At 42.0% G+C, this 72,089-nt stretch overlaps 1 protein-coding gene, 1 long non-coding RNA gene and 1 pseudogene across 2 annotated transcripts; 1 reads left to right on the top strand and 2 right to left on the bottom strand.

The window, feature by feature from the left end:
* Positions 1-41,881: 41,881 nt before the first annotated feature.
* LOC140854389 (uncharacterized) lies at positions 41,882-42,389 on the bottom strand. Its single transcript, XR_012137601.1, has 2 exons — positions 42,262-42,389; positions 41,882-42,158 (listed from the first exon to the last, which is right to left on the bottom strand). It is a non-coding gene; the product is annotated as an uncharacterized lncRNA (long non-coding RNA).
* A 125-nt stretch (positions 42,390-42,514) lies between these two features.
* LOC105059704 (uncharacterized) lies at positions 42,515-45,966 on the top strand. The gene is made up of 2 exons (XM_010943122.4): positions 42,515-45,295; positions 45,381-45,966. The coding sequence occupies exons 1-2, from the start codon at positions 42,619-42,621 to the stop codon at positions 45,800-45,802; spliced, it is 3,099 nt and encodes a 1,032-aa protein (XP_010941424.2). The 5' UTR covers positions 42,515-42,618; the 3' UTR covers positions 45,803-45,966.
* Positions 45,967-53,241: 7,275 nt separating this feature from the next.
* On the bottom strand, positions 53,242-57,294 carry LOC105059454 (cell number regulator 6-like; annotated as a pseudogene).
* Positions 57,295-72,089: the final 14,795 nt, after the last annotated feature.

Below are 72,089 nucleotides of genomic sequence, written 5' to 3'. Positions count from 1 at the left end.
AAGACCTGGAGTTGGGATTGGAGTAGGAGAGGGCTCGGCGTCATTCTTTTTCTGCACTCAGTCTCTTCCAACCTGCGAACAGATTTTCTTCTCTGTAGAAGCTTCATTTTGGGAGCCATTTGGACAAAAAGGACTTGCAAGGAGTTTAGGAAACTAAATAAGGTAGAAAGGAAAGGATTCTAGTGGAAAAGCCAAGATTTTGGAAAGGTAAAGCGTCGATTTGGAGAAGAGAGGTAGAATCTAGGGCAAGCTCGAACCGTCCAAATGAGAAAGAAAGAGGAGAGGAAGTTGGTTCCTAAACAAACGATTTGAAGGGTATAAATCGGTGGGAAGAGAGATTTGAGAGAAATCTTCGGTTTGAGGGAGAAGAGAGGGAGAGCTTTTGGTTCGGTGGGAGGAAGAAGAAGAAGGGCTGAGTCGGCTCAAAAAAAAATTTTCAATAAAAAGAGAGTGCTCGAAGGGTTTTGACAGAATTGTAAGTTTACCCTAGGGTCGACCCTGGAGGTCGACTCATGGCACAGAAAAATTCATAAGAATGATGGAAAAATTTGAAAAAATCTGAAACTTTGAGGAAAAAGTATCTACCTAGAGATTGATCACATGAAGTATAGTTTTGAGCTTTTAAGAGAAAAGAAGAGATGAAAATTGAGCTGAACAAATTTGGTTCAATAAATTTTTGGCATTAAGAACTTAGAATTAGAGAGATACTTAAGCTGATGGATCAAGAATTCCTAGTTCTCTTCTAATTTTACAAAATCTATCTTCACTTAAGGTCTTGGTAAAAATGTCAGCCAATTATTTTTCAGTACATACATAGTCAAGAATTATATTATTATTTTGAACATGTTCTTGATGTCTCTTAAATTTATCGCAAGCGTACGGTGTGCAATGTAGCACGTCCGATGAGTACGAGTCGATCCCACGACAAATTGGATTTTGAATTATATTTAAATGCTTGCTTAGGCGAGCTTTAGAGAAAAAGAGAAGAGATTATTTGTTAAATTATGAACTACTAAAGTAATAAACTAATTAGTGATAAAGATAAATTATCTAAAAGATCTAGGGCTCTTGAATCCACTAGACCAATGAATTAGAGAGCCTTCTTATGATTTCTCTTATAATGTCGCTTGATCAAGGTGTAAAATATGAACAAGTATGGATCATGAAGAGATTTAACTCAACTATGATCCATCAAACATTTTGTTCTCACCCTAATTAAGAGATCCTTCCTTTCTTCACTTCTCTTGTATTATCCAAGTATAGGCTATGAAGGTATTCTGATCCAACTATAACCCATCAAGGTTTTCACATGGAAAGAGAAAAAATGATTTAAAAAATTGTGATACTTCTATCAATCATCCCCTCTTACACCGAATCAAACATAGACTATGAAGAAATTCTGACCCAATGATAGCCCATCAAGTCTCTTGGCGAGAGAGATGAAGGGAGAATGATTCTTAAAATTTAAAAGCTCGAAAAGAGAAATTGAATAGAGCAGACTTCTATTCATGATCTAGCTTCATCGTAAACTTCAGAGGAATTACTTAGCCAGACATAGTTGATTTGAAGTAAAAAATTAATAAAATAAAGACTAATTCTACTTGTTGGAATTAAACTTACAAAAATTAAAAATTACAGAATTAAAAGATGCAAAAATTTAAACTATCCTATTACAGAAATTAAAATTATAAAAATTAAATAGAAAAAAATAATTAATTTATTTTTGAATAAAAATTCTGATACAAAATTTTCAACTCCTAAGCCATTAACAAGGCTTGGAGTTTGAACAGAAAATAAAATAAAATTTCTTACAGAACCAGACTTCTCTCCTTTTTTTGGTTCGGGATCAACCTTCCCCTAGCTGACTCTCCTTCTTGTGGTTGGAAGGATGAAAAAAAGTAGGAACAAGGTGGCTAAAAAGTTTTAAAGGTGGGTATGTCTGTCTGTCACACAGACCTCCTACAAGAATTATGGAGTGGAGAGAGATGTTTTAATAAGGAGGTGTAGAGGCTTTTTTATAGGTGTTAGAAGGGAGAAGATTTTCATGGTTTTTAGATGTGGGACTAAAGAGAAGAACTTTTTTTTTTCTTCTTCTTCTTCTTAATTTTAATATCCCTCTCTTTTGTCTAGGTTAGCGATCCAGTCGAGATCCAATCTCCATGTACAGCTGCCTCCTCGCATTGCTCGCCAAGCCCAAGTCCTATCTTCATTTGAGAAACCATGCTAGCGTGCCAAAACAAGTTCAAATTTGAATTCAAGCTTTGTTTGTTTCAAAACCCCTCAGGCATCCTATCTTTGATTTGAATCCTATGGAGCCCGCCAGAACCCTCTGTGAGCTTTTTGTACAAATGTCACTGACCCCGCCTTCCATGCTTTAAATGTTCATGCTCACATGTGGATGGATGCATGTGAACCAACATTGGGTTGCATGAAGCCCACCTACGAGCCATCGTGCAGCCCATCAAATTCTCAAGCTTCCTATGGACCAAATGGTCCATGATGGACCATCAACTTAAGGATTGATTCGATAAATCTTTGGCCTTGATTTTAAATCTATTTTAACTCTATTTTTGGTTCTGTTTGATCTCTTTAAACCTGCAAATCGGACTCTTCATGTTGATGCACCTCTTTTTTAGCAAAATATACGAAAAAGTATCAATTTTAAAAAAATAAAAATAATTTGATCCATAAATTAATACTTTTATGGATAAATTTATACACCTATCACACCCCCAAACTTATTTATTGCTAGTCCCTTAGCAATGCAATATATAATTTTTTTTTTTTAATTTAAGATCATCTTTGATAAAAATAGATCTAGAATTGAAAGTCAAAGAGTTTAGCAAGTATTACTAATTAAATATTGAGCTTTAAAAGTAAATTTCATAGTTAGTATAATTAGAAACTTCCTTAGAATACATCGAAAGGTCTACAGCACTTGTGTTTGTCATGACTAACTTAGCATTTGAGTACTGACTTGTAAAGGATAAATGTATCTTCTCTTATCACTTTATTTTGGTTAATTTTCTATACACCCCCAAATGAACTTAAGGTAGCTTTCACACTGCCTTTTTTTTTTTCACGCTGAGCATCCTGGCCTTTCCTTCACTTCTTAACTCACTATAGTCATTAGCAAATACTTTCTAACTCTTATTATTCTTTTCTATTTTGCTCAAAATATTTTTTTTTTATCCTCCAACTTAAATATCATTATTTCTAATGAAGAAAGAAATATATTAAGAAAAAGAAAGATGTCACCTGATGAATATGTGTTCTTTATTGAAGGTGATCTGGTGCGATGTTGGTCTGAAAGTCCGTGAAGCTCGAAGACTAATATTTCTATTTATTCAATAGAAAAGATATTAGTTGAAAAAAAAAAAGAGTTGCCTCTCAGAAGCGTCAAGTTTAATGTCTTTAGCTAGATAAAATATTTCAAGTAATTTAATCATAATAAATTGGCTGATAGAGAACCATGACTTCGTCAAAAGATTCTTGAGGTAGTTCCAAGAATGGTTTCAATCTTTGACTATTAACTTTAAACACAGCACCATTACTTGAATTTTCAATTTCTATAGCTCTATGTGGGAAGACTTCTTTAACTAAGAAAGGTCCTATCCATCTAGACCTAAGCTTTTCAAAAAATAGGTGTAATTTAGAATTATACAAAAGAACTTTTTATCCAGGAGTAAATGATTTTCTCATAATTGCCTGATCATGAAATACTTTAGTTCGCTCCTTGTACACCCTAGCATTCTCGTAAGCTTCATTTCTAAATTCTTCTAATTCATTAATTTGAAGCTTCCTATGATTTTCAGCTACGTCCAAATTCATATTTAAATTTTTAATAGCCCACATGGCTTTATGCTCTAGCTCAACAGGCAAGTGACAAGGTTTTCCAAACACAATCCTACAAGGAGATATTCCTAAATTGGTCTTGAAGGTGGTTCGATATGCCCATAGTGCATCAACTAATTTCAAGGACCAATCCTTTCTATTGGTATTAACAGTTTTCTCCAAGATTTGTTTGATCTGTTTGTTGGACACTTTTACTTGTCCACTAGTTTGAGGGTGATAAGGTGTGGCCAACTTGTGAGTGATATTATATTTTTTTATTAATGTGGCAAAGGGTCAGTTGCAAAAATGTGTCCCCCGATCACTAATAATTATTTTAGGAGTGCCGAAGTGGGAGAGAATATTTTTTTAAAAAAATTTTATGACCACTTTGCTATCTGTAGATCTACAGAAAAGAGCTTCTACCCACTTCGAGACATAGTCGATAGCTACTAAAATGTATTCATTTCCAAATGAGTTTAAAAATGGGATCATAAAATCAATCCCCTACACATCAAAAATTTTAACCATCAAGATTGGATTGAGAGGCACCATATTTCTCTTAGTGATTCACCCCATTTGTTGGCATCGAGCACAACTTCTACAGTACTCGTATGCATCCTTAAATAGATTGGGCCAATAAAATCTATATTGAAAAACTTTAGCAGCTGTTTTCTTAGATGCAAAGTGACCACCATATGCTTGGTCATAACAGAATGATAAAATACTTCTAACCTCATTGTCCAGGACACATCTTCTAATTATTTGATCAGGACACTGCTTAAAGAGGTATGGATCATCTCAAATAAAATACTTCACTTGGGCAAAGAATTTGTGTCTGTCTTGAGTAATCCAATAAGAAGAAACTTTACCAACGACTAAATAGTTGACAATATCGGCATATCATGGTTCAGTGGATACAGACATGAGCTGTTCATCAGAAAAAAAATTATTGATAGGTGCTTCACTAGATGGTGCGACTATGATTCGGGACAAGTGATCCGCTACTGTATTTTTCATACCTTTTTTATCCTTAATTTCTAAGTCAAATTCTTGAAGGAGTAAGATCTATCGTATCAAGCATGCCTTGGCATCTTTCTTTGCTAGAAGATATCTAATGGCTGAGTGATCAGTATAGATAATGATGTGCGACCCAACCAAATAGGACCTAAATTTTTCTAGGGTAAAGACAACGGTCAGGAACTCCTTTTCAGTGGTGGTATAATTAAGCTGCGCACCATTTAAGGTTTTGCTCGCATAGCAAATAACTCTAGAAAGCTTATTAATTCTTTGACCTAAAACTGCACCCACAGTATGATCAGACGCATCACACATCAGTTCAAAAGGTTCAGACCAGACAGGAGGGTGAATGATAGGAGCTGAAATGAGTGCCTTTTTAAGGAATTCAAAAGACTCTAGGCATTCATGAGTGAACTCAAATTTAATTTCTTTTGCTAAGAGATTAGTTAATGGGCGAGCCACTTTACTAAAATTGGCAATGAATCTTCTATAAAATCCAGTATGTTCTAGAAATGAACGAATTTTTTTGACAGATTTGGATGGTGGAAGACTTGCAATAAGATCTACTTTGGCTTTGTCCACTTTAATTTCTTTTTTTGAAACTACATAGCCAAGAACTATCCCTTCTCTAACCATGAATTGACACTTTTTTCAGTTAAGAACTAAGTGCTTCTCCTTACATCTTTCTAAAACTAATCTCAGATGATCTAAGCATTCGGAGAAAGTCGGACCAAAGATAGAAAAGTCATCCATAAAAATTTTCAGAAATTGTTCAACCATATCTGAAAAAATACTGATCATGCATCTATAAAAGGTTGCCGGCGCATTACATAATCCAAAGGGCATACGCCTATAAGCAAAGGTTCCAAATGGATAAGTGAATGTAGTCTTTTCCTGATCTTCGGGGGCTATAGGGATCTTATTATAGCCAGAATATCTATCGAGAAAATAGTAGAACTCTTGTCCGGCTAATTTTTTTACTATTTGATCAATAAACGGTAATGGAAAGTGATCTTTTCTTGTTGCAGCATTCAATTTTCTATAGTCTATACAGACCCTCCACCCCGTTTGTGTCCTAGTTGGAATAAGTTCGTTTGCTTCATTTTGGACCACTGTTACCCCAGACTTTTTAGGTACTACTTGTACAAGGCTTACCCACGAGCTATCAGAGATGGGGTTGATGATTTCATTATCAAGTAACTTTAAAAAAAAAATTTTGACTACATCCTTCATGCCTGGGTTAAGTCTTCTCTGAGCATCTCTAGTTGGTTTGGCCTCTTCCTCTAGGTGAATCTTGTGTTGAACTATGGAAGGGCTTATTCCCTTAATATCAACCATGGTCCCGCCTATTACTTCACGATTCTTTTTCAGAATTTCTAACAACTCCTCTTCTTGTTTAGAATTTAGGTCAGATGCGATAATTATAGGCAAGATTTCTTCTAAACCTAAATATGCATATTTAAGGTGTTTGGGGAGAGATTTCAATTCTAATTTGGTTGCCTTCTCTATTGATGGTTTGGATGATGGACTAATAATTTTATGATTGGTTCAATGGAAGGCTCTTGTCTCTGGCTATTCCTATTATCTATAGAAATTTTATTGATTTCTTCAGATTCATTGATTGGCCAGAAATTGGACTCGAAATCGACTTCTTCATCGCTAATGTCAATGGGTTCATAAATTTTCTCTTGAATTACATTTACATCAGCATGCTGAGTAGATTCTTGTTCTAGGTTGAATATATTTAGCTCAATTATCATATTTTTAAAAAATAGCTTCATAAGTCCATTCCGACAGTTAATTTCAATATTTGCAGTAGCTAAGCATGGTCTTCCTAAAATAACTGGGATATGACCTTTGGGGTTCGCAACTGGTTCGATCTCTAAAATGATAAAGTCTATAGGGAAGATAAAATTATCAATCTTGATTAAAACATCTTCTACCATTCCTTTAGAGATCCTAAGAGATCTATCTGCTAATTGTAATGTGATTTTTGTCGGTAGAAGTTTTTCTAATCCTAATTGCTTATAAACTGAAAATGAAAGAATATTTATACTAGCTCTTAAATCTAGTAAGGCCTTCTCAATATGAGTTTCTCCAATATCACATGAAATTGTTGGAAATCCTGAATCCTTATATTTTATTGGCACATGACTAGATAAGTATGAGCTCACACTTGCTGTCAAAAATGCTCTCTTAGGTACATTGATGGCTCTTTTCTTGGTACAAAGGTCTTTTAGAAATTTAGCATAGGTTGAAACTTGTTTAATCATATCTAAAAGAGAGATATTTACTTGGACTTGCTTAAACACTTCTAAAATTTTATCCAAATATTTCAATTTTTTATTGGACCTTAGTCGATTTGGAAAAGAAGCTTTAGAAATTTTGGATTTTGGGCTTGGTGTACTATCAATTTCAGGAGCTTGAGTTTGTAAGGTAGATTTTTCATAAGGTGACTCAATTGAATTTTTTCTATCATCAGATATACCTACCTTATTGTCCACTTATTTTTCAGATCTTAATATGTGAATAGCATTCACATGACTGACTTGGTTCCCTTGTTGGGGTCGTGGACCATTTTGGTTTCTCAGGTTAGGTTCAGATTGGCTTGGTAGCTTACCTTATTCTCGCTCGCTCATAGCAGAAGCTAGCTGACCCACTTGCATTTTCAAACGGACAATGGCTTGGGAGTTAGTGTTTATAAATTGACCCATGGTTTGCATGAAATTGCTCAGTGTGGCATTGGTGTCAGTATTGAATTTGGCCAAGACTTCTAAATTTTTCTCTAGAGAATTAAATTTTTTTTCATTATTATTGAAGCCTGGTGGGTTGTTTATCATAGGATTAGGCCTTAGATTTTGCTGGCTGTAGCTAGGACCACCTACATTTGGATTTTGTGACCAAAAAAAATTTGGATGATTTCTCCATCCTGGGTTATATGTGGGTGCATAGGGATTGTTCACTGGTTTCTGGTATGTAGCATTTACCTGTGCACATCCATTTTCTATTAGATTCATCAGGAAGGGACATTCTTCAAGGACATGATCGGGTGCACTACATGCATTGCACATGGGTGCAAAAATTTGGTTCACACTGGCTGGTCTTTGTAGCTCTAAGGCCTCTAACCTATATGTTAATGTTGCTATTTTGGCCTCTGCAGCTAAGGAAGTTTGAATTTGATGCATTCCTCTTGAAGGTGTTGGTTTCTCAGGTTTCTTAGTTATTTTCCATTGTAAATTTTTCTCAGCTAGGTCTTCTAGAAATTGTCAGGCTTCAGTGGGTTCTTTGTACATGAATTGACCTTGGCACATAGACTCTAGCATAGTTCTAGAATTTGAATCTAGTCTTTCATAAATTATCTGGCATAGCCTCCAGATTTTTATTCCATGGTGTGGGCATTAGGTCAAGAGGTTCTTAAAACGATCGAAATATTTTCAGAATGATTCCCCAGCTAGTTGGTAAAATTGGTTTATCTCATTCCTAATCCTAGCTATTTTGTGATGGAGAAAGAACTTCTTTAGGAACACTCTTATAAAATCCTCCCAAGTTGTGACAGATTGGTTTGGAAGACTATAGAGCCACTTTTTAGCATTGTCCTTAAGGGCAAAATTGATCAGTCTTAGTTTAATCTCATCCTCTAATAGTTATTGCAGCCTCATGGTTGCACAAACCTCTTCAAACTCTCTAATGAATATGTATGCATCCTCTATTCCCGTGAATTTTGGAAGCATGTTAATAATTTGAGGTTTAATTTCAAAGTTATTTGCAGTGGGTTGGGGCAACCTGATGCAAGAAGGTTGGATGGAACCGACTGGATAACATAAATCCTTAAGGGTTTGGGGTTGATTGGATTCTCCCATTGTAGAAGTTATTGGGTTTGAAACAGGAATCCAATTAATTCTTACTAGTCGATCCGACATCCTTTTCCACGAAAGAAGTGAAGAAAGTACTTTTTCTTCTATTTTTTTATTTTAATTTTTTTTTCAATCAAGTTTTCAATCAAAAGAAGAGAAAAGAAAAGAAAAGGAGTACTGACTAAGGTTTTTCTAATTCTAGACAGTTCCTAACCGTCAAAGTCGCCTTCAAGCACTCCAAGTTTGAAATCGACTAACCGAATCAGTCAGATAAGTGTAAGATTGGTGGGAGGTTCTCCGTGCTTTCGCAATGGACCTAATTAGTTAACCACATTTCTTCAGAACGTAGTTCCTGAATCACTTTCCTAGACACTGACAGGCTAACCCAGTTGAACCCGATCCAACTCTTAGGTTTTCTTGTCCTAATGAGCTTGAATGTCCCTAAGGCTGGCGTCTAATTAATTTTATTTAAGGATTAGGTTATGTAGATGCAAGGAGGTGATTTGTGGGCTAAGAAAGGGTGATCAAATCCCCACCTTATCTGATTAATGGGTGATGCCCTTAAGATATATTATGAAAATACAATGCAAAGAAAGCAAAGGGACTAAATTAAGTAAAAGATTTTTAAAGTTTAGTTATTTCTTTATATTAATTAAATCTTATGCGATTAGTATTGTTTTTTTATGTTAATCTAATTACAGAACTAAAGTAAATGTTAATTTTTAGATTAGTGAGTTATGAAAGAAATAAAAAAAATTAAATTAGTTAATAAGAAAATGAGACTTATGCAATCTAAATATAATGAGATAATTCTAATCTAAAAGTGAAAAATTAACTAAGCAAATAAGTAGCACTTAAAAGAAAAATCTAAGAATTAATGGTAAAAAAAAAATTTATGTAAATCAAAATATGTCCTAGGACAACCATACAACGTAACTTCCTGTACGTCAGGGCAACCTTATGTCAGGACAGATTTTGATTAAACTCAAAAGATAGAAAAAAATTACTAAAACTAAAACTAAAAGCACGAAGAACAAGAATCTGAAATACAATTTAAATACGCCAATTCTCCGATAACGGTGCCAAAAACTTGATGTCTCTTAAATTTACCGTAAGTGCACGGTGTGCAATGTAGCACGTCCGACGAGTACGAGTCGATCCCACAAGAAATTGGATTTTGAATTGTATTTAAATACTTGCTTAGGCGAGCTTTAGAGGAAAAGGGAAGAGATTGTTTGTTAAATTATGAACTACCAAAGCAATAAACTAATTAATGATAAAGGTAAATTATCTAAAAGATCTAGGGCTCTTGAATCCACTAGACCAATGAATTAGAGAGCTTTCCTATGATTTCTCTTATAATGTTTCTTGATCAAGGTGTAAAATATGAACAAGCATGGATCATGAAGAGATTTAACTCAACTATGATCCATCAAACATTTTGTTCTCACCCTAATTAAGAGATCCTTCCTTTCTTCACTTCTCTTGTATTATCCAAGTATAGGCTATGAAAGAATTCTGACCTAACTATAACCCCTCAAGATTTTCACATGGAAAGAGAAAAAATGATTTAGAAAATTATGATCCTTCTATCAATCATCCCCTCTTACACCGAATCAAGCATGGACTATAAAGAGATTCTGACCCAACGATAGCCCATCAAGTCTCTTGGCGAGAGAGATGAAGGGAGAATGATTTTTAAAATTTAAAAGCTCGAAAAGAAAAATTGAATAGAGCAGACTTCTATTCATGATCTAGCTTCATCGCAAATTCCAAAGGGATTACTTAGCCAGACATAGTTGATTTGAAGTAAAAAATTAATAAAATAAAGACTAATTCTACTTGCTGGAATTAAACTTGCAGAAATTAAAAATTATAGAATTAAAAGATGTAGAAATTTAAACTATCCTATTGCAGAAATTAAAATTATAAAAATTAAATAGAAAAAAAATAACTAATTTATTTCTGAATAAAAATTTTGATACAAAAATTTTTAACTCCTAAGCCATTAACAAGGCTTGGAGTTTGAACAGAAAATAAAATAAAATTTCTTACAGAACCAGACTTCTCTCCTTCTTTTGGCTTGGGATCAACCTTCCCCTGGCCGACTCTCCTTCTCGTGTGTTGGAAGGATAGAAGAAAGTGAGAACAAGGTGGCTAAAAAATTTTAAAGGTGGATATGTCTGTCTGTCACATAGACCCCCTACAAGAATTATGGAGTGGAGAGAGATATTTTAATAAGGAGGTGTAGAGGCTTTTTATAGGTGTTAGAAGGGAGGAGATTTTCATGATTTTTAGATGTGGGACTAAAGAGAAGAACTTTTTTTTTTCTTCTTCTTTCTTTTTTTTTTAATTTTAATACCCCTCTCTTTTGTCTAGGTTAGCGATCCAATCGAGATCCAATCTCCGTGTACAGCTGCCTCCCCGCGTTGCTCGCTAAGCCCAAATCCTATCTTTATTTGAGAAACCACGCTAGCGTGCCAAAATAAGTCCAAATTTGAATTCAAGCTTTGTTTGTTTCAAAACCCCTCAGGCATCCTATCTTTGATTTGAATCCCATGGAGCCCGTCAGAATCCTCTGCGAGCTTTTTGTACAAATGTCGCTGACCCTGCCTTCCATGCTTTAAATATCCATGCTCACATGTGGATGGATGCATGTGAACCAGCATTGGATTGCATGAAGCCCACCTACGAGCCATCGTGCAGCCCATCAAATTCCCAAGCTTTTCTATGGACCAAATGGTCCATGATGGACCATCAACTTAAGGATTGATTCAATAAATCTTCGGCCTTGATTTTAAATCTATTTTAACTCTATTTTTGATTCCGTTTGATCTCTTTAAGCTTGCAAATTGGGCTCTTCATGTTGATGCACCTCTTTTTCTGCAAAATATACGAAAAAATATCAATTTTAAAAGAATAAAGATAATTTGATCCATAAATTAATACTTCTATGGATAAATTTATACACCTATCAGTTCTCTTATGAAATGATATCTAATTTCAATATGTTTTGATCTAGAGTGCTGAATTGAATTTTTAGTTAGATTGATAGCACTAGTGTTATCATATCTTATAAGAGTTTTATTGAGTTTGATGCCAAAGTCCTCAAGTTGTTGCTTAATCCACAAGATTTGAGCACAACAACTTTCGACTGTAATGTATTCGATCTCGGCCGTAGACAGTACCACCGAATTTTGTTTCTTGCTAAACCAAGAGATTAAGTTAACTCCAAAGAATTGACAAGTTTCACTAGTACTTTTTCTATCTAATTTACATCCAGCAAAATCGACATCTGAATATCCTATTAAGTCAATTGATGAGTCTTTAGAATACCATAGTCTTAGAGTTTATGTACCATTTAAATATCTAAAGATTCTTTTAACTGCATTCAAGTATGATTCTTTTGGATTTGATTGAAAACGAGCACAAAGACATACACTAAACATAATATCTGATCTACTAGCAGTTAAATACAATAGAGAATCAATCATGCCTCTATAAAATTTTAAGTCTACATTTTTACCTCCTTTATTCTTGTCAAACTTACATGATAGGCTCATAGGTGTGTCAATTGCTTTGGAACCCTCCATTCCAAATCTTTTAAGTAGTTCTCTTGTATATTTGCTTTGAGTGATGAAGATTTCCTCCTTTGTTTGTTTGATTTAGAGCCCGAGGAAGAATGTAAGTTCTCCCATCATGCTCATCTCGAACTTTCTCTACATGAGTTTAGCAAAATCTTGATAAAGAGTTTCATTAGTAGACTCAAAAATAATGTCATCAATATATATTTGTATAACTAAGATATCATCTTGATTTCTTTTAATGAAAAGGGTTATGTCTACATTTGCTCTTGAAAAATCATTATTAAGCAAAAATTTACTAAGCCTTTCATACCAAGCCCTAAGTGCTTGTTTCAAACCATATAATGCTTTGTTTAATTTAAAAATATGATTAGGAAAAGTATGATTTTCAAAACTGAAAGGTTGTTCTACATAAATTTTTCAGCAATATATCCATTTAGAAAAGCACTTTTGACATCCATTTAGAATAACTTAAAATTCATAAAGCAAGCATATGCAAGTAAAAGTCTAATTACTTCTAATCTAGCAACAGGTGCAAAGGTCTCATCAAAATTAATTTTTTCTTCTTGATTATAATCCTTTGCAATCAATCTTACTTTATTTCTAATTACATTTTCATATTCATCCAGTTTATTTCTATATACCCATTTTGTGCCAATTACTGGATAATTTTTAGATCTTGATACTAAAGTCCATACATTATTTTTTTCGAATTGATTAAGTTCTTCTTACATTATATTTATCCAATTATAATCTTTTTCAGCTTCATCTATGGTTTTAGGTTCAAAATGAAAAATAAATGTAAAATGATTGTATGCATCTCTAAGAGAAGAACGAGTTTTTACTCCATGTGTAGGATCACCAATGATCAATTCTTTGGGGTGATTGTGATCATACCTCCATACTTTAAGTAGATCATTTGAGCCTTGAGGTTATTCTTGTTGTTCTTCATCTTCATCCTCTTGTTTGTTTTCATATTTTTCTTCATTTTGAATTGTTGAGTCTTTTAGGGTGATCTCCTTCATCCTTTCTATAAGAGGATCTGCATCATCAATACCTTCATTCTTCCTTGAAGGAAGATCGTTAGTTTCATCAAAAATAACATGTATTGACTCCTCTACTACTAAAGTTCTTTGGTTAAAAACTCTAAAAGCTTTGCTAGAAGAGAAGTAACCAAGAAAAATAACTTCATCGAATTTTGCATCTTTCTTTACCATTGTTCAAAATAAAATATCGACAATCAAAAATATGAAAATATGCAATATTTGATTTTTTTTTTTTCAAAGCTCATAGAAAGTTTTTTTTTAAAATTGATCTAATTAAAGCACAGTTTAATATGTAACATACCGTGTTAATTGCTTCCATCCAAAAATATCTTAGAAGGTTGCTTTCACATAGCATGGCACGGGCCATTTCTTTGAGGATTCTATTTTTTCTTTCTACTATCTCATTTTGTTGGGGTGTCCTAGGTGTTGAAAAATTATGATCAATACCTTTTTCATCATAAAATTTTTCAAAATCTTGATTTTCAAATTTAGTTCCATGATCACTTCGAATATTTTGAATTGAAAAATTTTTTTCATTAGTGACTTTTCGATAAAATTTTGAGAATACATGAAATATTTTATCCTTATGTGACAAAAAGAAGACTCATGTAAAAAGAGAGAAATTATCAATAATCACAAAGTCATATCATTTTTCACCTAGACTAATAGTTCTAGTGGGTCCAAATAAATCCATATGCAATAGTTCTAATGGCTTAGAAGTTGAAACAATATTTTTAGATTTGAATGAGACTCTTGTTTGTTTATCCAGTTGGCATGCATCACAAATTCTATCATTTTCAAAATTCAATTTAAGTAAGCCGGTAATTAATTCTTTTTTAATAAGTTTTGAAAGTGAATGCATGCTAATATGTGCAAGCCTACGTTGCTAAAGCCAACTAGTCTCATTAATTTTGACATTCAAGGCTACTAGACATTGCATGTTTATTTTGGAAAGATCATTCAAATCTACTATATAGACATTATCATGTCTATGCCCAATAAATTTAATACCTTCATCAATAAGACTAGTTACTATGCATAATGAAGATTCAAAAATGACTTTGTATCTTTTATCACAAAATTGACTGATGCTTAACACATTATATTTCTAACCATCTACTAATAAAATATTTTCAATATACTTGGAGGGAGTAATACCAATGTTACCTATATCGATGATCTTTTCTTTGCCATTGTCTCCAAAAGTGACCATCCCTCCATCTTTAGCATCAAGTGTGATGAATTGAGATTCATCATCAGTCATGTATCTTGAGCACCCGCTATCAAGATACCATTTTTGATTTGTTCCTTGGGATGCAAGACACACCTACATACAAAAATCAAGTTTTGACTTTAGGTATCCAAATTTTCTTGGGTCCTCCTTGGTTAGTCACAATGTTTCTTTTTGGAACCCATATTTTTTTCATATTAGAATTTTCAGATTTGTTAGAAAAATATATATAAGATTTGTGTCCTACTTTACCATATTTAAAGCAAGTAATATTTGAAAACTTATTGCATGATGAGTTTACAAAGATATTTTTCTGAAATTTTTATTTCTTTAAAGGGTTATATCCAAGATCGGCTTTATCATAAATAGCTTTTTGATTGTCAAGTATTATTTGAAGTTTATTTGAACTTAAAGTGAACTTTTCAACCATTGGTTTTAACTTGACAATCTCATTTTTTAAGTTCAAATTTTCTTAAGATAAGATTGATTTTTCATTTGAAATAATCTCATTTTTTTTTAATAAAGATTGATTCTTTGATTTCAATTCTTTGTTCTTTACCCCTAGCTTCTTTAGTTCATCAATTAGATCATAAAATATTTCATAAAGTTCTTCAAAGGTAAAGTCATTAGAAGTTTTAGTGTTTACCTCATTTTCATATGCTATAAGACACAAGTTGGCTTGTTCATTTGAATCTTCTTCTTTGGAGCTTGACTCATCACTTCCGCTTCATGTAGCCATCATAGCCTTTTTCTTGTACTTCTTTGGACCCTTCTTAAGTTATGGACATTCAAACTTAAAGCATCCTGACTTCTTACATTCATAATAAATAAGGGGTTGCTCCTTATCCTTCTCTTTGTTATGTTCTTCTTTTGTAGGTGGCCTCTTCCTCATTTCTTATCTTCTTTTCTTCAAAAATTTCTTAAACTTTCTAGTAATGAGGGCCATTTCTTCATCCTGCTCTTCATTTTTTGTATCATCAGATTCCTCATCAAGTTGAACAGTGGATCTGAGAATGATTGTCCTCTTCTTTTTGACATCTTCTTCTTGATGTTGTTTTATGCTTAGCTCGTGTGTCATTAGCGATCCTAGAAGCTCCTCCAAGGATAAGATATTCAGATCTTTGGCTTCTTGGATTGTAGTTACTTTGGCCTCCCAAGTCTTTGGTAAAGATCTAAAAATCTTTCTCACGAGATCACTGTTAGAATAAGACTTACCAAGACTTTTTAGACCATTAATAATATCAGTAAAATAAATAAATATTTTAGTTATTGATTCATCATACTCCATTTTAAAGAATTCATATTTATGCACAAGCATGTTAATTTTTGATTCCTTCACTTGATTAGTTCCTTCATGAGTTACTTCTAATCTATCTCATATTTCTTTAGCTGACATGTATGTTGAAATACGATTGAATTCATTAGCATCTATAGCATAATATAAAATATTCATGGCTTTTGTATTAAGTTGAGCCATTTTCTTATCAACCTCATCCCATTCTTTTTCGAGTTTGGTTGATTCTACACCATCAATTATTTTAGTGAATGTGTGCAGTCTATTTACTATGATACTCCATATATCATAGTCAAGTACTTGAATAAAGATTTTCATCCGAACTTTCCAATAGGTAAAATTTGACCCATTGAAAAGTGAAGGTCGGTTTGTGGACTGCCCTTCGATTAGTGAAGCATCAACTTGAGTTGCCATAGATCTTTAGCTCTTTGATGGTTAAATCAAAATAGGGCTAGAGCACCAGACTCTGATACCACTTGTTGCCCAGCTATGCAATCCAAGAGAGAGGGTGAATTGAATTTTTGAAAATTTAAAATTAATCTAGACCATAAGGATTAAGTAATAAAAGGCAAGTTAGTTGAAATGAGTGATTTAAGCAAAGTGAAGATATTAGATGCAAGAGTGCAAGAAGAAAAAGAAAATAAGATAGAGAACAAGTAAACATACCACAAACAATCAAGATTTATAGTGGTTCGATGCCAACCTTGCACCTACATCCACTCTCCAAATTCCTACTTGGGAATTTAAATATACTAAACTGTATTCAACAAGAATACAACATCGGTACCTCCGACTCTAGCTATCCCAAGTTAGAATACTTATTTTTCGGATACAAGCCAACTCAATACAATCCGATTCAAGGTTCGGATCAATCTTTCCACGTTTTGGAATCTTTTCAAAATTAAAAATCAACTCAAAAATAGAGTATAATAGTTAATCACACGGAAATACAAATGTAGCTCCTTTAATGAGCAAATAAAGCTTTAAATATACTTTACACAATAATGAAGAAATTTTCTTGATTCTCCTCAAGGTTGTTGAAAATTTGAATGAGCTCTTGAGAGATTGGTGAACTTAAAATGAAAGCTTCTTTAACTTCAAGAAGGCTCTTTGCTTAGGGCTGAAATGAATGCTTGAAAAAATCTTTTCAAAACCTTCCTTTAAGTGCCTTTTATAGCTTCAAATGATAGTGGAGAGTGATCTGGATAGTTTTAGAGCCGTTGGAGATCATTAAATGAGCATTAAATACGTCAAAACGAGCTGAAAAACTAGCTGTTACGGAGTTTTTCCATCGCAGAGGTTGACTCATACACATGAGTCGACTCATGGGGTCAATTTTTGTGGCACAGAACAGAAAATGACTGTTCTATAATTTTGACGTACACAGCAACAGAGGTCGACTCATAGGATCGACTCATGCACAGGGATCGACTCATGGGATCGACTCAATTGGGTGTACTAGCCAAAAAATAGCATGCCGTTCAGCTCCATTTGACATGAGTCGACTCATGGGGTCGACTCAATTTTATAAATATGATTTTCTTTCAAAATACACATCCAAAAATATTGAGATTACCTCCAAAAGATCACAAATCTTCTGTTCTTGCTCTTGAGACTTTTGAGTTAGGACTTGGTGAAATTATAATTTTATCCCTGAAAAATAATAAATCTTTTTTCAAGCCAAAATCATTAGTAACCCCTTCAAATACTTTGTAATCATCAAAATCAATTCAAAAAGTATTATTATTTAATATTATATTTATTTATATATCAATTATTGCAGATATGGTACCAGGAGATAGACGACGATATTCGCGTTCACGGTCTACCTCGGAAGATGAGGCACCTTCACCGATCTCCATTGCCGCACCGGCTCCATTGTTAAAGAGTCCTGCACTGGTAGGTCCCAGTGAGACGGATCTCAGTGAGGTGAGTCCGAGTGAGATGGATCCAAGTGGTATTATTATACTTTTTATATAATAAAATTTGATTCTTTTATTTGGATAGCTATCATACTAATGATTTATTTATTGTTATTTCAGGCTAGTCTTCATCGATAGTGAGGTGAGGATAAGGTCCATCGAAGAACCTTACTCTAAAGCGTTGGAGACACGAGCATCTGGGATAGCATCTTCGTATCGAGATACTAGCTGGCTACACCAGGCCCATTAGGAGATGGTGCGAGCTGTGACAGACTGAGCTGAGCATCATATGCCATAGCTATGCCTCCATGATGCTCTTCGATTGATGTTGCATTCTATCGACTCAGAGAGAGATTTTGTACACCCACTTACAGGTAAAATAAATCAAATTATAAATATTTAATTTGCATAATATTTTTCTAATATTTGTTATTGGCATGGTGTATTCGACATCATTAATTTTAAAGATGATCGTGTGAGGTGACCTGTGGACACTCATTTATCATTGCATTTCAAAGATTATCACCATCACATGCATCAGCATTGGTACCATATGGTGCAGGATCATGGGAAGGAGGCAGCATGGTAGCAACCCTATGACAGCATCACTATGGATGATTGGACTGTTATATGTCGATATTACGAGGATCCGACATATCAAGTTACACATCCAAGCTTCTTCTTTTTTTAGAGTTTAATAATTGAATCATTTATTCTTAAATTAAATTTATTATCTACTAATTTGACTGGTAACTGTACAGAGAAGATGTGCTCAGAACGTCGCAAATTGGACGAGACAGATCGTACCGTATTGTGGGGATTCAAGGTCGTTCACTCGTCACATGGAGCACATGGTAGATAAATTTTAATTTTTAATTAGTATATAATTCTCTAGTTATTTAAAAAAATTTAATTAATTCTCAACTTGTAGAGAGATACTGAGAGTGGCGAGCTTCCTGGTAGGATCGATATCTACCAACGGATCCACCAGCGACGGTCAGAGGAGTGGACGATGGAGAGTCAGGAGCTCTTTGTAAGTTTTTTCAATTATTTTTTCATTCACAGTCTAATTTTTATTATAAAATTAAAATAGCTATAACTTTAATTTTTCGAACTGTATGATAGACATGAAATCTCAGTCTACCCCTGAGGGCTCGATCGCACCCACAAATGATGAGATCTATGATCAAATGCTTGGTATAAGATCTTATTATATTAGGAGTCTAAGGTATAGGATCACTGCTCCCTCATCCTCACTCTCATCTAGGGCTGACACTCATTTTGCATGCGAGGCTCGATTGACGGAGGTGCAGAGGCAGACTGTCGAGGATCGACAACAGATGTCTGGATCGACAGTAGGCTGAGCAGCGAGCTCAGAAATTGACTGCATGTGTCGACGAGTATCAGCAGCTCCAGATCCAGATGATGGAGTGGATGGCGCAGATAGAGCAAATGATACAGTTGATGAGGCAGCAGCAGACCGGTTCGAGCTCTTTTGAACGCTCTCTTTTCCCAGCTCGTTCTCCAGATGCGACATTTGATGGCTTCTTCATGTATTTTTTATTTTTATTTTAATTTTTTTATAATTTTAATTTAATATAATAAAATAATAAAATTTATTTATCAATTTATTATGTAAATTTTTTATTTTAATTTTTTTTAATTTATAAAAAATATTATAGTTATAAATTAAAAATATATATTCATAAATTATTTTTTAAAAAATATGTTTAAATTATTAACAATGAAATTATTTCTGACGAAATATTGGTCATCAAAAATATTTTAGTATGATAATTTAATTTTTTAATAAATATAAAATTATTAAAATTTTATATATAATTAATAGCGATAAAAAATTATTCATCGTAAATAATTATTAGCCATAGAAATTTTTGTCAGAAATTATCGTATTTACGATGTAAGTTTTTCATCGCTAATATTATTTAAATTTAATTTTTAAAAAATTTATTATTAAATTAATAGCGATAAAAAATTTTCATTATAAAAAAAGTTATTTACGATGCAAATTTTTTATCGCTAAAAGTTTTAAAATATTTTATTTTTTAAAAAAAATTAATTAAATTAATAGCGATGAAAAAAATTTTATCGCTATTAATTTTTTATTTATTAGCGATGTTATAATTCATCGCAAATATTTTTTTATGATTAAAATTTTTCATCGAAAAACTTTTAACGATGAAAATTATTCGTCACAAATAATTATTATTAGCGATGAAATATTTTTTCATCGTAAAATATTATCAACGACGTGATTATTTGTGATAAAAAATTAGCGACGAAAATTTCATCCCTAATAATTATTAGCGACAAAAATAGGTTATTAGCGATGAAAAATTTTCATTGCTAATAACCCATTTTATTGTAGTGCCTGTTTAACCTAATTGATCTATTTAATAAATGAATTAAATAGACTAGGTCAGATTATCTATTTAATAAACAAGTTTGATTTATATTTGAATTTTTGATCCATTTAATAAACAGATTGTATTTGAGTTGATGATTTTCTAACCTAATCCGTGCTGATTCGATCCAATCCAATTGCCGTCCCTGTTCACATTACATATAGGAGCCCCATAATACTACTCTTATGAATAATATATCTTTCACTAACGGTTTGTATTATATTATTTAAAATAAATTTCAGTACATCACTAAAAATTCATTTCATATTTGTAATCATCTAGAAACAAAAATTAATAAGTACTAGCACCCGATTATTATTTGTATACATACTATTTTTTGGGTAAGGATATGGACATACTAGTTAATGCCTTTTCAGCCCTACCGTTTGCTGAAGAGAGAAGATGTTTTTGAAAGCTGGCATGAGGATTTCAATTTTAGAAAAGTACATTTTAATAATAGTTAACATGTTAAAGTATGGCCACTATTAATTTTTTGTATGCAATGGGTACTATGATGGATTTGGTGCTAAATAATAGAAGGCATTAAAGATCATAATGTGTGTAAATAATGTAAAGAGAGACCCTTGAAAGATGAAACTGTTATAGTGAAGATACTATCATAATCAAAACTTAGCTCAGAATTACATAAAGGAAACATCCTAAACGATAAAAACCGTTGCATGATATGCTATTAAGATGCAACAGAACCGGATTGAGTCGAGTAGTTAAAAGATCGAGCTCGACTGGACTCAAAATATTTGAACTCGAAAATCTACTTGATGTCAATCAAGCTTTCTCGAGATCAATTGATTAAGCTCGAATTCGAGTTCAAGCTTGGCTCGATAAAAAAGATAATACTCGAGGCCCGTTCAACTTGACTCAAATATCAATCAAGTTTAAATTCAAATCTTAATCTACTCATTATATATATATATATATATATATATATATATATATATATATATATATATATATATATATATATATATATATATATATATCAACTTGAGTATGTTCGTGAGCTTTCGAGCCAAATATCTTGCTACTCGAGTTCAACTCTGAAAACCATTCGAACTACTTGAGCTTGATAATAGCCGAGCCGAATCGAACTCGAATAATTCATGAGCAGCTGAACTTGCTTGTACCCCTATACCAATATGCCGCCATGGTAGTACAAAGGGATCCGAAGCAAAATACTTGTTTGATGGAAAAAGTTTTTATGATCTAAATCAATTGCCAAATCGGTTTATGTCTGACATAGCACTTAGTGTAGCTCCTATGAATTGCCTAACATCTCAAATTAGATGATCCCACAAGCGTTGCACCAATCCCCACGTGCCACATCAGATGCAAGTAGTTTAGCAACAGCTTTACCCTATTTGGAAATATAATTGTTAGGATCCCTGCTAGATGAAAAGAAATTATATCTTACACCACATACGTCGTGTGGCCATGCACCATACCAATCACTTTGTTTCCTTCCTATGGACTTCATTCATCATATGTGCTTATTTCAGAAATTAACATGCAGGAAGGAGATGAGCTGATTAGAATGGTGCACGACCATGTTGGCGCATATGGTATAGGATATATATAATTTGCAGTAGATGGGTAATAAAAATGTTTAATATTTGAAGAACAAAACAACAACACTTGCGGCTTTTCATTTTCACACCATCCCTGTATATAGACGGATAAAGATCGACACGCTTAAAGTGCACCAAATCATGCTCCTACTATTCAAGGGAGGCCGGAGAGGAGACCAAAAGGTAGAATGGGGATTGTAATCTTCCAGCCGCAATGACTGTCTATCATTTGAACCATGCCTGGGTTTATGCGTCATGAGTTGTTCTCCATGACCTTGACGTGTGAGGAGGCTCCAATTACCAGCGTGGTAACAAAAAGGAGGAAAAAGATGAGTATGGTGCATCATTACCATGTTTACTTTCCAAGGGTATCCTATCCAGTATGATAAGTTTTTTGACGAAAAATCCAGTATGAGAAAGTTTGATGGAAGACTTAATTATAATGCCAATGTTTGCTTGTGAATTAAGTGATGAAAAACCAAAAAATGATGATGTGTAATGAATCAAATATACCTTGTAGGTCCTGCCGTACGTTGTTTGATGTAACATGGCATCATTCCCTTTCCTGGCTCCAATGTTTTCTACCATGGTTGTCCTTCAAACTTAGAGGCTATCTGGCATGGGAATGGATACAAGGTCCCAGGGCTGCCACTGCAAGGGAATGCAGTAAACAGTATGTAAGCAAGAAAGATGAAGCAGTGGTTAAAAAAATAGCTGTAAAACTAGTCTACGATATTGATCATTTGCTGTGTTTTTTAATTAAAGGTTGGCCTGGGCAAGTTCAAATGAATTGACTTTGGAGAGTAAAGACACCTGTATCAATTATTGCACTTAACATTCTATCAATCAAATTTATAAGAATTGGATGATAAGTCTTCATTGTATTTACCAAATTTTGGATTTTACAGGTTATTCAGCAAAACTAACAATCAAATTAGTTTTTGCATATTCATATTTTTTTTTGGTAGATGAGATCTGTATTCTGTAATACAATTTGGATTGTGCAAGAGATTGTAGTATAAGATAGGAGAACGATGATTATAGTATTGACAGCAAGAAAATAAATTGAGACAATACTTTTCATTATCATAAAATATTCTGAGTTAGTCCTTCCCAAACTCGTCCATCAAACAAAAAATAATGTGAGACAATCATCATGGAATACAGAATATTTCCATGGTGCTAGAGGATTAGATGATTGTGATAAAATAGCTGGTGGATTGTATAAGAAATAGCTGTAATACTTTTAGACTTCAGAAGTTTCCGAAATAGATGGAGAGGGGAACTTGCCTATATGCTAGTAAACAAATTTGATTAACTGTAATGTTCTCCTAATACTCGGCATATAATTTGACTCCTTTTTAGAAGTGCAATCAGGAAAGGAAAGAGAGACGGAAGACAAGACCTTTTTAAATTTTCTCCTCTTTTTTTTGTGTGTGTGTGTGTGTGTGTGGAAAGTAGTAGGCTAGTAGCCGTTTGAAGCCAAACGCTTTTAGTAATTAGGTGTTAACATGGGGAAAAACTTTCTTCACTTTCTATATGCCGAGCCACCATGAATTTTATACTAGAATTGAATAATAAGAATATCAAGGAAAACCACAAGTTAGGCAAGCCCCTGGTCTCTGTCATTGTTAAGAATAGGGACTGTGATTTTCTTTTTTGTTTTCTTATTTTATCACACTCCTTTTATATGCGAAGACCATCGTCTGGCTTTCAGCACCACAGATTTGACACCAACACTAAAAAATATTGATGATGGAGAGTAAAAGGATTGGTTTCCCTTTTTCTTCTCTTCTCAGTTGCTTGTTTAAAAAAAAAAAAACAAACCAAAAAAAAAAAAGGTCTGCTCGCATCTGTCATCATTGATGATCATCGATCAATGATGGAGCCACAGTAAGGCCCATGATGTCAAATAATAGGGTTAGAGTCTTTAGAAAATCCTCCTCTTTTTCCTCAAAATTGTATCATTAAGCGTTTCTATTGATGAATTTTCTCTTGGACATAGGAAGCATATGGAGGTAATGACTCTTTATAACATGCATATCAACTACAATTATTTATGTATTGGATGAATCGTGCATAAGCCCATATCTTATACCTATTCTTATGCATGAAGGATCCATCAGGAATTTTGTATGTGGGTGGGTGCTGAATTATTATATGCTCGTTCAGAAGCTGGTGCAACAAAAATTTTATACGTGCAAATATGGGATGGACGTTGATTTGGACATCTCATGTGGATGTCGAACCACACAATTTTGCAATATCTAATGTGCTTTTCCTATTAGAGACAATGGATGAAAACAAAGCAGTTAATCGATCTTGAAAACCCTATAATCATAAAATGTTATGAAGCTTTATTTTTTAAAACAAAAGTTTTTCATTGTTGTATTGGATTGATGAGCTATATCTCATGTGCATTATAGATGCCCCACAATCTTGTACCATGTGTAAAACCAATTTCTCATTCAGATAACCATGGTTAGACATTAAACAAATCTTATATGGTTACTATATAGAGGAGGTGTGCAACAAGATAAGTTAGAGAAGAGAAAAACTTAAATGTTTGTCTATCAACCAGATTGGCGAATTGTAATTGCCTAAGCGTTTACTCATGTGCATATGATGATGTGCTAAAATTCAATATGAGAATAAGCGAAGAAAAAATTTATGATCTTCATTCTCATCTGTTTGACAAAATTAGGATTGCGTCTATGCCACAAATATAAGTGAGAAAAGAGAAGTAGAGCAAAGAAGAGAGAGAGACAAAAAAAAAACTATCATATACTAAAATATGAGAACATACACTTAAAGTTTGGCATGTATCCAACAACCAATCATTATTATTTCATATATGATTAATATACATATGAGTAAACTCACAATTAGAGTTCTATAGTCCGTGGGCAATTTTGCTTCAGCTAATAAAAATAAAATAAATATTATTAAATTCAATTAAAAATAAAATACTTATCATTTGTCATGTCTAATTACTCTCATGGGAATGAACGATGCTTTGTACACCGACTATATAATTTGATAGATCACACAATGCCGCATTTATGTGGTAGGTGTTTGGCCTGATGCTTTCATGTACCTTCACGGAATTTGCCGTGGTATTTTTGCAACGGCACCGGAACACAAACTGACAGGTGCGTCTCCACGTCATCACCACGCGTGTGACACGCCGATCACGCCTGTGGGACCCTCTCTCCTTCACGCCTCATGGCACGGCCCACTCCTCCGCTCCTCGCACGTGCACCAATGTTGTCTCGGATTGCACCCATAAAAAACAAAAAAAGGGGAACCGCCAAGGGTGCGATGAGCCTACGGAACCACTCGACTGCGCTATGGAACGCGCCGCAGTTGGTGGACGGGGTCAGGGGAGACACACCGCGGGGCCCACCTGCCGTTAAAGCTGAAGCGGGCCCGGCAGCGAGGAAAGCGAGGCTGTTCCGCAATCATAACGTACCCCACCACCCCGCGGAAGCGGCCGCAACCACTTCGCCTTTTACACCGTTTGGTCATTACTTTTTCTGCCGCTCCCACCGTGATCCTCCCTCCCTGCTCGTCCGTCGAGCGCTTGATATGGCGTGACCCCAGCACGCAGGAGGCCCTTTCGCAAAACCGTTGCTTATTATCTTTTTTATTTTAGGGAAAAAAATATAACGCTTATATTTTTTTCTTTTTTTAAAAAAAAATTTCTCTTCACATGTGTGTGTCTTCTTGTGGTGTCTTATGGATGGCAATGAATTTGTACTCATCTTGCATTTGTCTTGGAGCTGGTTAAAGTTAGACATGGTTTATTGGGTGCATTGAGTTGGATAAAATAAAAAAATTAAATTTTTTATATAAATATTTAAAAAAAATAGAGGAAGAATTTGTGAAAAGTTATATATCTTCCTGTTGGATTCAAAGTAGAATTTTATCATTACCTATTTCCACTCTGGATATATTGTAAGCCTAATAAAATTCATTCCATTATGGATGGGTCGAATCATGTACCAAATAAAATAGAGTAACACATAATGAAATGACACCGATTGTTTGCTTAAAATTAGCTGTTCAATGGCCATATTTACTGGATATAGCGTGGTTTAATGAATAATGATATTATTTTATTACATGTTTATAAAATTGAAATATTTATTGAAATATGGTACAATATCACGTGCAGTTGTATATGATTGTTGAAGTTATCACTCTAAAATAGTTTAGTAAAATTTATGTTTAATAAAAATTTTAAAAAATATATATTATTATTTCTTCAATCATTATATTTTGTCTTCATCTTTTGATTCTGTTAGGATTTGACGCCTCGAGATTCAGCCCACATTGAACCCACAGCGAGGTTCGCGGCGAAAAACGGAGTCCAACGAGACCAAGATCACCTGAAACGGAGCTCGGATGGAGGAGATACGAGCTTTTGAAGTCAGCACGAGAATCGAGGCGGTGGAGGACCGCCGGCGACCGGCAGCGGCGCGGCCGCAGGCGGCGGCGCGCGGGACGCGCAACCCAGGCCCAGGCCCAGGCCCACGCGGGATGCGCGACCCAGGCCTGCGCGGGAGGTGCGACCCAGGTCCGCGCGGGACGCGCGACCCAGGCCCGCGCGGGACGCGCGACCCAGGCCCGCGACCCTTTGCCCCGGTCCACAGTGGACCGGGAGGTCCACGGCGGGGCCTGTGGACCGCGTGGGCATTTCCCACGCGTTTCTCGCGGTCCACGGAACTATTTCTTAGATCGGAGCGCGATCGGACGGCCCAGAGAGATTGCGGTCTTGATCCGACGGATCAGGGGGTTTTTGGCTTTGTTTAGGACTCCTAATCCCTCTCTAATCAAGTTTAAACTCGGTTTAACCCTTTAAAAGGGTACTGTGACGAGCAGAGGAGGTGTGGTTCGTTTTCTCGCCGCCGTACGAACCCGTGAAGAGAGAGAGAGGCGAGGGCGCTGAGAGAGAAGGAGGAGGAGGCTCCTGGACAGCGATCGCCAGGCTCTTCAGGGGTTCGGGGGGTCTCCAAGAGAGAGAGAGCTTTTGTGAGGGGAACTTAAGGTGAGAGAGAATTGGGTGTACAAGGGTTAAGGGTGAGGTCTCCTCTTGTAAAATTTTATTTTCATAGTGAAGTTTGCATGCCCCGTGGAGGCGAGCCCTTTTGTGGTTGATCCACGTATTTTGATTGTTTTTCTTTTGTTTTGTTTCTTCTTTCTTCCTGCTGCATCGCATGGTACTGAAAAGATCTTGGGAGGTGGTGTCCTGGCCAGACATCCACCCAACAAGTGGTATCAGAGCAGGGCGGTACAAGGATGCAGATTGCAGCAGTGGTGAGCAAGACTGAAGATGGAGAAAACAGGAACAATCAAGATGGAGATCAACAAGTTCGATGGTAAGAGCAATTTCTCCTTGTGGCAGGCAAGGGTGAAGAACGTGCTCATCCAACAGGGGTTGATCGATGCTCTCTTGTGCGACGAGAAACCGACCACCATGGAGGTGCGGGATTGGAAACGGCTACAGATGCAGGCGGTGAGTACCATCCGCATGTACCTGACGGATGAGGTGGTAATTCATGTGCTGAGCGAGACTTCTCCGACGGTGCTGTGGTCGAAGCTTGAGGAGTTGTACATGGCGAAGTCTCTCACCAACACTCTTTTCCTCTGGAGGCAGTTTTACCAACTGCGGATGACTGAGGGACAGAGCGTGCAGGAGCATTTGAGCCACTTCCAAAAGATCCTCACCGACCTTCTCAGCGTTGGCGAGAATATTGAGGAGAAGACCAGGGCGCTGGTTTTGCTGGCGTCGCTTCCCTCTTCGTACGAGACTTTGGTGACTGCTCTTCTAGTGGGGAAGAGCACTATCAAGATGGACGAGGTCACCGCGGCGATACTCCAGAATGAGGTTCTCAGGAGGGAGAACCCAGCTTCGAGCTCAGGTGTCGATAGCTCAGCTTTGGTGGCTTCTGGAGGTGCAGGAGGCGGTAGACGGAGCGACAAGAGATCGCAACGAGGGCGGTCTAAGTCCAGGAGGGACTTGAGCAAAACCTGGTGTTACCGGTGTGAGGAGTTGGGGCATCTAGTCAGAGATTGCCCTCAACAGAAAAATCGGACGGTGGCTGCTGTAGCAACGGCCGGCAGCGATTCAGATGGAGATGTCCTGGAGATATCTGATGAGGTATCTACTTCTTCCCAGCAGTGGATATTAGATTCTGCATGCCCCTATCATGTGTGTTGCAGAGAGGAGCAGTTTGACTCCCTGGAGAACAGTGAGAGCACTGTATATCTACCGGATGGATCGAGCTGTGCGATCAGAGGCATTGGGACGGTCAGCTGGAGGACATATGACGGTGCAGTGAGGAGATTGGGGGAGGTCCGATACATACCCGATTTCAGGCGGAATCTTATCTCACTTAGCAGACTGGATTCGAGAGGCTACAGGACGGTAGCTGGTGGAGGAATCCTGAGGGTGCTACGCGGCGATAGGATTGTGCTGGAGGGGAAGAAGGGGAGCAGAGGACAGTATTACCTGGCAGGGAGCCCAGTGCGAGATGGAGCTTCGGGAGCCAGGTGGAGCCCAGAGCGAGGTGGAGCTCCAAGAGGCGGATCGGGCACGAGACAGGAGACTCGGGAGGACAAGAGGCGACGTCGCAAGGTGAGATTCCTATTGCCGCAGGACGATGCCCCGAGCAGGTCTCAGGTTAGGAGAAGCACAGCATACGATGGAGATGGGATCGAGCAGCCTGGCTCGACTCCCATGTTTGTCCATCCATGATCAGCAGGCGATTGCCCCAGGGCATGGGGGCGAGGAGATTCAGAAGCTCTCGGAGTTTGGAGGAGGCCGAATATCGAGTTGAGGTGGAGATTGTTAGGATTTGACGCCTCAAGATTCAGCCCACATTGAGCCCACAGCGAGGTTCGCGGCGAAAAACGGAGTCCAACGAGATCAAGATCACCTGAAACGGAGCTCGGATGGAGGAGATACGAGCTTTTGAAGTCGTTACGAGAATCGAGGCGGCGGAGGACCGTCGGTGACTGGCGGCAGCGGCGCGGTCGCAGGCGGTGGCGCGCGGGACGCGCGACCCAGGCCCGCGACCCTTTGCCCCGGTCCACCATGGACCGGGCGGTCCACGGCGGGGCCTGTGGACCGCGTGGGCATTTCCCACGCGTTTCTCGCGGTCCACGGAACTATTTCGTGGACCGGAGCGCGATCGGACGGTCCAAAGAGATTGCGGTCTTGATCCGACGGTTCAGGGGGTTTTTTGGCTTTGTTTAGGACTCCTAATCCCTCTCTAATCAAGTTTAAACTCGGTTTAACCCTTTAAAAGGGTACTGTGACGAACAGAGGAGGTGTGGTTCGTTTTCTCGCCGCCGTACGAACCCGTGAAGAGAGAGAGGCGAGGGCGTTGAGAGAGAAGGAGCAGGAGGCTCCTGGACAGCGGTCACCAGGCTCTTCAGGGGTTCAGGGAGGTCTCCAAGAGAGAGAGAGCTTTTGTGAGGAGAACTTCAGGTGAGAGAGAATTGGGTGTACAAGGGTTGAGGGTGAGGTCTCCTCTTGTAAAATTTTCTTTTCATAGTGAAGTTTGCATGCCCCGTGAAGGCGAGCCCTTTTGTGGCTGATCCACGTATTTTGATTGTTTTTCTTTTGTTTTGTTTCTTCTTTCTTCCTGCTGCATTGCGTGGTACTGAAAAGATCTTGGGAGGTGGTGTCCTGACCAGACATCCACCCAACAGATTCAGAAGTATCTTATTTTGTCTAGAAGCCTTTGACATCTCTTCTTCCACATAAATCTAATATATATTTATATTTATAAGAGAGAAATCTACTGATGGTGTCATAAAAATATTTCATCTTTTTAATAGAATAATCCGATTAGAGTTATTTTCAGAATTAAGACTTTAAAAAATCAATCTACTTTCATATAATTTAAAGATAATAATTTATTTTCTATGGTGAGGGCCGTTAGTGATCATAGGTTGCCAATTACAACGAACAACAATGAAGTAGTCTGTAACTGGATATGTTTTCTCTAGCTAACAGCATCATTTACAACTTTTTAGATAGCATTTTTTTTAACTATACTTTCATCGTCGAAGTGTGTAAGTTTTTGTGTGAGAAATGAAATGAAAAGCCACAAGGGCAGAGCAGATAATGTGCTTGTTCCAAGATTCTCTATTTGAATCATAGGAGAAATTATTGGTTGGACTAGATTTTTTAGCTCTCAGTCAATCCAACTACGAAGCAACGCATGCAAGCATGGTAGAAAAAAATTAAGAAAAATAGAGCAATATTTGTGTGTGTTTCTCCGTGATTGTATTGGTCCACTGCTGAACTGATGGATTTGATTTTTGATACCACAGGGATCGCGGTCGGAAGGCTGTGCAGATAAAGTACTCACATGACAAAAAAATGACCCTAAGAAGTTACAAATCCTCAAAACTAGCTTAGAAATGGTATCCAGCATTTGTTCTTCACATGTTGTTCTAATGATCTTGTCGTTCTGTGGTCCACCGGGGACTGGTGGATGGACCACAGACCACCGGAGTTTGGAGAGCCGTGTGATCGAGCTGACTTTGTGATGAATCACCAATCGTCAGCGGTAGCGGTACAGCAAAAATCAATGGCAGAATTTGATCCTTGTCGGGTGAATTTGGAGAAACCCTCAGAAATCTCGTGGGCCAACCAAAGAAAGACTATCACCTACGCTTGGTTCCCCATTTGGACTGCAACGATTTAAGAAGCTCTGCTTTTAAGCTGTAAAGCATAAAGATTGTTTTTCCAGGGGGATCAAGTTGAGGATAAAGAGAAAAAAAAAAAAAAGCAGATGAAAGAAAAGACAAACTGATTTACAGTAAATTAGGCTTCATCTGAGAGAAAAAAAAATAATCCCTGGCCTATTAGTCTCCTTGCATGTCTTAGGAGATATTTTAAATAGATCACGTTGGATACTTTTCCTGGCATCTGTGTACGCCTGTGTTAACTTAGAAATTTTGTGGGCAAAGGCCATATTTTTACCGCAAGAAGTTTGGTTTGAAAGGTGGTGCTGAGTATGTAATTTATAAGCCCGAGAAAGCTAGCAGGGGATCTTTTTCCAAAGTAGGGCCGACGAAATGGGCAGAACAGAGGAAAAAAAAAAAAGAAAGGTTCTTCGAGCTGCTACACGTTTTAATGGAGCCGCACCAATATTTAGTCGGAGATACAAACTAAGACAGAACTTATACATGCTGGACTAATCTGATTATTATAGTATGCCAGTTCTCATTCAAATTGACTTATTCTATTATATATATATATATAATAATTTCAAAAGAAAATAGCAATCAAATGTTTTAGAGATCGGATATATTGGAAGCCAAGATCTGTGAGGAAATCACATACTCCATAATTTTCAATTTTAATACTGAAATTTTTGCATCGTTTCTTCCCATGGAAGTAGGCTGATGGACCGAACAACATAAATATTATATGCTCTTATCTTTACTTTTTTTTCTTCTTATTTTGTTGTTCTCCTTATATCTTGTAAGTTGTAATAAAAGGCTGGTGCTAAAAAATAGAAGCCTAATACCTTCACATTCATTGTGCATCATAGATATTACATGCTCTAGACTATTCATACAAATGAAAAGTGATTAGTAGCTTGGAGAATAAGTGATAAAACTAATCAACATGTGCATGATAAACTAAAACCATTTTTTGGAGTTAAGGAGTCTATTGATTTTCTATTGCCATCATTTGAATAGATGACAACGTACAAAGATGTGAGTACCACAATTTTTTTGAATGGTGATAAGGTGACTTATATTTTTCTCATTTATAGATAAAGCATGGTTAATGCTTGTTGGGTATAAATTATCCGCAGCCGAAATCGACAGCAGAACGGCTCCGCCCGGACTCCTACGGGAGCCGGGCTCCTCCATCAACAGCAGAACGGCTCCGCCCGGACTCCTACGGGAGCCGGGCTCCTCCATCGACAGCAGAGAGCCGGACTCCTCCATCGACAGCAGAACGGCTCCGCCCGGACTCCTACGGGAGCCGGGCTCCTCCATCGACAGCAGAACGGCTCCGCCCGGACTCCTACGGGAGCCGGGCTCCTCCATCAACAGCAGAACGGCTCCGCCCGGACTCCTACGGGAGCCGGGCTCCTCCATCAACAGCAGAACGGCTCCGCCCGGACTCCTACGGGAGCCGGGCTCTGCCATCGACAGCAGGGTGGCTCCGTCCGGATCCCTACTCCACCCGCGACCTCGTCCGAAAGGGGGACTCCTCCCGGACTCCTACAAAGGCCGAACTCCGACTACTGCCGAGCCTTGATCAACAGATCCGTGTCCCTTGGCAGATAACAATAACTGCCATGATCCTGTTCCACTTCCTGTAGCGGATTCCACGCGGCTCCACCTCCCCCTGCGATAGGTGCTGCACGATCCCACTACCCTCTGACAGGCTGTGTCAACAGCTATGATGTTGCTCCGCTCCCTGCGGCAGGTGCTGCACGATCCCACTACTCGCTGACAACCAGCAGTAACGGACGCCGCTCCACTACCTACAACAGGCCTTATGTGGCGGGCCATGATGATGGCCACGTGTCTGCTCCTTGATCTTTCGCAATCAATTCCCCTGATCATGGGCGGCCCACTACCAGGCGGTTACAAACGTCGCCATCAGTCCGGTGCCTCCCCCGCCTATAAAAGGGGGACTCAGATACGTTATTCTTTAAGCTCTTTTGCCTTATCTCAAAACTCTGCTAAATTCTCCGTTCGAGCACTCCATTCTTGTTGAGGCAGAGAACTGACTTGAGCGTCGGAGGGTCTTGCCGGAGCAACCCCACCTCCGGTTTAGACTTCCCTTGCAGGTCCCGGCGGCGACCGCGGCTTCCTCAGCTCCAGCTTCTCCGGCGCAGGCGGATTTTTGCACCAACAGGATTGGCGCTAGAGGAAGGGCTGTGTCTTCGCAGCACCCTTGTTCTTGAAGGAGCGCTCAACGGACCCGCTTCCGGCCATCTTTTCCGGCACCCAATCCTCTTTTTCCCATCCGATGCCCTCCCGCGAGGTTTCCGCACAACTACCTCCGGCTATGATTGATGATAAAGGGTGGCCGGATGACCAGCCTTCGCCGGATTCCATCAACGTCATCTCGGGAGAATCCCGACCGAAGGCAACCAGCACATCAGCTGCACCCCTCAAGCGGTAAAAAGTTGAAGAGCCCATAGCCTTCACTGAAGAGGATGCCCAGGGAGTCCAATTCCCTCATAACGACGCGGTCGTAGTTTCCTTGAATATAGCAGATTATGACGTCCGCCGCATTCTCGTCGACAACGGAAGTTCGGCCGACATCTTATTCTACAGTGCCTTTTCGAGAATGGCCGCTCTTGGCGGTCATCTAAGGCCGATGTGCTCTCCCTTGATAGGGTTTACTGGTGATGCCGTTCCAACGGAAGGAACGATAGCTCTAACTGTGACCGCGGGTCAGCATCCAAAGCAGTCCAGAGCCCTGGTGAATTTTCTGATGGTAAAGGCGCCTTCTGCCTACAATGCAATTCTTGGCCGACCCGGCCTCAATGCCCTCAGAGCCGTTGTTTCAACCTATCATTTGAAGTTGAAGTTCCCCACTGACAAAGGGATTGGAGAAGTTCGGGGAGACCAGGCGCTGGCCATGCACTGCTACAATATTGCCCTGCAAAGAAGCGATCAAGCGGACCTTTGTCCAGTCGACGGGTTGGATGCGCGCGATGACCTCACTGAAGAGAGGGGCGGCCCGATTGAGGACCTAATACCAATTCCTTTGAATGATGGGAATGCGGAGCATGTGGTGTTGATTGGCTCCAACCTGGAGGAGGAGGTGCGGACGCATCTCGTGGACTTTCTCCGAAGGAATGCGGACGTTTTCGCATGGGTCCCGGCGGATATGCCGGGGATTGAGACAGAAGTCATGGAACATCATCTGGCGGTCGACCCTAAACATCGGCCAACAAAAGAAAAAATCTGGAGTCATGCCCCAGAGAGGCAAAAGGCGATAGCCGAGGAAGTGGATAAACTTCTCAAGGCCGGATTCATCAAGGAGGTCAATTATCCAGAGTGGATCTCCAATGTTGTCTTGGTCAAGAAAGCAAACGGCAAGTGGAGGATGTGTATCGACTTCAAAAAGCTGAATAAAGCTTGCCCAAAGGATAGCTACCCCCTTCCCAGGATCGACCAACTGGTGGACGCTACCTCGGGCCACGAGCTTCTCACTTTCATGGACGCATTCTCCGGCTATAACCAGATTAGGATGGCATCGGAAGATGAAGAAAAAATTACTTTTATCACTAATCGCGGCCTTTACTGCTACAGGGTTATGCCATTCAGCCTCAAGAACGCGGGTGCAACCTATCAACGACTGGTGAACAAAATCTTCAAGGAGCAGATCGGCCGAAATATGGAAGTTTATGTGGACGATATGCTCGTGAAAAGCAGGTCTTCCGGGAATCATGTCACCGACCTCGAAGAAACTTTTGGCGCTCTTCGAAAGTATAGAATGAAGCTGAACCCAACCAAATGCGCCTTTGGGGTAACCTCGGGGAAGTTCCTGGGCTTCATGGTATCAGGACGCGGGATCGAGGCCAATCCGAAGAAAATCCGCGCCATCCAAGATATGATTGCCCCAAGGTCGATCAAAGAGGTTCAGTGCCTCACAGGAAGAATTGCGGCTCTCAATCGCTTTGTCGCAAGGTCGGCCGAGCGATGTCTGCCCTTCTTTCAAACTCTCAAGCAGCCGAAAAACTTCTGTTGGACCCCTGAATGCCAACATGCGTTCGAAGAATTGAAAAGCTATCTTGGCTCACCCCCACTGCTGGCAAAGCCCGAGCCCAAAGAGGAATTATTTTTGTACCTGGCAGTCTCTCCCACAGCCCTTGCAGCCGTCCTTGTTAAGGAGGAAATGAAAGTCCAGCGATCGGTCTACTACATCAGTCGCGTGTTGAGGGACGCCGAGACCAGGTATACTAAATTAGAAAAACTGACCTACGCCTTGTTGATTGCAGCTCGGAGACTCCGACCTTACTTTCAAGGGCACACGGTGACGTTACTCACCGACCAACCGATCAAGGCGGTTTTACACCGAGCCGATACCTCCGGAAGAATGGCGAAATGGGCCATCAAGCTTACAGAATTCGACATCAACTACAAGCCTAGACCGGCGATAAAAGCCCAAGTGTTGGCGGATTTCATAGTGGAATGCACCATCCCCGAGGAGGCTGAACCTGAGCAAAACAAAATTGATGACCTGAGTACTCAGCCGAACTCCCCCGACGAAGAAGCCAGTTCGTCCGATAACTGTTGGACCCTCCATGTGGACGGATCGTCCAACATGGCAGGCGCGGGTGCTGGCCTGATCTTGACCAGCCCGGAGGGAGTCGTTGCGGAGTACGCTCTGCGTTTCGAATTCCCCGCAACGAACAATGGAGCGGAGTATGAAGCTCTGATCGCAGGATTGAGGATCGCTAAGGAGCTTGGAATAGGTCAACTCCGGGTACACAGCGACTCCCAGCTGGTGGTGGGGCAGGTCAGCGGGAGCTTTGAAGCACGGGAGGACAGTATGGCCAAATATCTCGAAAAGGTGAAGGAGTTCATCCCTGCCTTTAACAATTTCGACATCAGGCAAATTCCGAGGTCGGAGAACATTAGAGCCGATCTTCTCTCCAAACTGGCGACATCGGTTTCGGCCGAATTGCCAAAGGGCATTCTCTTTGAAGTTTTAAAACAACCGAGTACGGAAGAACCGCGACTCGTAATGGAGATCGACCACGAGCCCAGCTGGGTCGACCCGCTAATAACCTATCTTAGAGATGGGATTCTCCCCCAGGATGCGAAAGAAGCCCGGAAACTCCGAAATCAAGCCTCCCGGTACATCCTTTATGAGGGCAAATTATACAAAAGATCGCACTCCCTGCCTCTCTTGAGATGCCTCCGATCCTCCGAAGCTGACTACGCTCTATAGGAAATGCACGAGGGAGCTTGCGGAAGCCATTTAGGCGCCAGGTCTCTATCCCACAAGCTACTCCGCCAAGGGTATTACTGGCCGACCATGCACCAAGATTCAATTGAATATGTCAAAAAGTGTGATCGATGCCAGAGGTACGCCAACGTCCAGAGACAGCCTGCTACTGAGCTTACACCCTTGAGCGCCCCATGGCCTTTTGCGCAATGGGGAATGGATATTCTTGGCCCCTTTCCCATGGCGTCTGGTCAAAGGAAATTCCTCCTTGTAGCGATCGACTACTTCACCAAATGGGTCGAGGCCGAGCCACTAGCCAAAATCACAGAAGCGAAAGTGCAGGATTTCGTCTGAAAATCGATCGTGTGCAGGTTCGGTTTGCCTAGAACCCTCATCACTGATAATGGGCGGCAATTCGCGGGAGCCAGATTTGCTGAATTCTGTGAAGACCTAAACATCTTCCACAAATTCACGTCAGCGGCCCATCCCCAGGCGAACGGCGAAGCCGAGGTAACAAACAGAACCCTTTTGCAGGGGATTAAGACCAGGCTCGAAAGAGCAAAAGGGACTTGGGCGGACGAACTTTATCATGTGCTATGGGCTTATCGGACCACCCAGAGGTTGCCTACAGGAGAGACTCCCTTTGCTCTAGCCTTTGGTACGGAAGCCGTCATCCCGATCGAACTTAAACTCCCGTCGGCACGAGTCATGACATTCGACGAACCTCAAAACGCGCAAAGTCTCAGAGCCAACCTCGACCTACTGGAAGAAAGGCGGAAGATTGCTCAGGTTCGAATGGCAGCCTACAGACAGAAAGTTGCCCGATATTACAACGCCCGAGTGAAGAACAAAGCATTCAAAGCAGGGGATCTAGTGCTCCGACGAGCTGCTGTCTCACAATCTCAGGGCCAGGGGAAGCTCGCCCCAAACTGGGAAGGACCTTATGAGGTCAAGGAAGTAGTCCGACCTGAAACTTATTATCTCAGGGAACTCGGGGGAGCTGACCTCCCGCGACCGTGGAGCTCAGAAAACTTACGGATGTACTACCAGTGATTTCGTCCTGACCAAAAAAAAAAAAAAAAATGCATGCCCATTTGTCTTAGGATAATTCAAGCAGACGGTATCAAAAACGAGAGGGCAACCTTATAAAAGTCGAAGGCCCGGTTCTTTTAGACCGGATGGGGGGAGAGGCCTTGCAACACCCATATGTGCCCCAACAGCCCTGTTAGGGACAGGAGGAGAACCTCGCCCTAACTTGAGCAAAGTCGAAGGCCCGGTTCTTTTAGACCGGATGGGGGGAGAGGCCTTGCAACGCCCATATGTGCCCCCACAGCCCTGTTAGGGACAGGAGGAGAACCTCGCCCTAACTTGAGCAAAGTCGAAGGCCCGGTTCTTTTAGACCGGATGGGGGGAGAGGCCTTGCAACGCCCATATGTGCCCCCACAGTCCTGTTAGGGACAGGAGGAGAACCTCGCCCTAACTTGAGCAAAGTCGAAGGCCCGGTTCTTTTAGACCGGATGGGGGGAGAGGCCTTGCAACGCCCATATGTGCCCCCACAGCCCTGTTAGGGACAGGAGGAGAACCTCACCCTAACTTGAGCAAAGTCGAAGGCCCGGTTCTTTTAGACCGGATGGGGGGAGAGGTCTTGCAACGCCCATATGTGCCCCCACAGCCCTGTTAGGGACAGGAGGAGAACCTCGCCCTAACTTGAGCAAAGTCGAAGGCCCGGTTCTTTTAGACCGGATGGGGGGAGAGGCCTTGCAACGCCCATATGTGCCCCCGCAGCCCTGTCAGGAACAGGAGGAGAACCTCGTCCTGACATGAGCAAAGTGAAAAACCCGGACTCCTACGGGAGCCGGGTCCCTACGCCAAGAAGACTTCACCCGGACTCCTACGGGAGCCGGGTTCCGCCGCAAAAAAAAAAAAAAAAAAAAAAAAAAGACTTCACCCGGACTCCTACGGGAGCCGGGTTCCGCCGCTAAGACGGCTTCGCCCGGATTCCTACGGGAGCCGGGCTCCACCGCCAACGACAGCTACAGGACAACTCCGCCCGGACTTCTACGGAAGTCGGACTTTACTTATAACTTTAATTGCAGAAAAACTTTACCCTGGCTCTTACGAGAATCGAGTTACTCCAACTCCCGGAGGGCTTCTCCGTTCGGACTATCAAGGGAGCCGAACTTAGCCCCGACTTCAGCGGAGAAGAATCCGGGCGAACCCGACAAGTGGGTATCCCCGAACGGCACAAAAGCCGAAAAAGAGCTCGGCAAATGACGACCCCACGTGAACTGAAAAAGTCGCCGACGACCTTGGAACAACGTAACACAGACAAAGAGAACGAAAGGAAAACGAAGAAGTCCGGCAGACAACTATTTAACACAAGATGCAAACAAGGTACTGAAATTACTTTTTCATTTAACAGAAATACACATTACAGGACCCGGTGGGTCAGGAAAAAAGAAGATACATGTCATCGCACGTATCGCGGGCACGATTCGGGCAGGACGAACCGGAGACTGCTCCGAGCTACGAACTCCGTCTCTATCCTTCTCAATCGCATTCTCCAGTGCGTGTAACAGCTCTCGCCCATCTCGCCTCATTCTGCTCCCGAGGTCCCAACCTTGGCAGAAAAGGGGTGGGGTAAATCCCCGGAGGCGGAGGGGGCAACGACGGCCGCCACCCGAGACACTCCGGCAAGGTCAGCATGCGTTACTTCCACCGCCCCCGCAACAAGTTCTACTGCCCCACCGTCAACGTCGACCGCCTCTGGTCTCTCGGCCCCGACGGCGTCAAGGATCCCGTCATGGCTTGTGACGTCTATTCTGCCCTCTTGACCGGTATCACCCCGCCTTGCTGCCCCGAGACTCGCGGGCAGAATAGCTTCTCCGACAGCCCCCGTTATTAAACCCCTGTTGTTGAAGGAATTCTTCCTTGGGCTCCCTTTAGAGCGACGGAGATTCTCACCGGCCGCCATTCTCCTTCTCTCTTTCCTCCAAACCCTAAGAATTCCCTCGAGGACAGCCTCCCAAGTAGATAACATGGTTTAAGGGAAGGAGACAGGGACTGGGGCGAGGAAAGCAGGGCTCTCAGATGAAAGAACAACGCCAGAATGAAGCTACGAAGGGGCCGAGGGGTTTAAATAGCCGATGGATCCTGGCGCAGTTATGGCGGCGGGTATTCCTGGGCCAACTAAGGTGTGCCGCGTGGCGCGCTTATCCCCTTCACCGCCATCGAAGGTTGACCGCTCACGAATTCCTGCAAAGCGACGCTTAGGATCGCATTTCAGCGGGGGTTTCGAAAAGACTTTTCAAGTCACCTTCACCGAAAAGCGGACTCTGACGTGCGCGCATTTAATAGGGGCGGCAGTGCGCAGGATTCGAAGGGACGATTCCGACTGCGCACATCTCTCTCTGCATACTTCCTTCGCTTGAAATTCAAACTCGGAAGTAGGGGGACTGGTGTTGGGTATAAATTACCCGCAGCCGAAATCGACAGCAGAACGGCTCCGCCCGGACTCCTACGGGAGCCGGGCTCCTCCATCAACAGCAGAACGGCTCCGCCCGGACTCCTACGGGAGCCGAGCTCTGCCATCGACAGCAGGGTGGCTCCGTCCGGATCCCTACTCCACCCGCGACCTCGTCCGAAAGGGGGAACCATCAACAGCAGAACGGCTCCGCCCGGACTCCTACGAGAGCCGAGCTCTGCCATCGACAGCAGGGTGGCTCCGTCCGGATCCCTACTCCACCCGCGACCTCGTCCGAAAGGGGGACTCCTCCCGGACTCCTACAAAGGCCGAACTCCGACTACTGCCGAGCCTTGATCAACAGATCCGTGTCCCTTGGCAGATAACAATAACTGCCATGATCCTGTTCCACTTCCTGTAGCGGATTCCACGCGGCTCCACCTCCCCCTGCGACAGGTGCTGCACGATCCCACTACCCTCTGACAGGCTGTGTCAACAGCTATGATGTTGCTCCGCTCCCTGCGGCAGGTGCTGCACGATCCCACTACTCGCTGACAACCAGCAGTAACGGACGCCGCTCCACTACCTACAACAGGCCTTATGTGGCGGGCCATGATGATGGCCACGTGTCTGCTCCTTGATCTTTCGCAATCAATTCCCCTGATCATGGGCGGCCCACTACCAGGCGGTTACAAACGTCGCCATCAGTCCGGTGCCTCCTCCGCCTATAAAAGGGGGACTCAGATACGTTATTCTTTAAGCTCTTTTGCCTTATCTCAAAACTCTGCTAAATTCTCCGTTCGAGCACTCCATTCTTGTTGAGGCAGAGAACTGACTTGAGCGTCGGAGGGTCTTGCCGGAGCAACCCCACCTCCGGTTTAGACTTCCCTTGCAGGTCCCGGCGGCGACCGCGGCTTCCTCAGCTCCAGCTTCTCCGGCGCAGGCGGATTTTTGCACCAACAATGCTTATTGCTGGGCCTCTCTCAAGGGGATGGGATTGTTGGTTGGTATATAAGATGTATATATAAATTTGAAACAAACTAGCCATCACCCAACTTCAATAAGAAGATTTTACCTAAAAAACACTTCAACAAGAAGATAAATAAATAAATATTCATAAAATAAACATGATGAATATGCATACTTTTAGAGATTATTTAAGAATTTTTTTTCTTTCTCCATAATTGTGTGGTTATTAGTGAAGTTAATATGAAGGGTACAACTCAAGAGAGAGGGATATTATATATTGCTGCAGAGCTTCGGAGGATGAATGGTAAGGTCGGTCAAAAATCGAGTTGGAGTGCTAAAGAGGATTAAGTTAATGAAGTCTATGAATGATCCTGCAAAAGAAGCCTTAAAGCCAATGGGGTACCCTTCGGTTTAAGATCCTCCGATACTTAAGTCAGTCGGAGCTTGAGAACTGATAATGGAAAAAAGAAAGTAAAGAATAAAAAAAGAGTAGGTTGGAGTGGAGAGAACTCAAATTCCTTCAATGAAATAATTAGAAAGAGTTCAATAGAGTCTTGACTCTATCAATCATAATTTACCTCCTGAAAAGACCTTTGCCCTTATTTATATAAAGGAGCTTGCTAGGCTGTTAGGTCATTGAGAGAGTTTGTTAGGCTGTTAGTAACCACCTTATTCAAAGAATCTTATTTGTTAAATAGTTATGGATAGTCTGCCTAATTTATTAGGAGTTTGTTATAACAGAGAGCGCAAATTCTCTGGAGTACTCAAAAAATATCACAGAATGCTATACATGATTGGATGTCGTCCATCTTAGAATGAAGGGCCGCGTGCGCTTATACACGCATTAAAAAAATAAAAAAGAAAGAATATATAAACCTCAGGGGTATTTGGATAATTTGGATGGCCGTCCATTTTATAATGGACGGCATCTAACTATGCATAATATTTTACTCTTGAGTACCGCAGAGAATCCCATTTTTATAACAGAAAAGTCAGCTGTAGAGAGATCGTGAGTTGTCTCACGTGGATAACAGCTATAACATAGCTGAAAAATAATTGATTCGAAACCTTACTAACTGAAAGAGAGGTTGGTCAAATCCGATGTATTCTTAAATGATTTGAGCAGCAGATCGGCTATCATAATATCAGGTTGGTAACAAACCCATTTGGTTTAGAGTAGTGCTGGTAAGTTCTCAAATTAGCTCATGTGGTACGATGTGTAATCAGTAGATCGATAAGATGTTGATATTTTCTAATATTGTTATGTAGCCAGATATTGGTTAGATGTACCAACATTATATATTAAAAAATTATTAAAATTGATGATGAGATGGAAATTGTGAAATGTGAATCAATGTTAAAAAGTGTGTACAAAAATTGGTAATCTAAGGTTAGCTTCTCCCCTTCTCCATGTCTTAGTGGATACTCATTGGATGAGATGAAAAAATTGTTTTAGTTTTAGCTCGATTTCTAGATGGCAATCCAATTATAAACATTAGCCCAAATAATATATTTAGGGGTATTGATGGCCACCAAAGTCTTGGTGGTCCCTTACTTAACTAGTTATAAATGGCTCCAATCTTTTCATGTTGCCTTTTTTTACTTTCTTCTCATTCTGCAATAACTGGGAGCCCTCCAACCCAAAAGGGGAACAATTAATTTCTTGCTTCGATCATCCAATGAGTTTTTCAAAGCATGAACTTAACTAAATAAATCATATTATAAATATATCTCAACCATCACACTCATGGTCTAATACAAAGATGAGTACATAGGTTGCGATCTAATCTAATCCCCATTCCAAGAACTCTAGAGATCCATTGAAACTGACAGTGAGATTTTGTACCTCGCGAACAACTGCCTTGTAAGGAAACTGAGACGCCCTCTGCCCCAACGTCTGGGGCTTCATCCTACCCGTCCGGTCTCCATCAAAGGGCCAAACCGTTCCAAATTGCCGCGGCAGCACCAGAACCCAATCCTAAAACATTCCAAAGCTTGGAGAATGTTACAGACCCATCAATCGTAAAAGTACTCGTACGTCAAAATCCCCACCATCCATAATTCCATATAACAAAACATACCCAACTTTCTGGGATCCCGTGCCAACTCTGTCACGCTTGCGCGACTTTTACAGCAACTAATCACCTTCATGTATCTACATTATATCCACCTAAAAATAAAACGAACATATATTAAATTTCTAAATCACATAAAAAAGAAAAAAGAAATTAAAAAGAGAAAGAGACAAGAGAGGGTTTCCCCTCAAACTAAAAAGGAGGGAGGGAAGGGGGGAGTTGGGAGACCCGAAATCATCTCCACCGCGGTAAACCAATCATGAGGCACCCACTCCTCCCGGCACTCCCCAAAAGCCCTCCTCCTCTCCTCCCCCACTTATATCCCCCGCCCCTTCCCCCCTCCTCCCCTCCACCGCCACCGCCATGACCTCCGCCACCTCCCCCTTCCTCCTCCTCCTCCTCCTCCTCGTCGGCGCCGCTGCCGGCGCCCCGATTCCACTCCTCGCCCTTCTCTCTCTTAAGTCCTCTCTCGTCGACCCACTATCTTCACTCCAAGACTGGTCCTACCCCTCCGCCACCGCCGCCGGCCCGCCTCCCTGGTGCTCCTGGAGCGGCGTCACCTGCTCCGCCGCCGGCGAGGTTACCGCTCTCGACCTATCTCGCCGGAACCTCTCCGGCGCCATCTCCCCCGAGGTCCGCCTCCTCTACCCTTCCCTCGCCCACCTGAACCTCAGCGGCAATGCCTTCCGCGGCCCCCTCCCGCCCGCCATTTTCGACCTCCGCCGCCTCCAGACTCTCGACCTCAGCCACAACGACTTCAACTCCTCCTTCTCCGCCGCCGTCGCCGGCCTCCACCGGCTTACCCTCCTCGACGCCTACAGCAATAGCTTCACCGGCCTGGTTCCTTCCGGCATCGCCAAGCTCCGCCTCTTGGAGCACCTCAATCTCGGGGGAAGCTTCTTCGAGGGCGGTATTCCCACCGGGCTCGGCAGCTTACCGCGGCTGAGATTTCTCCACCTTGCCGGAAATCTGCTCACCGGGCGGTTACCACACCAGCTAGGCTCGCTCTCCCAGCTCGAGCATCTGGAGATCGGTTACAATTCGTACGAGGGCGGCGTTCCGCCGGAGGTCGGGGCGTTGTCGGAGCTCCGATACCTGGACATCTCGTCGGCGAATCTCTCCGGCGATATCCCGCCGGAGCTCGGGAACCTCACACGACTGGAATCGCTGTTCTTCTTCAAGAATCGGTTTTCCGGCGGGATTCCGGGGAGCTTTTCCGGCATGGGGGCCTTGAAGGTGCTCGACCTCTCCGATAACCGCCTCTCCGGCGGCATTACGCCTGGGCTCTCCTCGTTGGCAAATCTCACCCTCCTCAGCCTCATGAACAACGCGCTCGACGGCGAGATCCCGCCAGGTATTGGCGAGATCCCGAATCTCGAGGCGCTCCTTCTTTGGAACAACTCCCTCACCGGCCCGCTCCCGCAGAAGCTTGGCTCCGCCGGGCGGCTGGAGAAGCTGGACGTGTCCTCCAACTCGCTCTCCGGCCCTATCCCTTCCGGCCTCTGCTCCGGGAACCGGCTTGTTCGGCTCATCCTCTTCTCGAACCGGTTCGACTCCGAGATCCCGCTCGGTTTAGCAAATTGCTCCTCTCTGTGGCGGATCCGGATCGAGGGGAACCGGCTCTCCGGTCCGATCCCTTCCGGGTTCGGCTTGCTGCCCAACCTCACCTACATGGACCTCAGCAGTAATAATCTATCTGGAGGGATTCCAGCGGATCTGGGCGCCGCCCCGCGGCTCGAGTTCTTCAATGTTTCCGGCAACCCCCTCCGGCGGCCGCTGCCGGAGGCGATCTGGGGCGCGCCGAGGCTCCAGATCTTGTCGGCGAGTAACTGCGATTTGTACGGCGAGATTCCCAATTTCGAGGCCGGGTGTAGAAATCTCTACAAGATCGAGATGGAGGGCAACGATTTACGCGGCGAAATCCCCACCGACGTCGGCCGGTGCTCGAAGCTCCTGAGCCTTAAGCTCGGCCGGAATCGGCTTACCGGGACGATTCCGGTGGAGCTCGCAGCGCTTCCGTCAATCACCGACGTGGATCTCTCGTGCAACGGGTTAACGGGCCCGATCCCTCCAGCGTTCGACAACTGCAGCACTTTGGAGAGCTTCAACGTGTCGTTCAACCACCTCGCCGGCGAGGTCCCATCTTCCGGCGCCGTGCTTCGTAACCTCCACCCCTCCGCCTTCGCCGGGAACGCCGGCCTCTGCGGCGGGCCGGTGGGGCGGCCGTGCGCGGCTGGCGACGGTGGCGCCTCCACCTCTTCCAGGCAGGGGGAGGAAGCCCCACCGGCGCGAGGTTCGGCGGGGACGGCGATCGTGTGGATCGCCGCCGGCGCCGTGGGGGCGGGGCTGGTGGTGCTGATCCTCGGGACGCGGTGGTCCCGTGCGCGGGGTGAGGAGGTGTTGAGCCCGCGGGGACCGGGGCCGTGGCGGTTAACGGCGTTCCAGCGGCTTAACTTCACGGCGGAGGACGTGGCTGACTGCGTGGCCGGGAGCGATCGGATCATCGGAGTGGGGTCCATGGGGACGGTTTACCGCGCCGAAATGCCAGGTGGCGAAGTCATAGCAGTTAAGAAACTGTGGGGGCCACAAAAGGAAGCAGGGAGGACGACAAGAAAGAAGGGCGGGGTGGTGGCGGCGGCGGAGGTGGAGGTGCTGGGTTCCGTCCGTCACCGGAACATCGTCCGGCTACTCGGCTGCTGTACCAACAGAGAGACGACTCTACTGCTCTACGAGTACATGCCAAACGGGAGCCTGGAGGACCTCCTCCACCGGCGGGGCGCCGCCGCCGCCGGAAAGGGTGGCGGGGTGGTGGCGGATTGGGAGACGAGGTACCGGATCGCGGTGGGGATCGCACAGGGTATCTGCTATCTCCACCACGACTGCGACCCGGTGATCGTGCACCGTGACCTCAAGCCCAGCAACATATTGCTGGACGCCGAGATGGAGGCGCGGGTGGCGGACTTCGGCGTGGCCAAGCTCATCCAGACTACAAACCAGACCATGTCGGTCATCGCCGGCTCCTACGGCTACATTGCCCCCGGTAAGCAACGAAACTAGAAAGCAATAATATCGAGAGGTAAATTGTGAAGTTGTGTGAACTGAATAATTTGCAAATGGTGGTGCAGAGTATGCGTACACGCTGCAGGTCGATGAGAAGAGCGATGTATATAGCTATGGAGTGGTGCTGATGGAGATGGTGACGGGGAGGAGGTCGGTGGAGGCGGAGTATGGCGAGGGGAACAGCATTGTGGAGTGGGTGAGGGGGAGGGTGGTGAGAGGGGAGGGAGGAGGGGGGTGGGTGGTGCTGGACACGGCGGCGGGGGCGGGGTGCAAGGAGGTGAGGGAGGAGATGATGCTGGTGCTCCGGCTGGCGCTGCTTTGTACCAGCAAGAAACCGGCGGACCGGCCCACGATGAGGGATGTGCTGTCCATGCTGCGAGAGGCGACGCCGAACCGGAAGGCGGTGGTGGCCGGCAAGCAGCAGGGGGGTGGTGGTGGTGGTGGTTCTCCGGCTACGGTGGTGCAGAAGCCTGTAGCTGATACTTGACGTGAATTTTAGTTAGTGGGTTTGTCAGATAGATTTGTTAAGGAAGAGTGAGATTTTCCTGCTATTTTTGTTCCTTGCTTCGAGTTTCGTGCTTGTTTCTTTTGCTTATAATTAATCCTTTTTCTTACGTTACTTCAAAATTATTATAATTTAAATTATGAATATTAATATAATCTGACTGGAGATTATAAAATATGGTTGTAACTCGCCATGTGGAGGATGGCACCGGATGCAACTGTGGGTTTGCCTGCAGTTACCAAGCAAGTAAAAAGGACAGATTAGCACTCACGTACGAGAGTATAAGAAGAGTCAAATGTCGGATTTAAAAAAACAAGAAGGTCAAAGTCTTCCTTTTAGGTGGCTAATGATATCATGTTTTTCACTAATCATAACTTCTTTTTTTTTTTTTGGTAAAGAACTAATCATAACCTTTTAAGCCAGCCAGAAAATATATATATAGTGATCAAAAGCCTCGAACCACAAAATGGGTAACGTGAAGCCCCAAGGATTTTGATACTCTTGTACTTTGCGCCTAAATAACTTCTGAGGATGGCTACACAAACATTGGCTAGTGTAAGAGATTGTATGCATGGCTTAAGATAAGCTTTTCACATATGCTTTATAACTTTCATGAACAAAAAAAAAAAAAAAAACAGAAAGAAAAGAAAGTGAATTCTTTTCGATATTGATATAAACAAACCACAAGCCTCTCCAGGTCCTTGATTTCGTAGGGCAATGGTAACTTTCAAGTGCATGCGAATCTCTCATACATGATTGCACAACTACAGTAAGATTAATTTGTAATTAAGAGTTAAGAGTTTAGCACCAAAAACAGCATGTCCATTGTATAAAGTGTTAACTGGATTATGCCCCTTCCTATAAACCTAATTTTCCAATTGAAAGTATTTACTATGCCTTTCACGTTTGTGTATGACTGGAGTAGGATACAAATTTAATTTTTCCACCCTTCTAGTACACATACATCAAAATCATAGGGATTTAACATTACATTAAAACATTCTTACCAGATAATTATTACCAGTAATATAGTTTGCACATTAATGTTGTCCCTGCGAAACAAACACAGATAAAAGATTTTTCATCTAGTTATCTTACTCTAATGCAAGAGGTATTGATGGATCTGCAACTGACCAACTGGTGCTTGCTTGTAATTTAATCATAATCACCTGGTAAACTCCGTACGATGTTTACCCATTATATTTTGATTTTGCTTGAGTTTCACTGTATTAGAGCCAAACTAGGTAGTATTTTTTTTTTTTTTCTTTTTTTTCTTTTTGTGTGTGTGTGTGTGTGTGTGTGTGTGTAAGGGCTTATATGATCAAATAGCCAGATATAAACTGAACACTATAAGCTTGATAATGTAGTTTCAGAATAAGATTTACAAACACCCAATGTGAAAAAATTTCACATACATATGTAAATGGAAGCTAGCACTGCATCCGCTGGCTGACTAAGAATGATCATTTGAATAAATTCAGCCACTCCCACCATGACAGTCATTTAATATATGATTGCCAAATTTCACCCTCAATTATGAGTACCATTTCAAGTGCATAGAAAAGCAATCCTCATGCATTAGTCGATTCAACAACAACTTGGCTCTTTTGGAAAAACATGCAAGTCAGCATAACATTGAAAGCTGCCTCTCAAAGAAAATGTACATACCCATTCTTCGTAAAAGAAAAATAGGAACTATAAATAAGCTATAAATGCATCAAATGAACATTATATCTCAAACATGGACTTTAGGCATTTTGTTCAGAGGAAATATATATAAGCCATAAATGCATCGAATGAACATTATATCTCAAATATGAACTTTAGGCACTTTGTTTCAACACTATTAAGTTAGGAGAATTTTAGAACCTTTAAATTCAGATTTGCGGTGAGTTTAAATTGCTTCATACATACATACATACATATATATACATCCATGCATATATATATATATATGTGTATGTATGTATGTATGTATGTGTGTGTGTGCACGTGCACCCATGTGCTGTGTGCGTGCGTGTGCGTAATGTTAATTAGCATGGTGGATTCTGCTACATAATTTATTCTTATATTTTTCGCTTTACTTTTCTCTCTTTTTTTCTTCCTCCTCCAGACAAGCTTATCATGCCTAATATTAATCAATTTGCATGAATCATTTTATTGCATGCCTTATCAACTTGTTTTCACAGCCAGAACAACCAAACAAGGGAACATAATGTGTCCATAGGTTGAGAAAGGGGGTGCCTATCTGTAATCATAATTTATTTGGATGGAAAATTTGGTTATTCCATATTGGAGATCAGGACTGTTTAGTGATAGTTATATGAGTTGGGATACTGCATGCTTTTTTGGCAGCAAAGTTTGAGAATCAATCAATCTACGGCTAAGAAACTAGTCTGTAATAAATATATAGCTAAAAAAAGTCCATTGTAAACCAAGACTATACGCTTTGTCAACTTAAGCAGTAAAGTGGGTTTTGACTCAAGCCAAACACATATGGCTCAATTTTAGGGGTGAAAATGGATCAAATAAATATCTAATTTGATCCATTTCAATATCCAAGTTTATGTGAATATGGATATCAAGTTTATAGGGATTGATGTGGTGCTCCCAAGACTTGGGAGGCCACAGGAGGAATCAGAATGTTGGTTCCACAAGACTAAGATAGGTGTGGTCCTTGGACTAGGACAGGAGTGGTCCTAGGATGGAGGCGGTGTGTAGCTCTCCACGAGCTCGAGATTCAGACGATGAGGACTTCAAGAGGCTTGGTTGGGACTTTAGATATCTGAGGATCAAGGTGAAGCAAAAAATTAGAGCCAAAGCTGAAAACTGCAGTGGAAAAGTAGTTTCGGGAGACTAAGTTGGCTCAAACTGAGATTAGATCGACCAAGTCGTAGAGAACAGAAAGTAGGTTCTTGAAAAATCGGGCACGGCATGCAGGTGAGTGGCTCAGTCTCAATTTGAGTCGGCTCAATCCCAGATTAGTCGACTCAATCTGAGACTAAGTCGGCTCAATTGCGTAGGCAGAGCAACACGGGATTCTTGTATGGGTCTAGGATTGGATTTTGATCATAAGATCTTAAGGCCTGATTTAATAGGTCTTAAAGGGGGCTAACTCAAAGGTTTGGACTGAGATCAAGTCCAAGAGATGAGAGCATATGAGACATGGGTGTACATAGACTCGATAAGTGCCTACATATATTGGGTTCAGTCAGGAATGTTGTTGGTCGGGCCTAATGGCTATGTATATATATACATAGATTGTATTAAGATTTGGAAGGAATGGAATACAATAGATCTTTTCTCCCTAATTCTCTCTCTTTCTCTCTGGTTCCAACGCCAAACCCTAGTGTCTCTTAAGATAGCTGCTCCATCATTTTACTTCTGCTTTCTTCGATCTTCTTTGTGTTGGATTAACATCTAGGTCCGTGCAAAGGCTATCCGCATCCGATACAGGAGTTGTACCGAAGGTTTTCCTAACAAGTGATATAGAGTCCGGTTGCATGGAGGAGAAAGAAGAAGATCAGGTTTTCAGCAGAAGGATCAGCAGGGGTTCAGATCTAAAGGTTTCTTCAGATTTTGTGAGGAAAGAAGAGATCTGGGGGCTGCTGTCCATCGTCCCTAGTCAGATAATTTTCAGATCTATCTTGTGTGCTGTTTTTAATCTGGATTGATCATGGAAAGCAACGGGATAAAGGTGGGATTTGAGAATGTTGATGGAAAAGGAAGTTTCACCATGTGAAAGGTGAGGATAAAGGATCTGCTGGTGTAGATGGGACTGGATTTGGCCTTAGAGGATAAGTCGGAAGAGATGAACGATAAATAGTGGATGTCCTTAGAGAAAAGGGCATGTGCCACGATTAGAGCTTGTCTAGCGGATGAGATTTTGTATGGCATTTTGGAGGAGAGAAGATCCAAGAGTTTGTGGTCGAGGTTACATCAATTATACATGAAAAAATATATATACAACAAGTTGATACTAAAGAAGCAACTGTACAGCCTCCAGATGCAGAAAGGCAAGGATATTGCAGAGCATATTCAGTGGTTCAACCGGATGAGCATGGATTTGCTCAATATTGGGGTGGAGCTCGAAGAGGAGGATAAAATCTTATTGCTATCATGTTCGCTATCCAGGAGCTTTGATCTATTGGTAACGATGCTACTGTATGTAAGAAGACACTAGTATACGAGGAGATCATCTCAGTGCTACGGTCCAACGAGCAGCGAGAATGGATAATGAGAGGGAGGTCTTCCAGGAGGGTCTTACGATTTCAGAGAGGCCCAGAAAAAGAAAGAACAAGAATGAACAGGTGCAGGTGGGGCGAAGATAGTCCCAGAAGAGTAGCAAGGAGGCTAGAAAGTGCTTCAAGTGTGGTGAAGCAGGGCACTTTAAGCGAAAATATCCATTTTGAAAGAAATACAAGAGAGGAGGAAGGAAGGATATGGATTCCATTGGTTCCGTAGCTGAAAGTGAAGAGTCAGATGAACTCTTGATGGTTTTGGAGGAGCCCGCGAGGTGCGGTGTATCCGAGATGGCTTCGGAAGGATCCGTAGAGTGCAAAAGATCCGAAGGGGCAGCGATAGTGATTAAGATGCAGCGGCAGGCCCAGTAGTGCAGTGTTGGGTGGTTAGCCTCGGGAGACTTGGTTACAAAGTCTGCTTCTGCAGCATCAAGATGATTTTGGATTCAAATGGAGCACAGGACGGAGGTGGCTTCATAGGTGGAGAGGATTTTGGCATGTGTTCAGAGCGGGGAAGTGCTAAAGGAGGAGTGATATCCCAGCACCAGCATCAAGACTGCACAAAGTCAGGTGGAGCAGAGTGTGCAGGTGGAGAGGCGTGGCTCTGAGGAGACCGTGTCAGGTGCATTGGTTGCAGCGGATGCTGGTTTAGGAATGCTGTGGATTCTTTAAAAAAGTTCAGGGCAACAGTTGATGCAGCTGTCAAGTAGAAGGATGCCTACTATATACTCTATGGTGATGCAAAAGAGCAAGCCAAGATCTTCAACGGTGGAGGTGGACATCCCAAAGACCTCAAAGGGAGCTCAGCAGCTGGAGAAGATTGACGGAGGCAAGGAGGTTCGCATAAGGGGCTATCAGGGTGTGTATCGATAGCGGGATCGTGCAGGAGGACATTGCTAGGTGTGCCAAAATTTGGACGCACCAAGATGGAGATTGTAGGGATTGATGTGGTGCTCCCAAGCTTTAAAAGGCCACAGAAGGAGTCAGAATGTTGGCTTCGGGAGACTAGAACAGGTGTTGTCCTAGGGCTAGGACAGAAGTGGTCCTAGAGTGGAGGCAGTGCGTAGCTCTCCATGGGCTCAAGGTTCAGGCGATGAGGACTTCGAAGGGCTTAGTTGGAGCTTTGGATACCTGAGGATACAAGATGGAATAAAGAACCAAAGTTAGGGCTGAAGACTGCGGTGAAAAAGCAGTTTCAAAAAATTAGATCGACTTAGACTGAGACTGGATCGATCAAATCATAGAGAACAGAAAATAAATTCTCGAAAAATCTGATACGACACGTAGGTAAGTCGGCTCAGTCTCGGTCTGAGTCGACTCAATTTGAAACTGAGTCGGCTCTGTTGCGCGGGTAGAGCAACACAAGATTCTTGCATGGGTTTAGGATTGGATTTTGATCCTAGGGTCAAGGCCTGCTTTGATAGATCTTAGGGGGCTAACTCAAGGGTTTGGATTGGGATCAAGTCCCAGGGATGAGAACATGTGACATATGGGTGTACATGGGCTTGATGAGTGCTTTCACATATTGGGTTCAGCCAGGAGAATTTTTGGTTAGGCCTAATGGCTATGTATATATATACATAAGTTGCATTAGGGTTTGGAAGGAATGGAATACAATTGATCTTTTCTCCCTCATTCTCTTTCTTTCTCGCTGGTTTCAACGCCAAACCATAGCATCTCCTAGGGTAGCCACTCTATCATTTTGCTTCCACTTTCTTCGATCTTCTTTGTTGCTGGATTAACATCCAGACCTGTGCAAAGACGATCCGCATCCGGTATGGGAGTTGTATCGGAGGTTTTCCTAACAAAGTTTAGCATGCAACTAATGGATATATTTATATTTGTATCTATAAAACAAAAGCAGATACATATAAAAATATATGGACTATCTAAACGAGACAAATATACCATCTAAACATGAAAAATATAAAAATATAAACAAGACAAATATCCATATACCATATGAACCTTATTTCATTCCTATTTAGTCTCATATAAATCTCAGTCTCCAAAGGGTAACTTGGTGATAATATCAATATTTCTCTCTCTCATATCGATATGGTGATATCTCTGACTTTAATGGATTGTATTCTCAAACCACTAACAATGAACCATTCAACCTAACATTCCTATCTTGGAAGAGTTAGTAGATCCACAAAAATTACTCTTGCAACTAAATAAATGCAATTAATGTTTGTTATTTTTTGTACAATCATTGGTCTATTCCAGAAAAATAATAAAACAAATACAGAAGCTCGAAAAAAGGGAAAACTAGAAGGATTATATAATCAATTTGAATTAGTAAATTATAAAAATAGAATAATATTCTCTCTAATAAATTTATATTATTCAATTTTATGTCCATATTCATATCTATATCTGATTATATCGGTATCTCTTTAGAGGAAATATGGATAGAATAGAAAGTTTAGTATCCAACTAATCCACATATCTGTTTCGCATTTCCTAAAATAAAGTGGAGATGGATATGGACTCATATGATCCTTATCTGATCTGCTTTCAGGTCTGCTGGCCAGGTATAATCTGAAGGAAGACAATAAGCTGATTCCTGATAATCTCCTTAGGCCAGATTCGCATCCATTAGCAATCCTATGGTCAAATACTAGAAAACATTATCCGAGTCAAGTGCATATTAATGGATCAACCATAGAAAACTATGTGCTTTCTATAGTTGCAAGGATCTAGAATAAGTATTCTATGGTTATAGAGTATTTCATCAAAATTGATCCATCCATTTAAAAACACTATCCACATGAACAGAATGTTAATGGTGACCAGCTTATCTTTCACCAGATTCTTTTCAACCTGCTGATGCATGTACATTCCCCAATTCAGCATATAGCAATACCTTCAGGACCTAATTGGTTTTTGATCTCTCCTTCTCTGGTACAATAATAAAAAGAAACCATTGCCTAGAAAGCTTCTCAAGCTCCACAACAACAAGATAGAGCATCAAAATAAATCCCTGACAGACAAAATCCACTGGTAGCCAGTAGTCAAATGCATTGACTTACATCATCAAAATCATGAAATGTAAAGAGTAAAATCAGTAATTAGTTTACTGACACACAAAAGCGAAATAAAATTAGCAGGTGCCTGCAACTATCTAGTAGAAGCAATTAACTTGTAAACAATGGCCAGAAGGAGAACAATAAAATATAAAATTCAACCCAAGCACATAGTTTTGTTAGGCATCTGAACTTCAATTGACATAAAGGACGTAAAAAAGAACTCTTTCAGATGTTTCCCATGCATCTGCAGTGAAAATGCAATGACTCCAAAACCAACAACAAAGTAAAGAAAGGGTGGAAAGTAAGGAAAGGGTGGGCACCTAGGATCCATAAAACCTTTCATAGAACTCCATATTTATGATACAGCCTCAATATCCAAACTGGCTTGCTGGTTCAGAACACCAATCTCAGAGCTTGCTGTCTCCTAATTCTCATTTGCATTCATTTCCTGCACAGCAGGTGGGCTAATAATAGCCATTGGCATCACAGTATTACCAGAGAGGTGACCTTTCATATCTTGGTGCTCTTGACGGTTGGCACACCAATGCATACAGCAGTGTACCATGCAAGGGTTCAATGGAGAGTTCTGCGGCGGAATAACAAGAGCGTGATCAACAAGGACAACCTGATCGGATGCAAAAGAAGCATGAATAGTAGCAACAAAAGCAACAGAGATCATAAGGGTTGTGATTTAGAATAAAGACGACTGATGAGGCATTTAAAGCAGGAGATGTTCAACTTCACGAGACCAGTATACTTTATGAATAAATTACTGTAAAAGGGAAAAAAGGCATGTTGTAGGCAGTCTAAATCATTATAAAGCTATTGTAACTTTATATATGGATTTATTTGCTTTGTTACTAGTGCAGCAGCTAAACTTTGGGAAGGAATCTTACGCAGTTTTTCTCATCAGCATATGTGATGAGCATATATGCTTATCACAATGAGTCCTTGTGGGACTTATAAAAAACTAAACATCTAGTAGATGCCTAGATGGTCTGCTCTTAACTCATTATGCAGCCACTGCCACTTCATAATATTACTAGTGAAACAGAAAAACTTTGGTAAAGAAATCGCAAGCAGCTTTTGACTTTAAGTAGAAAATGTACAAAGCAAACTTGATGCATAAACATGCTTATGTCAGTGCCAGTGAGTCCACTGAGTGATTTATTTCATTTTCTGATTGAAACCACTGAGAGATTTATTAACTACAAAAATCCATGTGACTAGAAGACTTTTGGAAGAACAGTTCATAACTTCATATGGACCAAACAAGACATATCTGCATACGCTGATTGCTGTAATGATTACTTTGAAGTCTGCATAACAGCTAGAAGCAAAATAGCATTCAGTGTCTGAGCACTCAGTCTAAAACATGAAAATATTTGGTGCAGCAGTGATTATGCTTGGAATTGATCACAGGCATCACAAAACAGAAGGATAAGAGGTTACCTTGAGATGGTGTTTCTTTTGCAGAGATTGCCGAAAAAGACCAACATAAATTCCACACGTCCACCAACCAAACACTAATCCTGCTCCAATTAAACACGATGTCCTTGGGTCAATGCCATGAAACAATGCTAGAGCAGCTGCCAGTGCAATACAACATTCAACACAGATTGCAGGACATACACATGCATTTTTCCATGGGATTTCTTCTTCAATGTTCTCAACATGATGACTAAACAAAACACAAGGACAGAAGAGACCAGTCCATCCTATCAAGTGAAAATCAAAGATTCAATCTAAAAGTGTAGAAAAAAGGCACTGGTATATGTTAAAGTCCATAGTGTAGTGAAAATCAATATGCTTAGGCAGAGTAGTCTGAGATCAAGAAGATTTATTCAGGATTAGAGAGAGAGAGAGAGCGACCGGACTACGAGGTGATGTCATCAAGATGATCCAAAACTTCTATAATATCATGATATTGCAACTCCGTGCCACAATCCATGAAAATCGATTCCGAGGGAGGACTGATTTTTGTCTTTGTTTTTCTTATTATTCAAGGTCAAATTTTGATGAGGACTTTCTGCATCTCCATGTCCTTCATCACTATTCCATCAAACCATGTTGCAGATCTTTTGCCATGGGAATGCATTATCATAGTGCAAGTGCTGGTCTTAGCCTTGACCCATTTCTCTCACTGATTCAGTAATCCCAGAAAATAAAAATGAAAAATTTGAGAATGCACTTTGTTCTAGCATGTGCTAACATAAATAACATAATAACTTGGGCATATAGCTACTAGTACAGCTTGTTTCATAACTTGAGGACTGAGAATTTGGTTATGGGTCTTTTCCACATTCTTTCTTCTTCCTTCATTAAGCAAAATAACAGGTAGCAGTTAAAACTTAAAAGTATCCTGTTCCAATACATAGAGCCTAAATATTGCTCAAGCTAAGTTCTCTGCTTAATATTGTTTGACCCAGGAGTATGAATCATTTCTATGGTTTTTTCATAGACTATATTGTATTCAAAAATAATGCTGCAAATTCTTATCACCAACATTATGCACTGCATCATCAATGCCAAATAGCTTGTGTCATATGTCATGATCCTTTCGAAGTCTTTTAGCACCAACAGCCATATAATGAAGTGTAACCCTTTCCTCCAGTATGAATAAATGCTCCAAGGAGCCTCTCCCTCTTCTCTAACATCCAAGCATAATCCTAGGGAAAGTAATAGAGCTCACTGTCTTAACCATCTCCATTCTATTTTCACTCTTTCTTGGCATGCTATTTCCGCTATTATAACAGAAACCTAGACATGATTCACCCAAGTCCAAACAACCATCATCCGAACAGAAGGGGCTCTACCTTCGCATTACATGTTTCCCACCCAGTAAATATGAATCCAAAGAGTGGTCTCTCTAAGCTGTTAGATTTCTTTAATCAATCTCCTTTTTTCCTGTCTCATAACTTCTTTCATGTTCATTTTATCGACCTTCAACACCCAACCGACCTCCACTCTGCAATGATTGCCAGAGCATTCAATACATACACAATTCACATGATATCACAATCACCTTCCAATTGCCTTGTATTGCTTTTTAAAGCTTGGGATATCATTAAGTAATGAGAATTGACAATTCATTTTACCAAAACCTTTTCTTTCCAGTGGAGGAATGTATCAACTATGTTAGAAACTATCAGGCAAGTGGCCATTGCAATTGAAAAAATACGATGTTGTGGATTCCTTTGGCTTCCATGAAGACATTCATTGTTACCACAAACATGTTCTAATGCATCACATTTCAAGAACAGCGATACATGGGAATCATGGCAAACTAGCCTTTACCCTTTTCTTCGCTTTCCGAACTTTGCTAGACCATCCTGAATCAGAATCAGCATTGTTTGTGCAAAATAAAATCAACCCTTATTTTTCTTTTCAAAGATTCATTGATAACTTAAAAAGTTTGATATAATGATGCAAATCATTGGTGCATATTGGATCAAAGGCAGGAAATTAATCAGAACCGTGGAAATTAATCATGTTTGAATTAATTAAACGTGCTTCAAAAATACAACCAATGCATATATGTTTAAATGAGCATAAGGAGGAAAAAAAAAAAAAAAGAAGCAGACTAGAGCATATCAAAAATTCAAAAAACAAATTAACATCATAACAACACATAATTCTACAAGGGATTTCAATGAAGAAAAACAGCAATTCAATAGTTTCAGAAGAAAAGGACACAACAAATCGACCATCCTATTAAAAAGAAACTAAAAAATTATAGCATAATATAACTATCACCATCCAAAGCATAACAAAGGAAAAGAATCCTACAACTTTCCATGCCTTCAAAACAGCCGAAAATTCCGGTCGTCCAGGCTTCGTCGGCCACACTCTATCCATCGACGAACCTCCAACTATCAACAAAAACCACAACTAATGATCTTACAAGTCAGAAACTTCATCAACTCAAAAATGTCTCAAAAGAAAAAGAAAAAAAAAACAAATCAAATGCAATCGTTCAAACTTGAAATGCTATAAGCGAATACAAGAGATTGACAAACGAATTCAAGAAAAAAAAAAAAATCATTGCGGTAATGATAAGAGATGGGAAAAAAAATTAAAATTTAGGCAACCTGGGGGACCCCTTGGGCTGATTAACCTCTCCGGATTTAATTTTCTCCATGGGCGGATCTTGGTCCTTCGTTAGCTTCACGTACTGCCTCGTCGTCGTACCGCCCGCCATAGTTCCGAAACCGACCAAAAAATATATCTTTTTTTTTTTTCATGACAACGAACTTCCCAAAGATCTGAGAAGCTTCTGCTTTCCTCGATCCAGAACAAGATTGTTTCCTACGGATCTAGAGATGTAGGGGATTCTGGATGTCGAAATCTTCCGATCAGCTTTCAGATCCGGAGCAAAAGCTTGGATGTCGAGGAGAGATACATTCACGTACTCTTCCTACAAAGCAGTTGACGACTCCATTCATGAGTGAGGTGCACGTTTGGGGGTGCTGCGCTCAGGTGAGGAGAAAGATGGATGGTTGTTATCGCATCTGTGTGATTTATTATTATATATAAATTAGTTACGCATAATATTAAAAATTTTATAGAAATAATTCGTCCAAAGATCAGTTCAGCGAAAAAAGCTAAAAATTATTTTTTGAGGTGGTCTATATTATTTGTGAGTCAAAAAAAAAATTTAGCTTATATAATAAATAATTATTTTTTTTATTTAAAATATTTTTTAAAAAATAAAATCATAAATTTTATGAACTAGAATGGACAATACTTTACATACCGAGCCATAAACTCATAACCACAATAATATCGAACAATGTCACTGTAGAGTCCGATTTTAGATGGGGCACAAACAAATGCAAACATTAGGAATTGTGACATCATTGTGGAAAGTAAGAAAGATATTAGCAATCCAAATGGCAATGTCATCAAGGGTGCATGTGGTTGTGGGTGCTGGTGAAACAACGAGATAATTATAATTAGCCCAACTAGCTAATGGCATGCACAATGCACTTTTAAAAGAAAGAGATAATTATAAATTATAAATTTATATGGTCAATTCTAATACATATGTGAAGAAAAAAAAAATCAAAATAAGTTGCACCAATTACACCAAACTTAATTTCGGTTTTCTAGAGATAGGAATCGAAAATTGGGCCTTGCATCGTTTTGTTAATCAGAGGGATTAGCATATTTTTTTTCTTAAGTTTTCCAAAAAATAAGAAAGAGAAAGGACGGGCAAGATTGGAGAGAGTGGATGAGGAGGGAATAAGATATGAAGATGGATGAGATAGCATGGAGATGGAATAAGAAATGAAGCTAGGCTAGGCTCTATTTTGCCAAACTAAAGTAATTGAGGTCTAAATGTACTAAAAAAAATTATGACAGTAATTTGGAGTTTAATAAAAAGTATTTTGAAAAAAAAATGATAGATGAAATCTGGAAAACAATATGCTAACATTCAAATCTTATTTTGATGTTTAATAAACTAAAGAGAAATTTTTAATCATAGTCCATCAGGATGCAAATCTTTATATATGTCACTAAGTTTTTATTTTTGCTAAGGATACATGTTGTTGGTGCAAAAATCCGCTTGCACCGGAGAAGCTGGAGTCGAGGGAGTCGTGGTCGCCGCCGGGACCTGCAAAGGAAGTCTAAACCGGAGGTGGGGTTGCTCCGGCAAGACCCTCCGACGTTCAAGTCAGTTCTCTACCTCAACAAGAATGGAGTGCTCGAACGGAGAATTTAGCAGAGTTTTTAGGTAAAAACAAGAGCTTATAGAATAACGTATCTGGGGTTTTCCTTTTATAGACGGAGAGGGCAACAGATTGATAGCGACGCCTGTAACCGTCTGGTAGTGGGCCGTCCAGAATCAGGAGGAATTTATTGCGGAGGATAGTGGAGCGGGATCGTGGCTATCGCCGTGGCTCGCCACGTGGAATCAGTTACGGGGACTGGAGTGGCGTCCGCTGTCGTGACTCGTCAGGGAGTGGGGGACTCACACAGAATCCGCCGCAGGGAGTGGAGCAGAGCCACGACCGTTAATACGGCCTGTCAGGGAGTAATGGGGCTACGCAGGGTCCGTCGCAGAGAGTGGAGCAGTGGTGTCCGTTACTGTGGCTTGTCAGGGGATCCAGACTTGTTGGCCGAAGTTCGGTTGGAGTCGGTAGCGTGGCCCGGCGCCTTGGACGAGGTCTTCTTGCAGTTGGGGGTCGTAGGCGGAATTCGGCTTCCGTAGGAGTCCGGGCGGAGACTTCCTGCAATTGAAATTAAAAATGAAGTCCGACTCCCGTAAGAGTTCGGGCGAAGTCTTCCTTGCTGCAGAAATCGCGGACGGAGCCCGGCTCCCGTAGGAGTCCGGACGAAGTCTTCCTTGCTGCAGAAATTATGGACGGAGCCCGGCTCCCGTAGGAGTCCGGACGAAGTCCTCCTTGCTGTCGAAGTAGTGGACGAAGCCCGGCTCCCGTAGGAGTCCGGGCGAAGTCCTCCTTGCTGCAGAAATTGTGGATGGAGCCCGGCTCCCGTAGGAGTCCGGGCGAAGTCCTCCTTGCTGTAGAAGTCGTGGACGGAGCCCGGCTCCCGTAGGGGCCCGGGCGGAGTCCTCCTTGCTGTAGAAGTCACGGATGGAGCCCGGCTCCCGTAGGAGTCCGGACGGAGTCCTCCTTGCTGTAGAAGTCGTGGACGGAGCCCGACTCCCGTAGGGGCCCGGGCGGAGTCCTCCTTGCTGTAGAAGTTGCGGATGGAGCCTGGCTCCCATAGGAGTCCGGGCGGAGTCTTCCTTGTTGTAGAAGTCGTGGACGGAGCCCGGCTCCCATAGGAGTCCGGGCGGAGTCTTCCTTGCTGTAGAAGTCGTGGACGGAGCCCGGCTCCCGTAGGAGTCCGGGCGGAGTCTTCCTTATTGTAGAAGTCGTGGACGAAGCCCGGCTCCCGTAGGAGCCCGGACGGAGCGACGGGAGCTCACCAACAGTTGTTGAAAGTCGGAAGAGACTCGCGAGGGTCGACCCTGCCAAGAACTTCGACCGAGGGTATTTTATGCCCAACATCAGTCCCCCCACTTCCGAGTTTGAACTTCGAATGAAGAAAGTACGGAGAGGTAGTCGCGACCGAAGTTCTCCCCCTGACGTCCGGACGCAACTGTCGTTGGATATGTCGGCATTTAATACGCGCATGCTAGAGCTCTTTTTCCGATTAGGACGATCCGAAGAGTTTTTTCGGGACTCCCACCGAGATGTGATCCCAAGCGTCGCGCCATGGAAATTTATGAACAATCAATCCTCGATAGCGGCGAGCGGGACACGCAGGACACGTGGTAAGCACCAGTTGGTCTAGAGACGCCCGCCATCATAATCGCGCTAAGATCCACTGCCTATTTAAATCCCTTACCCTTCCTTCGGGGTTTCACTCTGCCAAAAGGACAGTATCTTTCTTTCGCCTGAGAGCCTAGCTACTCAGCCACTCCCTCGGTGCCCCTGTCAACTCCGAGCGTCCTCCGCGCCGGTCCTTGCCGTCTTCAGCCCCCCGATTCCTCTCTAAGGGGTTTCCTCGCCATGTCCTCCACTCCGGAGGCCATCCTCAAGGGGATGTCAAGGGCTCGGAGGAAGGCAAGGAGGAGAACTGCGGCCCGCGAGCTCCCCGGTCATCGGGCGGCCGCTGGAGGTCCCCGTCGTTTCAAAGGGGGCTCGAGGAAGAATTTCTTCAACAACAAGAGTTTAATAACGGAGACCGCCGGTAAAGGTGTTCTACCCAAGAATTTCAGAGTAGCAAGGCGGGGTGAAACCGGTCAGGAGGGCAGAGCTGTCGTCACGAGTTGTGGCGGGATCCTTGATGCCGTCGGGGCCGAGGGACCAGAGGCGGTCGGCGTCGACGATGGGGCAGTAAAGCTTGTTGCGGGGGCAGTGGAAGTAGCGCATGCCGACCTTGCCGAAGTATTTTGGACGGTGGCTGTCGCGGAGCATTCGGTGATGGCGCATATCTCTGGCGCCACCGCTGCCTCCAGGGTGACTCTGGTTCTTCTTGAAACAGGTCTTCGTCGCCGCTGCCGTTGCCCTTACTGCCACCTGAAATCTATCCCATCCTTTTCCACCTGGGGTTGGGACTTCGGAGATGGAGCGAAACAAGACTGGGCGAGAGCCGATAGGCCTGCTACACGCACTGGAAAATGCGGCTGGGAAGGACAAAAATGGGAAGAGAAGTTTGCAGCTGGAAGCGGCCTCCGGTGTGTCCTTTCCAAGCCATGTTCTCAAGTCTTGTAATAATGTATTCTTTTCTGGCCCTCCGGGTCTTGTAACGTGCATCTTGTTAGTTGAAAAATGAGAAGGAGATTTTGTTACCTCATCCGCACCTTGCATCGAATTGTTATTTGTCGAACTTCCTTCTTCTTCTTTCTTCTCTTTTCCCTTTTTTTTTTTTGACGTCGTCCTAAGGTCACCGGTGGCCCTTTTATCCATGTCGAATTATCGTTTGCCGAGCTTCTTTTCGACTTTTACATCATTCGAAGGTACCCGATTGCCATCGTATCAACCCATCTTTTCCGTCGGTGGCCGCAGGCTCGCCTGGGGCCATTCGGGTTTGGTGTCCCCCTCAGGGCTTGAGCTCGAAGGTCTGAGCTTCTGTCACCCTGAGAAAGTTGTCCTATTTTGTGTCGAAAGCTTCCTCGAAAGTTGGAACTCCTGATGGGAGCCCCAATCCTTGCTATGATAGGGTTCTCTGCACCTTGGATGCTGTTTGTTTTTCAATCGTCGCTGAGGTGGTCCATCACCTTCCTTTTTCTTTTTGCTTGGAATTTTTCTCCGCTCTCAGCGAGGCTACGGGAGTTCAGCTCCCGTAGGTGAAGTCAAGGTGAAGCTCGGCTCCCGTGGGAGTCTGGACGAAGATCACCAGCAGTCGAAGTCGGTGATGAAGCCCGGCTCCCGTAGGAGTCCGGACGGAATCCTCCCTGTGATTGGAGTCGCAGACGGAGCCCGGCTCCCGTAGGAGTCCGGGCGGAGTCTTCCAGTAATTAAAGTAAGGTGCGAAGTCCGGCTCCCGTAGGAGTCCGGACGAGGTCCTCCTTGCGGTAGAAGTTGCGGACGGAGCTCGGCTCTCGTAGGAGTCCGGGCCTTCGACTTCGCTCAATCTAGGGCGAGGTTCTCCTCCTGTTCCTAACAGGACTGTGGGAGCGCATATGGGCGTTGCAGGGCCTCTCCCCCCATCCGGTCTAAATGGAACCGGACCTTCGACTTTACTCAAGTTAGGGCGAGGTTCTCCTCCTGTTCCTAACAGGGCTGTGGGGGCGCATATAGGCGTTGCAGGGCCTCTCCCCCCATCCGGTCTAAATGGAACCGGACATTCGACTTTGCTCAAGTTAGGACGAGGTTCTCCTCCTGTCCCTAACAGGGCTGTGGAGACGCATATGAGCGTTGCAGGGCCTCTCCCCCCATCCGGTCTAAATGGAATCGGGCCTTCGACTTTGCTCAAGTTAGGGCGAGGTTCTCCTCCTGTCCCTAACAGGGCTGTGGGGGCGCATATGGGCATTGCAGGGCCTCTCCCCCCATTCGGTCTAAATGGAACCGGGCCTTTGACTTTGCTCAAGTTAGGGCAAGATTCTCCTCCTGTCCTTAACAGGGCTGTGGGGGCGCATATGGGCGTTGCAGGACCTCTCCTCCCATCCGGTCTACATGGAACCGGGCCTTCGACTTTGTCGGGACAAGGTTTCCCTTTCGTTTTTGATACAGTTTGTTTGAATTGTCCAAAGACATATAGGTGTGCAATCTTCAATTAAAATGAAGTTACTGGTAGTACATCCGTAAGTTTTTCGAGCTCCACGATCGCAGGAGGTCGGCTCCTCCGAGTTCCTTAAGATAATAAGTTCCGGGCCAGACTACTTCTTTGACTTCATACGGTCCTTCCCAGTTTGGGGCGAGTTTCCCTCGGTCCTGAGGTTGCGAGACAGCGGCTCGTCGAAGCACTAGATCTCCCACTCTAAAGGTTTTATTCTTGACCCGGGCATTGTAATATCGAGCGACTTTCTGTCTGTAGGCTGTCATTCGAACCTGAGCTATCTCCCGTCTTTCTTCCAGCAAGTCGAGGTTGGCTCTAAGATTTTACAAATTTTGATGTTCGTCGAACGCCACGACTCGTGCCAACGGGAGTTTAAGCTCGATTAGGATGACGGCTTCCGCACCGAAGGCTAAAGCAAAAGGGGTCTCCCCCGTAGGTAGCCTCTGGGTAGTTCGATACGCCCACAACACATGATAAAGTTCGTCCGCCCAAGTTCCCTTCGCTTTTTTAAGCCTTGTTTTAATCCCCTGCAAAAGGGTTCTGTTGGTCACCTCAGCTTCGCCGTTCGTCTGGGGATGGGCTACTGATGTGAAGTTGTGAGAGATGTTTAGATCTTCACAGAATTTGGTGAATTTTGCTCTCGCAAATTGCCGTCCATTATCAGTGATTAGGGTTCTAGGCAGGCCGAACCTACACACGATCGACTTCCAGACGAAATCTTGCACTTTTGCTTCTGTGATTTTCGCTAGTGGTTCGACTTCAACCCATTTGGTGAAGTAGTTGATCGCTACAAGGAGGAACTTCCTTTGCCCAGACGCCATGGGGAAGGGGCCAAATATGTCCATCCTCCATTGTGCAAAAGGCCATGGGGCACTCAAGGGTGTGAGCTCGATGGCGGGCTGTCTCTGGACGTTGGCGTATCTCTGGCATCGGTCACACTTTTTGACATATTCAATCGAATCATGATGCATCGTTGGCCAGTAATATCCTTGGCGGAGCAACTTGTTGGATAAAGATCTAGCCCCCAAATGGTTTCCGCAAATTCCTTCATGTACTTTCCACAAGGTGTAGTCAGCTTTCGAGGGCCGGAGATATTTCAAGAGGGGCAAGGAGTATGATCTCTTGTACAATTTGCCCTCATAAAGGATGTACCGGGAGGCTTGATTTCGGAGCTTTCGAGCTTCCTTCGCATCCTGGGGGAGAACTCCATCTCTGAGATAGATTATCAGTGGGTCGACCCAGCTGGGCTCGTGGTCAATCTCCATCACGGGCCGCGATTCTTTTGTACTCGGGTATCTTAGAACTTCAAAGAGGATGCCTTTGGGCAATTCGGCCGGAGCCGATGTCGCTAGCTTGGAGAGAAGGTCAGCCCTGATATTTTCCAACCTTGGGATCTGTCTAATGTTGAAGCTGCTAAAGGCGGGGGTGAGCTCCTTTACCTTCTCAAGGTATTTGGCCATACTGTCCTCCCACGCTTCGTAACTCCCGCTGACCTGCCCCACCACCAGCTGAGAGTCACTGTGCACCCGGAGCTGACCTATTCCCAGCTCTCTGGCGATCCTTAGTCCTGCGATCAGAGCTTCGTATTCCGCTCCATTGTTTGTTGCGGGGAACTCGAAACGCAGAGCGTATTCTGCGATGACTCCCTCCGGACTGACCAAGATCTGGCCCGCACCTGCGCCCGACATGTTGGAAGATCCATCCACATAGAGGGCCCAAAAGCGATTAGCGGGGTCGACCTCTTCTTCGAGGGAGTTCGGTTGGGACTTCAGGTCGTCAACTTCGCTTTGTTCGGGTTCAACCTCCTCTGGGATGGTACACTCTACTATGAAATCTGCCAGTATTTGGGCCTTTACTGCTGGCCTGGGTCGATAGTGGATGTCGAATTCTGTGAGCTCGATCGTCCATTTCGCCATCCTCTCGGAGGTGTCCGCCCGGTGCAAAACTGCCTTGATTGGTTGGTTGGTGAGTAGCGTCACGGTGTGCCCTTGAAAGTAGGGTCGGAGTCTCCGGGCTGCAATCAACAAGGCGTAAGTCAATTTTTCTAGTTTGGTGTACCTGGTCTCGGCGTCCCTCAACGCGCGGCTAACATAGTAGATCGGCCGCTGGACTCGTCTCTTCTTTGACAAGGACGGCCGCGAGGGCCATGGGAGAGACCGCCAGGTATAAGAATAGCTCCTCCCCAGGCTCAGGCTTCGCCAACAGCGGGGGTGATCCAAGGTAGCTTCTTAATTCTTCGAACGCCCGTTGGCACTCAGAGGTCCAACAGAAGTTCTTCGGCTGCTTGAGGATTTGAAAGAAGGACAAGCACCGTTCGACCGACCTTGCGACGAAGCGATTAAGAGCCGCTATCCTCCCCATGAGGCGCTGAACCTCTTTTATCGATTTTGGGACGGCCATCTCCTGGATGGCGCAAATTTTCTCTGAATTGGCCTCGATCCCGTGCCCTGATACCATGAAGCCCAGGAATTTTTCTGAGGTTACGCCAAAAGCATATTTAGTTAGGTTCAGCTTCATTCTATATTTCCAGAGAGCGTCGAAGGTCTCTTCGAGATCGGCGACATGATCTCTGGAAGATTTGCTTTTTACGAGCATGTCGTCCACGTAGACCTCCATGTTACGGCCGATCTGCTCCTTGAAGATTTTGTTCACCAACCGCTGGTAGGTTGCGCCCGTATTCTTGAGGCCGAAAGATATGACCTTGTAACAGTAAAGGCCATGATTAGTGATGAAAGCTATCTTTTCTTCATCTTCCGGCGCCATTCTAATTTGATTATAGCCGGAGAACGCGTCCATGAAGGTGAGGAGCTCATGGCCCGAGGTCGTGTCCACCAATTGATCGATTCTGGGAAGGGGGTAGCTGTCCTTCGGACAGGTCTTATTCAGCTTTTTGAAGTCTATGCACATCCTCCACTTGCCGTTTGCCTTTTTGACCAAGACAACGTTGGAAATCCAATCAGGATAATTGACTTCCTTAATGAATCCGACCTTAAGGAGCTTATCCACTTCTTCGGCTATCGCCTTCTGTCTCTCCAGAGCATGACTTCGGATTTTCTCTTTCGTCGGTCGATGCTTTGGATCGACTGCCAGATGATGCTCCATGACTTCCGTGTCGATCCCCGACATGTCTACTGGAACCCAAGCGAAAACGTCCGCATTTCTTCATACAAAATCAACGAGACGCGTCCGCACCTCCTCCTCCAGGTTGGAGCCGATCATCGCTACATGCTCCGCGTTCCCGTCGTTCAAAGGGATTGGTACCAGATCTTCAATTGGGGTGCCCCTCTCTTCGGTGAGGTCATCGCGTGCATCCAATCCATCAACGGGACAAGGGTCAGATTGGTCGCTTCCTTGCAAGGCTATGCTGTAGCAATGCCTGGCCAGGGCTTGTCTCCCCGGACCTCTCCGATCCCCTGGCTGGTGGGGAATTTCAACTTTAAATGGTAGGTTGACACGACGGCTCGGAGAGCATTGAGGCCAGGTCGGCCGAGGATTGCATTATAGGCGGATGGTGCCTTCACCACCAAAAAATTCATCAGAGCCCTGGATTGCCTTGGATATTGACCTGCGGCCACAGTCAAAGTTATTATTCCTTCCGTCGGAACGGCGTCGCCGGTAAACCCTACCAAGGGGGAGCTAATCGGCCTCAGATGACCGTCAAGAGTGGACATTCTTGAAAAGACATCGTAGAACAAGATGTCGGCCGAACTTTCATTGTCGACAAGAATGCGACGGACGTCATAATTTGCTATATTCAAGGAAACTACGACCGCGTCGTTATGAGGGAATTGGACTCCCTGAGTGTCTTCTTTGGTAAAGGTTATGGGCTCTTCAGTCTTTTGTCGCTTGGGGATACAGCCGGTATGTTGGCCGTTTCCTGCCGGGATCCTCCCGAGATGGTATTGGCGGAATCCGCCGGAGGCCGATCGTCCGGCCACTCCATGCTGGCGACCATAGCCGGAGAATGCGGGGCCTGGAAAACCAAAGGCGAGACCGGGATCCGGGATATGGTTGCGGAGGCCGTGGGTAGCTGTGCGGATGCTTCGCGAGAAGGCATCAGGCGAGGATCTCGTGGGGGAAAGAAGGAGTGGGTGCTGGAGGAGACGATCGGAGACGGCTCCGTTGAGCGCTCCTTTAAGAACAAGGGTACCGTGAAGACACAAAACCCCTTCCTCTAGCGCCAATCCTGTTGGTGCAAAAATCCGCTTGCGTCGGAGAAGCTGGAGTCGAGGGAGTCGCGGTCGCCACCGGGACCTGCAAAGGAAGTCTAAACCGAAGGTGGGGTTGCTCCGGCAAGACCCTCCGACGCTCAAGTCAGTTCTCTGCCTCAACAAGAATGGAGTGTTCGAACGGAGAATTTAGCAGAGTTTTTAGGTAAAAACAAGAGCTTATAGAATAACGTATCTGGGGTTTCCCTTTTATAGACGGAGGGGGCAACAGATTGATAGTGACGCCTGTAACCGTCTGGTAGTGGGCCGCCCAGAGTCAGGAGGAATTTATTGCGGAGGGTAATGGAGCGGGATCGTGGCTATCGCCGTGGCTCGCCACGTGGAATCAGTTACGGGGACTGGAGCGGCGTCCGCTGTCGTGACTCGTTAGGGAGTGGGGGACTCACACAGAATCCGCCGCAGGGAGTAGAGCAGAGCCACGGCCGTTAATACGGCCTGTCAGGGAGTAATGGGGCTACGCAGGGTCCGCCACAGAGAGTGGAGCAGTGGTGTCCGTTACTGTGGCTTGTCAGGGGATCCAGACTTGTTGGCCAAAGTTCGGTTGGAGTTGGTAGCGTGGCCCGGCGCCCGTAGGAGTTTGGACGAGGTCTTCTTGCAGTTGGAGGTCGTAGGCAGAATTCGACTTCCGTAGGAGTCCGGGCGGAGACTTCCTGCAATTGAAATTAAAAGGAAGCCCGCTCCCGTAGGAGTCGGCAAGTCTTCCTTGCTGCAGAAATCGCGGACGGAGCCCGACTCCCGTAGGAGTCCGGGCGAAGTCTTTCTTGCTGCAGAAATTGTGGATGGAGCCCGGCTCCCGTAGGAGTTCGGGCGAAGTCCTCCTTGCTGTCGAAGTCATGGACGGAGCCCGGCTCCCGTAGGAGTCCGGGCGAAGTCCTCCTTGCTGCAGAAATTATGGACGGAGCCCGACTCCCGTAGGAGTCCGGGCGAAATCCTCCTTGCTGTCGAAGTCGTGGACGGAGCCCGGCTCCCGTAGGAGTCCGGGCGAAGTCCTCCTTGCTGTAGAAGTCGTGGACGGAGCCCGGCTCCCGTAGGGGCCCGGGCGGAGTCCTCCTTGCTGTAGAAGTCGCGAATGGAGCCCGGCTCCCATAGGAGTCTGGGCGGAGTCCTCCTTGCTGTAGAAGTCGTGGACGGAGCCCGGCTCCCGTAGGGCCGGGCGGAGTCCTCCTTGCTGTAGAAGTCACGGACGGAGCCCGGCTCCATAGGAGTCCGGGCGGAGTCTTCCTTGTTGTAGAAGTCGCGGACGAAGCCCGGCTCCCATAGGAGTCCGGGCGGAGTCTTCCTTATTGTAGAAGTCGTGGACGGAGCCCGACTCCCGTAGGAGTTCGGGCGGAGTCTTCCTGCTGTAGAAGTCGTGGACGGAGCCCGGCTCCCGTAGGAGTCCGGGCGGAGTCTTCCTTGTTGTAGAAGTCGTGGACGGAGCCCGGGCGGAGCGACGGGAGCTCACCAACAGTTGTTGAAAGTCGGAAGAGACTCGCGAGGGTCGACCCTGCCAAGAACTTCGATCGAGGATATTTTATGCCCAACACATGTCATTGAGTATTTGAATACGTCGTTTTTGAGATTACAAAGGACTAATATTAACGCATAGCACGAAAATAAGTACGCACGTGAACATATAGGCATGCATACAGAACAAAATGGCTATAGCTACCTTATAATCTAAGGCTAATACATATACGGGGGCAGGGGTGTACTCGGATTAGATAAAAAAAAACATCGATCCAAATTTGATTTATTTATTTGGTAGGTTAAAAATTTAGATCCAATTTTGACCTATATATTAAACAAGTAATCCGATTTGATTTGTATTATCCATTTATTAAGAGTTAAGTTAAATAGATTTTTAATTGATTAAATAGAATGAATTAAATGGACCAGAAATAAATTAAACAGATTTTAAATAGGTTAAATAGATTATCTGACTTAATCCAATCTAACTATTAAATGGATTAAATAGATCAGATATAAGAAACTTAAATTGATCTAAATATTAGATGGATTAAATAGATCTATCTATTTACAATCTAAATTTATTTAATCTAAATTTAAATATACTAATAATGGGCTGAATATAAATTGAATTGGCTGGTCGGATTATGTTCTGCCAATCTTAGATACATGCCTGTCATGCTCCAAATCCATTGTCCAAGCTGGCCCATGTGACACCATAGTGTATTTCATAGAATATGGCCCAGGTCACGTGCCTAGCTTGCAGTGCGGTTTTCAGCCGAGATATTCCAAGATAGAACAAATCTATTGCTCGCAACATCAATATTTTATTTCAAGAGCTTGATACATGATGCTGTTCAATATTTGAATCTGGCATAATATACTATTAGGATTTTTTTAGTTCATAAAATTTTTTTTTTTAAAATTTTTTTTTTTAAAAATATATTATTTTAAAATATAATTTTAATATATTTGATTGATCATCGAGAAGTACTTATTTCATAATAGTTTATATTTAGTTGAGCATCTTCTTTCTTGAGGTAACTATTTGAAATACCATTATACTCTTAATAAATATAAGGTCATATATTTTTTGCTCTCCAATTCTATATATTAATATAATATTTATATTAATATAAATATAATATTAACATAATATTAATATATATGTATTCATATAATATTAATATAATAAATTTATTAACATAGATGTTAAATAATATTAATATAAGTAATATATTAATATTAATAAAAATATCATATTAGTATAAATATTATATTATTTATAATTATTATTAGTATACTATTAATATAATATTATATTAATATTTATAAGGACAATATTAGAAGGATATTTTGGAAAGAAAAAAAAAGGCCATCAATTTCTATCCTATGGAAAGTCTCCGAATCTACCTCTTCCATGGATTGGTACTTCCCATCTCATCTTTTAGAGGGTAAATAACTTATCGAAGAATCTCTATTTTATTGCATAAGTATTTTTCAGATCTATTTAGACAGAAAAATAATTTATTCATATTTTTTTATGCACTAAAAAATGATTCTGGAATCTACTATTTATGTTTTTTGCATTACTACTTGCTTGGATAAGTTGCTAAATTCTATTCATATTTTTCATAATACACTTTATTATATAAATATATCCATTATATATCATTTATATTATATTATATATAATCTAATATAACATAATATATAATATAATATAAATAATATATTTTATTTTATTATAATATTATATATTATATTATTATTTAATATATTATCTTATAATAATAGATTAATTGTAGTAAAATAGTAATATATTATATTAAAAAATTAATATGATGTATTATATCATAATATGATATAGCAATATAGTATTATATTATCTCAATAATTTATTATTCTAATATTATAATAACTTAATATGTGTACTGTAATATACTATACTATATTATATCATATAGTATATATTATAATATATTATATAATATTATCATATATTATATTATAATAATAAGTTATCTTATAATAGATTAATTATAATGAATAATATAATCACTATAGAATGCAGACTATTAGTGACGGCTATTTGCCTTCGCTAATAGTCCATCTGCCGTTGCTAATAACATCGCCGTCGTTAATTCCGTCGTACAGCTAATCTGAAAAAATCTTATCGCTAAATATCTTTATTAATGACGGCAAATACTGTCATCACTAATATAACTATTAGCGATGGCATTAGCGATATAATAACTTCGTTGTTAATTATTTTAAAATTTTAAATTAAATTTTTTAAAAAATATTAACGATGGTATTTTCATGGCTAATACCGTCACTAATAATTATTAGCGATAAAAAATATCATCACTAATACCGTCTCTAATTTTTTTAATTATTAAATTAAATAAAAAAATTTAAAAAATATTAGAGATGGCAGTATTGTCGCTAATGCTGTCGCTAATAAGTGTTAGTGATGGTATTTTTCGTCGCTAATACTGTCACTAATAATTAATTTTATTTTTAAAAAAATTAATAATTTTTTTTTTAAAATTTATTTTAATTAATTATAATAAATAATGGTTCCTAATACCTATTATAATTAAAATCCAAAGATAATATGACAACAGAAATTAAAAATTAATTATATTATATTAAAAATATAAATTATATAATTTTTTTACAATTAGTATAAAAAATATAATAAATAAAAAAAAATCAGATCCTATCCTCATCATTATCCGCATCCTCCTCCTCCCGCTCCTCTCTAATAGCTGGTGGATGAGAGTCAGATGTCCCAGCATCCTATAATGAAAAAAATAAAATAATATTAATAAGTTTCGATATACTCTTTCGATTCTCGAATAGATTATTCCTACATATTCTATTCGATGATACGGAGCTATAGACACATTTGATCCATCGATTGGATGGCTAGTTTAAAATTTAGCCCCTAGATCTTCTCAAACTCAAACTTAAATATATAAAGCTGCTAAATATGAAAACTTAAAACAAGTAAAAAGACTTTGTAATATAATTACCTAATGTGATGGCTGGACGACAAGCCCAGCCGATCACGTAGCTACGAGTCCTGGAGAAACTTCACGACCGTATTGCAGATGGCATCCAAGAGGCTCTGAGGTCGCTGGCTTAGAAGCCTCTGTATGATCTTCTCCATGCGTGCATCACTCTAGGTCTGGGACGTCGAGGCCTATGAGGACATCGAAAAATATCGAGCCGGTGGAGGATCGAAGCTGTGGCCGAATCCTATAATTTGGCTCCTACTCACCCCTCCGATGGCGCTGAGCTGTCGCTCAAGATCAAGGAGGGATTGAAAAGATGAGTTATCACCATACCTCTCAACAACGTACTTCAACACATCTGTACAATTTAGAATATATTAGTTCTAATATAAAAATTAGATCTTATAACAACTTAATTAGTAAATAAGATTTGAAGTTCTTACTGCGATCTATCATGACATAGAATCTAAATAGTCACCAATCCTCATAGACTGGTGTGTGGCTTTTCACAATTGTAGCTAGTTTGGTGGACGATCTAACTATCATGTCTATAATAAATA

This window comes from Elaeis guineensis, chromosome 16 (genome assembly GCF_000442705.2).
Source record: "Elaeis guineensis isolate ETL-2024a chromosome 16, EG11, whole genome shotgun sequence".
NCBI lineage: Eukaryota > Viridiplantae > Streptophyta > Magnoliopsida > Arecales > Arecaceae > Elaeis > Elaeis guineensis.
This window is presented reverse-complemented; position numbering and strand designations above follow the sequence as displayed.

What these genes read in the sequence shown, in the direction of transcription:
- LOC105059704 (XM_010943122.4), top strand. Translation starts at nt 42,619, where the DNA reads ATGACCTCCGCCACCTCCCCCTTCCTCCTCCTCCTCCTCCTCCTCGTC. An exon ending in CTACGGCTACATTGCCCCCG is followed by an intron (nt 45,296 to 45,380) that starts GTAAGCAACGAA and finishes ATGGTGGTGCAG; the next exon opens with AGTATGCGTACACGCTGCAG.